We start from the raw sequence: 72,089 nt of genomic DNA, 5'->3' as shown, positions 1-72,089 counted from the left end.
TGTAGTTTGCAAACTAGTAAACAAGTCACCTTAGGTACGCATACCCGTAAGCGTACCCACAGAAGTTTTCATACCCGAAAATTTCTGCTGAGTTTGGAAACCAAAGCCAACTCAAATCCGGTAGCTAAGGTACGCGTACCCAAGCTGGTTATTTCTCAAATCGGTAGTTCATGAACTTAAAACAATAAATTATAAGGAATGCAATCTTTGAAAACTGTGGGTCTATTGTTCATGAATTGATTCAAGTGGATTAATCCGATTTTGTTTCAATTGTATCTATGAATAAAGACCTAAGCAATTGAACAACTCTATCAACTAGTTCTTATGAGTCATTTGAACTAGTTATGAGAAAGATGAATACGGTTAATACGAAAGTGCTCATATGGCTAACCATTGGTTAACTATTTGTCAACCAACTAAGTGTACACGTTTAGGTACGGTAACTCAAACCTAAATGAATACATTTCATAAAGGAGACTAGATTGCAAACCCTGATTTTCATCTAACGGTAAATATTGAATGCTTTATTACCAAGGTAACTTAGATTGCAAACCCTGATTTGAAAACTATATAAAGGATACATCTAGAAATTGGAAAAACTAATCCCCACACCTCCTGTGTGATACTAGTTGGTTTGCTAGAGTCGATTCTCCTTTAACCTTAGGTTTTTTATCGAGACCTTGTAGTTTAACGACTAAAAGACTTCATTGGGATTGTGAATCCAGACGAAACTAATTCTCTTGTAGTTGAGCGATCTGATCTTGCCATTTTCTATCGTACGAGTTGAATTGAATAATTGACTTGAGATTATATCTCCGATAGGGCAAGATAAAAAAAAATCACAAACATCTTCGTCTCATCGTTTGTGATTTCGTAATATCTAGTTTCGCTACCATACGATTTAGACTATTATGAGGTGATTGATAATACTAGGCTGTTCTTCGGGAATATAAGTCCGGATTATCAATTAGTTCTTGTTCACCTTAATTTATCAAAAGACGGAACAAAAACTCATAGATTTATCTATTATCATACACTTTTCTGTGTGATACAGATTTGTTTATTAAATTCTTCGAATTTGGTTCGCAGCAACTCTTAGTTGTGGGTGAGATCAGCTAAGGGAATCAAGTGCGTAGTATCCTGCTGGGATCAAAGACGTAAGGAGCGCAACTGTACCTTGAATCAGTGTGAGATTGATTAGGGTTCAACTAAAGTCTAGACCTAAGTTGAAGTTAGTTTGTAGTAGGATATGGTCTGTATCGGCTTAATAAAGTGTGGTATTCAATCTGGACTAGGTCCCGGGGTTTTTCTGCATTTGCAGTTTCCTCGTTAACAAAATTTCTGGTGTCTGTGTTATTTCTATTCTGCATTATATTTTGTTATATAATTGAAATATCACAGGTTGTGCGTTAGGATCAATCAATTAGAATATCCAACCTTTGGTTGTTGGTTTAAATTGATTGACACTTGGATATTGGTATTTGGTACCATCCAAGTTATCTCTCTACCATTTGATAAAGACTCGCAGATTTCTATTTGCTTGAGTATCGATAAAATCGAGAGAACGAGATATTAACTCTTTGATATACTTTTATCTAGATTGATTCTGACTGTCTGGTTGATTCTCTAGAAAGTATATTGGAGTTAGTCTATACAGATTGCTAATCGAAATATTGGGTGTGGTTGTTGTACCCCTGCATTTTCACCTTCAACCTTAGCATTGATTTTGGGAACGCCTCTAACGAGTTCCTTGTTAATGATCTTAGTTAGAAGATGATAATTGATGTGACCAAAACGCTTATGCCAAAGGTGTGTAGATTCCACCTTAGTCAAATTGCAGCAATTACTAAACTGAGTATCTAGAAGATAACAGTTATTTTTGCCACGTGATCCTTGAAAATCACTTTTCCAGATTTGTCGACAATATCACATCCTTTTTATTGAAGACAACCTTATGGCCTTTGTCATAGATTTGACTAACAGAAAGAAGATTAGCAGTCATACCTTTAACGTATACGATATCATGTATTTCAGGAACACCGAGTAATTTGATCGTCCCCTTCTTGCTTATGTAGCAGCAGCTTCCATCTCCATAAGTTACTGGTCCACCATCAAAATCGCTTGTGTTGATAAACCATGAGAGATCTCCAGTCATATGCCTGCCACATTCACTATCAAGGAACCATTGAAAAGGTGATGTTGACTTTAGAGCAAAATCTCTCATACTAGCACTACTAACCACATTAGGCTTTCTTGTTAGTATTGAATGTCTTTTAAGAGAAGACAAAAGTTGTACATCTTTCTTATGAAGATCACCCGCAAGTTTTAATCTTTTCTTGAAAGGCAAACAAACATGCTGAAAGTGATTATGAGAACCACATAACAAGCATGTACCAGCATCATAAACCTTGTTCAAAGAGTTCTGAGCACTATCAGGTTTCACAAAGCCTAGACATCACTTATTACCTGACTTGCGACAATTCTTCAAAGAGGAATTAGAGGTGTTATTTAAAACCATTGAAGATGACTTTACAGATTTCAAATCCTTAAGTTTCGCAATTTCTGCAGCAAGATCAGAATTGATCTGGATTTGCTCAGCTAACTTCTTTTGGAGGACAACTACCTCTTCAGAGCGTTCTCGAAGCTCAGATTTTTTGATATAAACTTCACAATGAAGGCCATCAATTATTCTTATCAATTGATGTTTTTCGAGACACAAAAAATTTATGAGTTTTTTTAAATCAAGATTCTCAACCTTATCGATGGTTTCTAGAACACGCTCGATGTTGAGTTTATCCATTTCTGGTGAAGCGTTTTCAGAGACAATATTGTCCATCATCAGATCGCTACAAACACATACTTATAAGGTCTTAATGTGTTTGCCTGCTCTGATACCAATTGAAAATGCGGGGGTCTAACAACCACACCCAACAATTCGTTTGGAAATCTGAGAGGACTTACTCCAATACACTTTCTAGAGAATCAACTAGACAGTCAGACTCAATCTAGAGAAAAGTATATCAAAGAGTTTATATCTCTAACTCTTAATTCAATCCGCAATCAGCAAATAGAAATCTGCGAGCCCGATTGAATATAAGAGGAATAACTTGAACGGTACCAAAGACCGATGTTTAAGGATCAATCAATTTCAATCAACAACCAAAGGTTGGATTTCCCAATTGATCGATTCAACGCACAACATGTGATATTTCAATTATATAACAAAATATAATGCGGAAAAGAGAATAACACAGACACCATAATTTTGTTAACGAGGAAAACCGCAAATGCAGAAAAACCCCGGGACCTAGTCCAGTTTGAACACCACACTGTATTAAGCCGTTGCAGACACTAGCCTACTACCAATGAACTTCGGACTGGACTGTAGTTAAATCCTAATCAATCTCACACTGATTCAAGGTACAGTTGCGCTCCTTACGTCTCTGATCCCAAATGGATACTACGCACTTGATTCCCTTAGATGATCTTACCCACAACTAAGAGTTTCTACGACTCAAATTTGAAGACTTGATAAACTGTCTCACACATAAAAATCTATTGGAATTGTCAGAACCCGCAAATTCTGAGGCTAGAACCTAGCCTAGAATCCCGAGCGCGGCTATCATAGGTCCAGATTTTTCCTTTTAAAAATAAGAACAATTTGAAACTATGAAGAAATTCCAATAAATGAATTATTACAAAGCACCTTAAATGGTTATAATCCACAATTAAAAATAACTAAACAATACATATCGACGATGTTGAAAAACCGATTCCCGAATCCCCGTGATAAAATTATAGTTTCTTTTCTTCAGCTAGTGTCTCTGTATACTCTGTAGAGAGAGAGGGAAAAGGGGTGAGCAACTACAGCCCAGTAGGAAATTTCCAAAAATAATAGAGTGCAGCGGAAAAACAAACCAAACGATGCATGAAAAGCACAAATGGGTAATGCGTAGTTATTGATTTTTATCTCACTTTTACTCAAACACACTTCACTTTAAATAATTAGCCTTTTAAATTTTAAAACATTTTATTATCAATTTTTCTTCAACCAAATATCACTGGTAATTTCTTTAGGTGTGTTCCAAACTTCGCAACTTTTAGATATTTCTCACTTCATTGTCTAAGTTAGACTTTTCCAACAAATCCTCAAATACTTTAGACTTACAACCACTGCCCACCGTGACACATACTATTTGAATAGTTGTGGTCCTGAACTCGGCAGATTTGACAACCCCAAATCTTTATCCATGGACCGCAGCCCAAATCACAATCAACCTTTAGACAACCCCATATCTGGTAAACCTCACAAGCGCAATAGTTAGTGTGACCACACCGGTATTCATAAGCGCGGTAGCTATTATGGATACCTGATCTCCACAAACACATCTCAACATTACACATCTACTTCCCACCGGCATTCGAAGCCTGACCTTTTAGCAAGTAGATTACCCCAATTTACTATAAAAAATGATCGACTAATATCTTTTCGGACCAAAAGAATACATTAATTTCTCTTATTCAAAACTTTTACTTAAAAACGGTATTTTTAAGCTTACCGATAACAATTTTCTGACGTAATTTGGAATGCTAAATGCATAAACCTTTCTTAATGGAGATTTTAAGACATCGATTCCAAGTACATTATTGAAACCACTAAATGGTTATGTGGAGTTTGTTGACCAGGTGTTTCATTTTCATTATTTACTCTAACAAATTTTCTTTTAGTAAGTTCGTGACAAACGTATCGTTTGTTGTTCATAAAAGCTTTCTTATCCATCATCCAGTGGGTACAAACACGATAAGCATATGGAGTTAATCTTAGTTTATTAAACTAAGTGGTTTAATTAGTTTTCCATCAGGGAACATAACAATCCAACTTACTTCTTTAATTTTCCCTTTGCAGGCTTGTGCTTATTATTCACTCCTCGATTTACGAAATGTGCTTGATTAAGCCCTTGCTGGTTTAGCCTAGCTTCCTCTTGAACCAACATGTTTCCAAGTTCAGTTGCAATCCACTTTTTCTTAATAGTGTTGTAATGCACTTGAAAAGGGGCATGCTGAGGCGGAAGCGAGTTGAGAATGAATTGGATAAGAAAATTCTCATCCACAGTTAATTTCATCTCAGTGATCTTAGCAGCAATGCTTTGCATTTCAATTACGTGCTGGTGCATTGATCGTATACCGGTATACTTCATGGTGGTAAGATCAGCCATCAACTTCCCAGCTAGAGACTTATCCGCTATCTTAAAGCGTTCCTTTACGATTTTCATAAAGTCCTTAGCATTTTTAGGTTTGGGAAGCGATTCTTTAATGTTTGCATCAATGTGCATTCACATCAGCTGTATGCTCAGCATATCACTTCTCTCTCACTTTTTTAAGAGATCCTTATCTTCAGTGGAACTCTTATCATCTATAATTGGCTTTTCAATTTGGAGATCAAGGTCAATATCCTGCACACCCAAAGTGAACTCAACATTCTCTTTCCATTCTGAGAAGTTGGTGCCATTGAAGAATGGGATAGACGAGGTATACGAATGCAAAGATTTAAAACTAGAAGCTGAGGAACATGACAAAGATACAAAAAGTCAAACTCTCACGCATAAAAAATTAAGAAACTCTTGTGGGTAGAATCTTAAACAAAACAAAAATCATGTCATAAAGTCATAAAATCATTCACATATATATAAGCAAAGCAAAGACAAACATCTGTGGGCATTATGCCTTTCATAGTTACATATATAATCATAATATCAGTTCAAACATGTGAATTAGAGTAACCTGTGGGTAACTTTTCATTCTAATATGTATAACTAAATATTTATTTCTTAATGTTTATATATACAAACACTTGAACAAACATCTCCTGTGGGTGATAGTTATTCTCATGTGATTGCACAAAACGATTAGACTTACAAAGACATGTTAATATAACATAATACTTTAGTACCACTGTGGTGATAGCTAAAGAGCATACAATTCAAACATTTTAATAACCTATACATTTTCAAGTTAGGCTACATTTGAAATCAAAATCAAACATTCAAAGTCAATATATAAAAGTTAACAATGGAAGTCAAACAACCAGTCAAAGTCAACAATCAAAGGCGGAAGTCAAAAAGTCAGTCAAAGACAAAAGTCAAAGGCGGAAATCAAAAAAGTCAGTCAAAGTCAAAAGTCAACAGCAGAAGTCAAAAGGTCACTCAAAATCAGGATTTTTAAGAGGTAAACATTTTCACTTCATGTTATATAGACGTAAAGTCTAACTTTGAAAACGTTTCAAAGAATAAATAATGAGCGAAACCCAAGATCCATATTGACAGTGAAACATCATGTGATCCCATACGTTAATGAGCCCATAAGTCTAACCTTGAAAACGTTTCAAAGAATAAATAATGAGCGAAACCCACGGTCCATATTGACAGTGAAACATCATGTGAGCCCATACGTTACATGAGAACCGTTTCATATCAAACAATGGCGTAACTCTAGCCGCATGCTTCCATGTTATTGACGATAAACAAGAACCAAACAAATCATGATATTATCAATCGGAAAAATCAAAAAAATCATGATGTTATCAATAGGAAAAATCAAAACAAATCATGGTATTATCATGTTAAGGAAGTTCTCAAAAAAAAAGTTATATATTTCAACCAAGACAAATCACTCATACATGTTTTCTTACGTAAGCTTTGTGATTCAATTTAATTCAAGCCCAATATGCATTAAGAAACATGATATAAAGGATCATGTTTGTTTGGTTATGATACCAAATATAAGATTTATTTTATATATAAAGTATCTTTGGACAAACATGATAATCACATCATAAGCGTAGTTGTGTTAAAACAAAACGGTACCCGAGGATGCCATCGATTGAATCCAAGATATCCTACAAGAATACCCCTAGAGCAGAATAGTTTGTAGAACTTTTGGTTTCTCTTTCTTGACCATTTTTTGTAAATGAATAAATAAAATTCGTGAAATCAATATTGATGGTTATTGAGTTCCTTTTATAGGTAGAAGGAGGAGCAAGGTTCATAGGATTAGAATTAACATTCAATCTCGTCCGTCCATCAAGGAAGAGGAAATATGAAAGGATCCCAAAATTGTAACCAACATATTTAGCATAATCCATAATTAACCAAGTTATTGCATGGACCAAGAGGATATTTATATGTGTATAAATATTCTTACATTCTCCCACTGGTCCACGTGATAATCTTATTTAACGGTTAATCGTAGAAAAACATAAGCGCGCATAATTGCTAAAAAAATTCAATGGTTAAACGTAATACAACCAAGCAAATTACTTATGTGAGTCATGGCGGTGGCACATTGTCTTGTTATCAACATGTTCCCTTCCATGTACAACAACACAAGCAACTTACTCAATCAGGCCTTAAATAGGGATATCATAATGGTCCAGTAATGTCTTCAGAAGAAAACAATTTATGTAACATTCATCCAATAACATAAAATTATACTAAAGTGGATACAGAAATAAGTTCAGAATAATAACAATAATAAGATCTCAATAATTGTTCAAACATAAGCAAAATTCTAAGTGAAACTAATTGTTCGTTACTGCCTCAAGACCCATGTTTCCAACATGTTCTAAAAAGGTCTTAGGAGGTAACGACTTCGTAAATGCATCTGCAATCATAAGCTTTGTGCCTTTGTGTTCAATGAACAACTTTTTCATCTGAACAGCTTGCTTCATGCATAGGTACTTTAGATCCATGTGTCTTGAACCCTTAGTATATCTAGCGTGCTCTGAAAAGAATACTGCTGCAGCATTATCACAGTAAAGTTTCATTGGTGTGGAGGCAAAATTTAGGTCTCCATACATTGAGATGAAATTCCGCAGCCATGAACAGTGATTTGTAGCCTCATAACATGCTACAAATTCAGCTTCCATTGTTGAGCCAGTGAGAATAGACTCTTTTGCACTTTTCCATGATATTGCTCCTCCAGCTAATAGAAAAAGATATCCAAAAGTGCTTTTTCGAGTATCATTACATCCCATGAAATCGGAATCTGTATAGCCAACCAACTCAAATTGATCTGACTTCGTAAATGTGAGACGATGATCCTTCGTTCCTTGCAGGTACCTCAAAACTTTCTTTGCAGCTTTCCAGTGTTCCATTCCAGGATTCACAAGGTATCTTCCCAGCATACCAACTATATAGCTGATATCAGGTTGTGTGCAAACTTGGGCATACATTAAACTTCCCACCACATAAACATAAGGGATTTTATCTATTTGTTTACATTACAGTTCATTCTTAGGACAAAGATTGAGTCCAAACTTGTCTCCTTTAGAAACCGGAACTATACTTGGCTTACATGCACTCATCTCAAACCTCTCTAGAATTCTTTCGATATATGCTTTATGTGAGATTGATAATGTTCCAAGTGATCTATCACGAGATATTTCTATCCCAATCACATAAGAAGCCTCACCCATATCTTTCATTTCAAAATTCTTCAAGAGATATTCCTTAGTTTCATGCATAAGGCCAAGATCACTACTCGCAAGTAGTATGTCATCTACATACAATACCAAAAATATGAACTTCCTCCCACTGATCTTGAGGTATATGCATGGATCTACAACATTTTCTTCAAAACCAAAATTTTGAATGGTTTCGTTGAATTTTAGATAGCACTGCCTGGAGGCTTGCTTAAGTCCATAAATTGATTTCTTAAGTTTGCAGACCATGTGTTCCTGTCCTTCTAAGGCAAAACCTTCGGGTTGACACATGTAAATCTCTTCTTCAAGCTCACCATTAAGAAAGGCTATTTTCACATCCATTTGATGTAACTCAAGGTCATATTGAGCTACTAATGCTAGAATAATTCTCAGAGAGTCTTTCTTTGACACGGGAGAAAAGGTCTCTTTGTAATCAATGTCATCTTTAGGAGTGAAACCTTTGGCTACAAATCTAGCTTTATAACGTTCAATATTGCCATTAACATCGTGTTTGGTCTTAAAGACCCTTTGACTACAAGTCTAGATTTATAACGTACTTCGTATAGTTTGAGTAAGAGAAATAATTAATGAAAGAGGAGATGGCTCTGTTAGGTTTTGCGTTCACAGGAGATCGGAAAATGCTGGGGAAAAGAGAAGAGTCGGCTAGTTTCCTTCCCTAACTAGGTTTCTGTTTATGTATGGTGCATATATACATCCGTATTTAATTAGGTTAAGGTGGAAAATGTAGTGGGTTAACGTGAGAGAGGGTCAATGTGCTAGGTTTGACCAAAGGTCAATCTAAATATCACATGTTAGTTTATTTCCCATTAATCCTCATTTTCACGTGACATAAAGGGAACTCATCAGCTAGGTTTGACCAAAAAGTCTACTTGGTCAACGCCGGTCAACTTTAGAAAAATGTACGACATTAGTTATTATACTTTTATATTATTATTTAATCAGCTATTTTATCTAAATATAACATAGAAAATATACCCAAACTGTATGTACCCATTTTCTATAGAGTCGGTTTTGGCGGAAGTGCAATTCATAATTACGGATTATGACAGGAATAGAAAATTTTGTCTCCCACAGAAATACCTATGAGTTTTTGTTCCGTATTTTGATAAATCAAGGTGAACAGGAACCAATTGATAAACCGGACTTATATTCCCGAAGAACAGCCTAGTATTATCAATCACCTCATAATAATCTAAATCGTATGATGGCGAAACTAGATATTGTGGAATCACAAACGATGATACGAAGGTGTTTGTGATTACTTTTTATCTTGCATATCGGAGATTAAATCTCGAGCAAATCTTAGATAATATAGTACTCAAACGATAGAATAAGGCAAGATCAGAACACACAACTACAAAGAAAATACTTAGGTCTGGAGTTCACAATCCCAACGAAGTCTTTCAAGTCGTTAACCTACAAAGTCTGATAGAAACCTATGGTTAAAGGAGAATCAAATCTATTTGATGCAACTAGTAACACTCAGAAGGTGTGGGGATTAGGTTTCCCAGTTTCTAGAGTTCTCCCTTATATAATTTTTCAAATCAGGGTTTGCAATCCAATTTTCCTTGGTAACAAAGCATTCAATAATCATCGTTAGATGAAAAACCTGATTCAACCAAGCTAATATCTTTCAACTGTTAGATCGAACTTATCTTGTTACACACAAATGAAATGTACCCTCATTTAGGTTTATGTAACCATACCCAAACGTGTACACCATGTTGACTCAATAATAGCTAAACCAAGTTAGCCATATGATCACTCTCATATCAACCTTATTCATCTTAACCATAACTAGTTCAAATGAGTCAAATGAAACTAGTTAAAGAGCCGTTCAATTGCTATATTCTCATAGAAGTATATAAGAACACAATTGAAGTAAAATCGGTTTGATTCGCTCGAATCAATTCATGAACATTATAGCCACAGTTTGCAAAGATTGCATTCCTTATTATATAAATATTTAAGTTCATGTACACAACCGATTTTATAAAGTAACCCACTCAAGTACGCAAACGGGTATGCATACTTAAGTAGCCGGACCGAGTTTGGTAACTCCAGTACGCGTACGGGTGCACATACCAATTCACACTTTCAAACTCCAGCAGAAATTCACGGACGTGAGACTTCCGCCAGTATGCGTACGGGTATGCATACTTGACCAGACATCCAACAACCGCCAGTATGCGTATGGGTGCGCATACTTCAGGTTCCCGGTTTTGGACTTACACACAAATGTGAAAACACACTATGTTTATATCCAAACATGGTTACTTGATTCTAAACTCTTTATTTCAATCATTGAAACTTTCTTAGAGGATGACAATAGCCGTTTTCATACACTATTAGCATCAAAGCAATTTTCAAGATATTGAAATAATCATTACGAAACATTCCAAATCTCCAGCAAATAATTGTATCACACAAACCATGTAAGGTGTTTACTCGGCTATTTTCACATGATCATATTCTGACTTTTGTCAAGAATATAAGATGAACTTGGTCGAAGCGAAATCTTGCCAACACATATTTCGAGAAATATGTAAGCGAGTTAAACTCAGCTCTAAATCTCAAATGTGTATAATTGAAAATTGTATCGTAATACAACTTATGTCTCAATATAGGAGATAGAGTAGAAATAGACTTTCCAAGTGATAGATGAGTTTCAGCCTCCACATACCTTTTGTTGATGAAGTTCCACAAGCTCCCATTAGTAGTTCTTCGTCTTCAAATGATGAACGCCATAAAGTCTAATGCTCAACTACACAATCTATGTCCTAGTCCGAGACATCTATAACTAGGCCAGAAATCAAGACTTATAGTTTTGATCACTAACATTGACAAACATGCTTGAGATAGCAACGCATGCGAGTTCGACCGAGCAGTGCTCTAACATGACTTATGATTTGGTATGACCAGTTTTGGTAATTGGTGTAACCATCCTAAGTAATCACCATGTGATGGTATGATCGATCTTTGTAATTGGTGTGACCAATCATGAGTGTTGTGTGACCGATCCTTGTAATTGGTGTAACCGGTCCTGATAACTAGTATGACCGATCACAAGTAATACCATGTGCAAATGTAACCGATCCTTGTAACTGGTGTAACCTATCCTAGTGACCGGTGTGACCTATCACAAGCAATTCCATATTTAGGTATAACCGATCCTAGTGATTGGTATAACCGATTGAACCCATGTATGTGATTTGATTTGATTAATCACATAGTAGTCTTGGAATATATGCAAACTAATTCTAAACTTGTTTGGAAGTGTGGTATAACTGATTCCAAGAATGCAAATCCATGTAAATATGAAATAAGGATTTGCAGTGAAAAGATGTCAACATACTTTGAACACGAGTAGTAACTCTTATCATTTATTATTCAAAGATATTCATTGGTACTCAAGGTGATCCTGTGCCGAAATAAATTAAGAATCTTTTAATTAAGGTTTTTGGTTTTATATGCTTTAATTACCAGCAATTAATGCATTGATCTAGAGAATAAAAATTAGTAATGTGCATTTACTAATTGGGGATCTTCTATTTAGAGATTTCGGAGATATTTGACAAGCATTGATACGTATGATCTCTATACCTTGATAAATATTACTATAAAGGCGGAATTCAGAATAATAATAGACGAGAAACTTAGAAAACAAAACACAAGTAGTAATTCGAAGAAAATATCTTCTCTAGATTATGAACAACAAAACGATTACAATTCTCTCTTTGTTACGCTCACAATCTTCTCTAAACAGTGGATTAACCTTAAACTGTTTTCTAAGATTGCACAAGTATTGTTCCAAGATTTCTCTAGGTTTTATGTGTGTCCTTAGCTATTAGCCAAAGCCCTCCATTTATAGCCTTCATCGTACTCAGCCGACCAAGGACTTCTATTAGTAATCTATTTCCTAAACTAAGAGTATTGCCTAAAACAAAACTCTTCCCTAACTAGGAATTCTGCCTAAACAAGGATTCCTTCCTAGAATATGATTCTTCCCTCAATTTAGCTTGAGGTTTACTAAGTTCCCTAAAAAAGTACGAATACACCTGTATCATGGGTCCCCCTTTGAAGAACTTGAACTCCTGTCAGAGTTAAAATGAAGGTTAGGGAACTCGAGAGTCCCTTTTTCCTTGTTAAACCCCTTGGCCTTGCTAGGAACTTGACCTTTACATCCAATTAGAAAAGCTTCTTTCTCTCGTTGTCGCGTTTTAGTCACTCTTCGCTCCAGTATGCAGTCTTCCTTGAGTGGTTCCTCTTTATCAAACCATAAGTCTTCTACTCGTGGTAAGATCATAGTGTCGTTTCTGTCATCATCAAGTAATGGTGGTTCAAACAACTTCAAGTATTCAGCATTTATAACCTAGTACATTCCTAGATAAGGTGGCAGATCCAGTCGAAAGGTATTGTCACCAATCTGATCGAGAATACGAAATGGTCCATACCTCCATGGCTTCAATTTCTTACCTTCCCCCTCCAGTCGTTCCTTACCCAATTTTAATCATACCAAGTAACCAACACCAAAATTACAAGGCACAAGATGCTTGTCATGCTTTGCTTTGCATTTAGCCTGTGGCTTCTTTAATTGTGCTTCAACAGTTGCGTGAATTTGTGATATCTTCTCCAAGAACTTCTGTGCCTTTTGTCGTTCACTTCCTTCCTTCCCCCCCATTGAGGTGTCACTAGAAAATACTAGATCGAAAGGATTAGGTGGTAAGTAACCATGGCACGTCTCGAAAGGATATTTTCCCGAAGAACTATAAAATGATCTATTGAAGCAAACTTTAGATATGGTAAACTATCATCCCACGTTTTAGGATGCTTAGAATTATATCCCCTTAACATGTGAACCATAGTCCTGTTGACCACTTCTGTTTGCCCGTCTGTTTTTGGGTGAAAAGTTGTACTCTTCTTCAACCTAGTGTCCATCATCTTCCATAAAGAATCACAAAAATGACTAAGGAATTGACTATCCCTATCAGAAATAATCGGAGTAGGTAAACCAAAATGCTTCCACACATGCTCAAAGAAAAGCTTTGCTGTAACGACTCCCATTACCGTCTTTGTACATGGAATTAATGCAATCATCTTTCTGAATCGGTCGACCACAACGAACATGTAATTATAACCAGACTTGGTCTTTGGTAACCCACCAAGAAAATCCATAGAAATACTCTCCCAAGGTCTTGATGGTACTGGTAATGGTAGATATAATCCACGTTTCCTGTTGGAAGGTTTAGATGTGCTACACAACTTACACCCTCTAACCAACTTAGCCACATCATCTTGCATCTTTAGCCAAAAGACATAATGACGAAGGTTAAGAAGAGTTTTATTCATACCAAAGTGTTCAACAACTCGGGATGTGTGTGCCTCTATCAACCATTGTAAACGATCTCCATCTTCTGGAATGCAAAGTAACCGAACCTTGTATAACAATCCATCTCGGAGTTCAAACTCACCTTTCAAACCACTCTTTACACCTTCTCGAAGTCTTTGCTAGATGCGTATGACTCTGCATACTCTTGAGGAACAATCAACTGAATTCTCATGGCCACCATTAATGCTCGGACTGGTGAACGAGACAACGTATTTTCCAACTTGTTTTTTACTCCCTTCTTGTAATTAATGAGAATCCGACATAGAACAAAGTTGCAGATTAACAACAATACCTTCTCTTCCTAACTTAAGGATAGAGCCTCAATTTCATTAAATTTCTTCTTAGTTCTCTTACAAAAATACCTGGCCAATAAATATCCATTGAAACACAAACAGTTCTCTCATTGGTTGTAGACAAAACTACTAAACTCACCCAATGGGTGGTAACAACCAATCAGGTGCCCTAAACAAGAAGTAAGCTAAATGGGTTTACATAGACTTAAGGCCCAAAACAGAATTAACTAACAAGATGCCTATTCAGTTACATGACAATACCCCATCCTTTGGAAGATCCTTGTCCTCAAGGATAAAATCTGGGAACTGAGAGTGAATGTGGCTGGCATCTTCCCATGTTGCATCTTCTGAAGGAGATCCAGACCACTGTAAGAGTAGTTATAGAATTGTATTGTTGCCCCTGAGGATATGTCTGGAATCTAGAAATTATATAGGTTGAACTATGAAAGAACCAGAAGTATCAACTAGTGGCAATGGTGATATGCTGGCCTACCTTTTTCTTCTGTTGAGACACATGAAAGACTGGGTGAATTCTGGACTCCACTAGTAGTTTGAGCTTGTAAGCTACATTGCCAATTCTCTGTAACACTTCAAATGGTCAAAAGTATTTAGCAGACAACTTCATATTGGTTCTCAGAGCAGCAGAAGACTGTCTATAAGGTTGCAACTTCAAAAATACGCAATCTCCCACTACAAAGGATTTGTCAGTCCTATGGCTATCTGCAAAATGTTTCATCCTGTGTTGAGCTTTAGAAAGGTCTTCCTTAAGTAATTGGAGCATGTGATCTCTCTCAAGGAGATAGTCATGAACAACAACAACTGAAGTAGTAGCTTGGACTGGAAATGCTAAGTGAGGTGGAGTGTAACCATATAAGTCCTGAAATGGATTCATCCTGAGACTGGTGTGGTAGTTTGTATTAAAACACCATTCTGCTAAGGACAACCAATTGAGCCACAATTTTGGGGTTGATCCAGTCATGCATCTAAGATATTGTTCAAGGAAAGCATTTGTTCTCTCAGTTTGCCCATCATTTTGTGGGTGATAAGAAGTGCTGAGAGTTAATTGAGTACCTAGAGATTTAAATAGATGCTGCCAAAAGTGGCTGAGAAATACCTTATCCCTGTCTGACACAATTGAGCTGGGTAGGCCATGAAGCTTAAAAATGTGATGCATGAACTCCTTTGCCACAGAGATTGCAGTGAATGGATGGATCAAGGCAATAAAGTGATTGTATTTAGTCAGCCTGTCAACCACAAACAATATGACATTCTTTCTGTAAGACATGGGTAGACCTTCAATAAAGTCCACTGATATGTGTTGCCAAGCTGTGTCTGGAATTGAAACACAAACAATTCTTAAATTTCTTCTTAGTTCTCTTACAAAAATGCCTGGCCAATAAATAGCCATTGAAACACAAACAATTCTCTCATTGGTTGTAGAAAAAACTACTAAACTCACCAAATGGGTGGTAACAACCAATCAGGTGCCCTAAACAAGAAGTAAGCTAAATGGGTTTACAAAGACTTAAGGCCCAAAATGGAATTAACTAACAAGATGCCTATTTAGTTACATGACAGAATGTTGAAACTCATCAAGTAAGACATCCACTTCATGCGTCGGGCTTGTTGTAGCTTCGTCTGTACGTGTATATACTTCAATGGTTTGTGATATGAATGTATCACTACTTCTTTACCTAAGAGATACACTCGCCAATGCTTGATACATTGATATAAGGCATAAAATTCTTTGTCATAAGGTGCGTAGTTCTTAATAGCACCTGAGAACAATTCTGTATGGTACTCCACTGGCTTACCATCTTGTAACAACACTCCTCCCAATGCATAGTTAGAAGCGTCGGTCTCAACTTCAAAAGTATGCTATAAGTTAGGCAATGCCAACACTGGTGCTTCTGAAATCTTCATTTTTAGCAACTGAAAAGTGTCTTCATGGGTTTGCTGCCATTCAAACTTTTCCTTAGCTCCCGTCAAACCATCTAGTGGTCCTGCAATATTCAAAAAATGCCGGATAAACTTACGCAAGTAGGTGCAAGCCCCTAAGAAACTCCTGATTTCAGTTACTGTTGTTGATGAGGAAAAACAATTTGCTGGTTTTTAGGGAAGTGAAGAGACGAGCGTGCAGACGAGACTCCTTAACCGAGAAAACTGCTTAACCTCACACAGATGCACTACAAAGGGAGTGCTTGAATTCGAGAGATTAATCTGTAGGACTCCGTCCTAAACCAAGTCAATGACCGTTCCAGAGTCAATTCGATCACAAAGAGGGAGATGGGTTGATCTGTAGGAAGGAAGCTGAGAATTGTGTGGGATCAATGATGATCAAGGATTGTGGATGTGTTGAAGGTTTCTGCAATTTTTCTGTGAACTGTTGAGTTCAAAGTAAGTTCTGGTCGATTGATGGAATTTATGAGAGTGATGACTCGAAAAATTGTCATGTTTCAATCATGGATCCATAGACTTATTTATATTGTCAGAATAAACACATTGATCCCTATAAGTGTGAAAGTTTCTTGAGTGAAAGAGTGGGAAAGTGGGAAATCGTGGTGAAACTAGTTCCAGGTCGTGCAGATACTTGGTTAACCATCCACCCACTACTTTTCTAATTCCTTCAACCGTTTGCACGACTTACTCACATTTCTCATCGTGGATGAATCCACATACCGTAGGCCGCCAGACCAAAACCCTAATTGATATCCCCCCATGTGACATGATTGATGTCTCATGATTTGTGAAGTCTACAAGGCAGACGTGTATTAATTAGTCAGTTTTTGACTGATTGGACACTGAGTCTAAGTTTTATTGAATTGAGCATGAGTGACGAATGCTCGGTGATTCATCGATTGAACATACGTTTCCTCATGTTAATATTGCTCGTCTAAGCAAATTCGAGCAACTGAGCAAGTATTGCTCGATTCGACGAATTACCGAATATTGATAGTTGGATAAATATTCGAGCAACAGAGCAAGTATTGCTCAATTCGACGAATTATTTATTGGTAATGTGACCCAATAAAATATTAATTAAAAAATTGGTAGACTACCAAATATTATATAATTAATCCAGATGTTAATTGCTGAATCAACATAAATTTATTAGTGTTTGAATCTTGCTCAAAATGATGATTTGTGGAGCGTTTATCCGAAACCCTAATTTTGATCAAGTTCGTCAATTGATGAATTGCTGAATAGGTCATGAGTGATGGAGGGATCGACCACATGGGATGATGGACGTCCATGTGGTGCCCAAGTGCTCGAGTGAGCGTGCACCAGTGTCTGGTGAAAGAATGATAATTAAATGTTGGTTTCATCATTTATTGAAATAGTGCTCGACTGAGCATTAGGTGATAAAACCTAATTATGGAAAAGTGAGGGACCAACCAAGAGGGCATGATACCGGCCCTTGGTGGTCGTGGGATCAACTGATGGCCGTTTGAGCAAATTCCAAGTTGGTTGGAAAATTTTTTGACTCAATATGAGCAATTGCGCAAATTAGGTCAAAAATCGTGAAAACGTGTGGAACCGGCTCCTTGCAAGCCTTAGGGCCATCCTCGGTCGGTCAAGGGAGCATGCCCGTGTCACCACAATGTACATGTCTCAGTCCTGAGAGTTTCGGTATTTTCTGGTGTGCGTTTGAGCAATATGTTGTACTTTCAGAAGAGTTTGATCTTTGACTGAAATTCTTGATTTTGCTCGAATGAGAAAAGTAGAACTTTGCTCGTTTCATCAATTTTCGTGAATAGCCTAGTCATTCATGTGACCATTTGACATTTTGGCTTTTTCATGGTTTGAGCAATATTTGAGAAAAGATGGAGAAACCATGATTTTTGCTCAAACTGGGGAGTTTCATGAGACGAGGGAAATAATAATTATGAAAGACTAGGGATTGTAAGGTGTGGGACCGACCACGACTAGGGAATGGCCGACTGGCCAGGTAGCCCGATCCCGCAACACCTTTCCCTATTTTATTATTTTTCATGAAACCGTGAAAATATGGAGAAACCATGAGTTTTGCTCAAACAAGGATCATCCGTGGATTCAACCATGGATTCAGAATAATAAAATGAGTATTACCATTCTACGGGATCGTGGATTCGAACATAGAATCAGATTAATAAAATTATCTATTACCATTTCATGAGATCAGCCGTTGATTCGATCATGGAATCGGAATAATGAGATAAAATAATTATCTATTACCATTCCATGGGATCGGTCGTGGATTCGATCATGGAATCGGAGTAATGAGATAAAATAGATTATCTTCTAGGAATTTAGTGGTGAATGTCACGGTATAATTAATCTATTGTAGAAAGGATATTAGACAGTTAAAGCGTCATACCCATTCTGAAAGGTGCATAGTCAGGGAACATCGAGTGTTGCCGACGCCCTGAAGGCGTTTTTCCCTCTCAACAATTATGTATGGAGAACCGCCTGAATCTACACACGGTCTCTCTACATAGTCAGGGCACATTGAGTATCACCGACGTCCTGAAGGCGTTTTTCCCTCTCAACAAACAATTATGTAGGAGGACCGCCCAATCGTTCTTTTATGTAGAGATGGGTCTCTCTATGTAGTCAGGGAGCAACGAGTATCGCCGACGTCCTGAAGGCGTTGAGCTCTCAGTCATACGGATAACTGCCAATTATGTTATTCTACATAGAGGTCATGATGAAACGAGCATCATCGAACGATCCGGGTAGGATTTTCGAGTGACATATGCATCATGGCTCATAAAATATTAATCGTCACATGCGTTCCTGAATCCTTGTCATAAACATGCAATATCATGATTTTACGATTTTGACCTTTGTTGAAAATCCACTATCAACAACTGTACTAGGTCTAGGCCACTTAGTGATCACTTCAACCTTCCTTGGATCAATCTTCCATTGTCCACCACCAACAATGAATCCAAGGTACACCAACTCCTCCTTTCCAAACTCACACTTCTTTACGTTCAACTTCAGCTGGCCTTCATGTAGCACTTTAAACACCTTCTCAACGTGAACGAGATGCTCTTCCCAAGTTCTACTGTATATTAGGATATCTTCCAAGTAAACAATCACAAAATCTTCTGTAAAAGGTCGTAACAAATCATTCATCAAACGCATAAACGTTGCTGGAGCATTACACAAACCAAAAGGCATCACCAGCCATTCGAACAAGCCTTGTTTGGTTTTGAAAGCAGTCTTCCATGTATCATCTTCTCTGACTCTCACTTGGTGGTATCCGAATTTGAAATCTAACTTTGTAAAGACTCAAAAATTTTCCAAATGATCCATTATGTCGTCAATCCTAGGTAGAGGGTAACGATTCTTGATAGTAATCTTGTTCAATGCTCTATAATCAATACACATACGCCAGCCTCCATCTTTCTTTGGTACCAACAATACCGCTGATCCACAAGGTGAAGCATTTGGCCCTATCATTCCAAATTCTAGAAGTTCTTGGACTTGTTTCTTGATCTCATTAGATTCCTCTTTGGACGTGCGATAAAAACCTACATTAGGAAGAGAACTCTCTCCATTCAACATAATTTCATGCTCCACGCTCCTCATTGGTGGTAACCCCGTGACATCAGAAAATAAATCCTTGTATTTCAACTTTAACCTTTCTAGGTCGCCTTCTTGTTGAGCAGTCAAGGATGCTAAACATACACTACTCGGCTCCTCTTCAAGAGAACGGATCACAAGGAGAATGAATTTTGTGCTAGCATTCACCAACCGCTTAGCCTGAGTGGCTGTGATCAAGCTTGCTCTCTCAAGAGGAGAATCTATAGCCTGAATCACAAAAATTTCCCCATCTTTAGTAAAGGTATACTTTTGTTCCCTCTTGTGTAGAGTTGCATCTCTATCCCATAGGTAAGGACTACCTAGTACTACCTGGAAGACATCCAAAGGAACTACGTCGCATGTAACTTCGTCAATATATGAATCATCTAAAGCAAATTTGAACGTGCACTTCTGTGAAACTTGTGAGCCTCCTTCCTTTTGAAGCCATCCTAAAGGGTATGGTTTTGGATGTTTGATAGTCTTCAATCCTAACTTCTGCACCAAAGAATTTGAAAGTAAATTCTTCTGACTTCCCGGGTCAATAACAACATCAACTAGTGATGTTTTGACTTGCATCTTAACTATGAAGAGTCACTCCCTAATATCATCTTTTGAAGGTATTTCTTTTGCCCCTATCATAAGAGAAAGCTTTGAATTGGGTTCCGTTAGTCCGTGGACTTCTTTTGGAGTTTGAGCGACTAGTGCTGCCTTCTTGGCTTCTTTCCCATGCAACCCTTTAGGATTTAGATGAGGGTTCTTAACCCAACACTTGTCGATAATGTGACCTGTTTGATTGCAATGGGTGCAAGTCAAACTTTCCTTGTCACTAGACTTCCATTCTTCTTTGCTCCTTTCACCTCCTTTCGCAGTGGTACCTCCAGATTTTCCCTTAGGATTTCCCTTTGAATCATATTTCTTAAGCCTGCCTTCAATGATATTAGCTTTTATACTTGCTTCAGAGATAATATCCACCGAAAACATCTTCAACTCCTTCTGCATATACTCATGGAACCCGGAAATATACTTCATATAGATAACATAATCTCTCAAGTCTAAATCCAAAATCATAGCTTGATTCTAAAATTACGAAGTATATTCTTGCACGGTTTGGTTGTACCACTTGAACCATCTCTCCTCAAGGTAGCCAACCGGATAAAACTGTTTCCTTACAACTGCCGTGAATCTTTTCCACGACAATACTCCCTTACCTAGGTTTTGTCTTCGATAAGATTTCCACCAGGTTAGAGCATACTTTTGTAGCTTCAAAGCCGCGAAAGCAATCTTTCCTTTGAACCATATTTAAAGAAAGAAAAATACGTCTACAGACGTTCAATCCAATCATCCAATTTTTTTACATCGACACTCCCATCGTAAAGTGGAATATCAACACGAAAATCAATTTTCAGATTCTTACCATGAGGTTTAGTTGATGTAGGACTTTTAAGAAACTCACTTTTCTTATTTTCTTCATCCACATCTTCTTCCTCCTCCTCTTCTTTTTCTGATTCGTCTTCTTCCGAATCATCTTTTTTTCGAAGCTTCAGGTGAAGGCGGAACCTTTTTCTTCGTTTTCGGCTTGGGTGTATGAGAACGAATACATTCACTCAGTTCCTTAAAGTTAACTTGAATTGAATTCATGTCTGTTTGCAGCGTCGCCACCTTTTCTTCCATAGTTTGTGGTTCGCTTTCCTTATGTTCGTCATCTGACTTTGTCATCCTTGATCCCCTTGTTTTCTTAACGTCTTCTAGCTTCTCGAGTACCTCACCAAGCTTTATATAGAGAGATCTAGTGAAAACCATAAACCACAGGGATTTACCCTAAAAACTAACCTTGCTCGTGATGCCAACTTGATACGTATGATCTCTATACCTTGATAACTATTACTATAAAGGCGAAATTCAGAATAATAATAGACGAGAAACTTATAAAACAAAACAAAAGTAGTAATTCGGAGAAAATATCTTCTATAGATTATGAACAAGAAAACGGTTACAATTCTCTCTTTGTTACGCTCACAATCTTCTCTAAACAGTGGATTGACCTTAAACTGTTTGCTAAGCTTTCACAAGTATTGTTCCAAGATTTCTCTAGGTTTTATGTGTGTCCTTAGCTATTAGCCAAAGCCCTCCATTTATAGCCTTCATCGTACTCAGCCGACCAAGGACTTCTATTAGGAATCTATTTCCTAAACTAAGAGTATTGCCTAAAACAAAACTCTTCCCTAACTAGGAATTCTGCCTAAACAAGGATTCATTCCTAGAATAGGATTATTCCCTCAATTTAGCTTGAGGTTAACTAAGTTCCCTAAAAGAGTATGGATACACCTGTATTAAGCATTTATTGGAATTAGGAAAACCGAATTTTTCCGTTCATTGCATATCTTGAGAATATATTCGGTTTTGGAAACTCCTTGGTGTCCAAACATCCTTGGTCTATAAATACTTAAGTTTGCATTTATAGAAAACTATCATAAGAGCCAGGCAAAATTCATTTCTTGTTGTTTCTGGTGGATCCGTCTATTCGGAGAGGAAAGTATCCTAATTAGGTAAAATCTTTTACGACCGCTAGTTTAAAGACTTATGTGGGATCAAGAAGCTCTACGAGTACTGTTGGTGAGAAACTAGATAATTGCAGTGTTACTAGTTTTCGATTGATTTGATTGAATAACGGTTGTTGAAACTTTGATCGCACTTAGTTTTTTTATGCTTGAGAATCTTCTCTTCTGATATAAGATTCACTCAAACTAGACCATAGTATCGACATGATCTTTAGAACTATTGTTAGATTTAAAGACATCCTTTGATATTCCATTGTTAACAGACTCCGTTATGTGCGTGATTGATCATAAGAGATTCAAGTGGTGTTGTGCAGGTTATTGAAGATAAAAGAAGATTTTAAGGCGAAGAAGATTTCTTATTGGTTTTCGTATCTTGTGAATTGTGTGCACAAACCTTGATCGACTGAGATCCAACTAGAATCGATTTATCTTTGATAATATGATTGATTAGTTGCATGAGATTGGCATTCTCTATATTTCTCTTTGAGAATTACATTAATTGAGTGAGAATATGTACTTGACTATTTTGGTAGTTAATGTTAGATCGATCTAACCAGACAAAAGATTTTATTAGATTAAACATAAGAGCCTTTGTCAACAACTCATCTAAATCTTGTAGCAAGATTGATTAGAGTAGTTAGCAAACAGATTCTTCTTTTGTTGTTTGGAATACGATCCAAAAGACTTGTTATTCACGTGCATGACTCTAGAAGTCGAAGGCGCAAGGATAATGAGGGAAATATGTAGCTAGGGGTAGTCTGCTTGGTCTCAACTATACGAAGTTGGTATTATATTTTGTATAGCGGCTTAATTCTGAGAGTATTCAAAACTGGACTAGGTCCCGGAGTTTTTCTGCATTTGCGTTTCCTCATTAACAAAATCTTGCTGTGTCTTTTACTTTGATTTCCGCATTATAATTGTTTATTATAATAAAGTAAAATACACATACACGTCAACTCCGGAATACTTGATAGTGATCCTATAAAGTTTGGTTATTACCGAACCTATTATCAAGTAACACACTTTGTTGTAGTATTGTCTCGATCTTGTATCCATAGTCATTCACACAAGTTATATTGTTGTTGTATTGTCTCGATCTCGTATTCATAGACAATCACACGAAGTGTGAACCGAATCATCTTATTGTCTCGACTCTGTTTATAGACGATCACGTTCGGTGGAGGACTTATAGGTTGAAACAAAAAGATTGTGGTGTATTTGGGTACCCTCGTATTTTCAATTGGTGTCAGAGCAGGCAAAAAGATTGTGGTGTATTTGGGTATTCTGGATGTAGACTGAAGCATGCAAGACTCTGGTGTAGAAACTCGTTAACCTCTTCTCATAGTATTGGTAAGCAAGTATTAAAATTTAGTGATGCAGTTAGCATCAACAGTGAGCTAAGGGCGACAACGAGGCTTGCAAAGGTAAGGAGATGAAGCTTGAGATAGCGAAAATAAGACATGGTAGCAGTTTTTCCTTTTGCCTGCTACTGATGTTCTCCTTCCTTTTGCCTATGAATCCTTTAAGAGAAGATCTAAGAGTTGAAGTCCGGTGCAACTTGTTAATGTGTAACATGAGTCCTGTTTCGTTTCATAAGGTGGTGAAAGTAGCTCTATAAAAATAAGTCTCGAGGCTCATATCATCATAAGCATTGAGGTTGGAGATAGTTGTAACTTCCTTGTTGTTAGTGATAGTTAGAACCTTAATTTCTGCAAAGCATGTCTTTGGAAGTAGATTGGTGTCGCCTGAGCGGAGTAGGTAGCATGGTCGTACAATGATGAATGAACTTATCAAATGAATGAGAGTCTTGACGGAATCATGGTGACATCAGTGTGGATCGACTAGCGCCTTACCAAATTCAGTATCTTTGAGACAAGTAATGGCGAGCAATCCCCAATCACATGTTTCAAAGCTTTTACTATCTGAACAGGTTCAAGGATGTGTCTCATCTTCCTCAAGAAAAGATAATGTTCCATCGAAGACTTAACAACTTGATTGATGGGTTCTGCAGACATGGTGAAGCTCCTGATAGGGAGAGGTTCTTCGTGTACTCCTTCAGTCTCCAAATACAATTCTCACTGGTGGGATTGGTATGATGACTGACGATAATATTTGGGATCTCCTATTTTTTGTTCTGGTCGTCTGACAGGAGGTTACTTGATTGGATCTTGAACCCACACCTAAAACAATTCAACCACTTCTTTCATGGAGAGAGGGAAGTCTGGAGGCGTCTCTATGTTATTGGAGTTGATCTGGATGTGGTTTTCTCTTCGCAGTAGTCGTGCATGTGGTACCTGAGTTGGAGCTGTCGGTGGGGATACATGCACATGATATTGCATCCCAAGCATAGCAAAGCTAATTTAAAAAAACATCAAGTCAAATATACATGCATCCCAAACACCCTCTAAAACCCTCAAATGATGTCAAAAACGCAAAACCCTCTCTTTCTCATTCTGCTAATTTTCGTTTTGACGACGAAGAAAGAGTAGAGAAACGAAACAGAAAATCTATCTGCAACTAACGCGAACACAGGCAAGTCAACTCTCTCTCTCTCTCTCTCTCTCTCTCTCTCCTGCTAATTTTAATGGGTTTCTACATTTGTGGAATTTTGGTAGTATAGTTTTTTCAAGTTTTTTAATATCTAGTGCTATTTTCTTGTGATGGGTGTTTACAACATAGATGTTTTTTTCGTTCTTTTGAAATCAACTTAGTAAGAAATCAATTGTTATAGCAATTGGAAAGAAAAGGTTGAAAATTGAAGATCCGTGATTGATTTTAAGTGTAAGGTGTAGGGTTTTGTAGAGGTTTTGGACACACATTCATAACATCCATTTGCACTTAGTAGGGCACATCAGTGAATTGTCAATTGTGAGCGTTTTTATCTAGGTTATATTCGGTGATATGAACTTACCCTAAGTGTTGATTTTAAGTGGGGGGATGTTGATTTCAGGATCAATTCCGACTTTGTGAGAAGGAGATATAGCAGGATAGTTGAAAACATCAAACACCAACCAAATATGTGTATTTCGTAGAACTTTCATGCTCAAAGATCCAAGATTTTCCATATGTCTTACTCTAGAGTTGATTCTGCACTAAGTTTTCTGTTGATAGTAGTCATTTCCTATTTCGTTCATTTTTACCTTGATTTTCATATGTTTAGATGGTTTATTAGTTTGACTAATTTAAGGGGGTTTTCCTGGGGTCTTTGAATTGTTTCTACGATGTCAAGGGTTAAAGTGTGTCCAAGTAATTGATGTTTGTTTTAGTTAGAACATTTTGCATCACATTTTTGGACACCAAAGTTAGTGAAAATGTATAAGCTTAGGATCGTGATCCATCGCATGTCAATCTGTTCTTACTTCTTTGTTCCCAGTCACCTATTTCCACTATATAAGGATCAAACTTAATCAGTGTCTACGAGACCATGGCAAGTTAAAAGGTAAAGCATTGTCAATTGGTTAGATTTATTATCAGCAGTGTACCCAAGATAAGCGTTTTTATGATTTTGAGCTAGGGAAACTGTATCCTTAGTGCCACGATACATGGCACTTAGATATTTATTGTGCAATAAAAGGTGTTAATTTTTTTCGGAAATTTGTTTTATGATAATTCTAGTGGTAGCAGACATATTAGCTGACATGGATGATTATGACTTGGAACTGGACGAGATGGAACTAGTTGCTGCTGCTGCTGGATATTATCATTATTGTAATACGGAGAAGCCGGTCCCTCGTAATCCCACACATGGCAAATCCGAATTTATGGATGAAATACTGAATGCAGAAGAAGATCGATGCCGTGAGATGTTTCGGATGGATAAACATGTTTTTCGCAAGCTGTGTGACATGTTAAGACGAAGAGACCTGTTACGCGATACACATGGAGTCAAGATTGAGGAACAGGTTGGAATCTTCTTGAACATTATTGGACACAATGAACGTAATCGAGTTATTCAAGAAAGATTTCAACACTCTGGCGAAACCATTAGCCGATATTTTAATAATGCGTTGAAGGCAATCAAGTCATTGTCCCGTGAATTCTTACAGCCCCCAGAGCCAACCACTCCGACAGAAATCCTCGGCAGTACAAGATTCTACCCATATTTTAAGGTGTACACCATTTATATTTTTGTGTCATCGGGTGACTGGTATACATGTTCTTTTTCATCACACTAAAGTGATTTACTGTTCTTCCCAGGACTGTATTGGAGTAATAGATGGCATGCACATCCCTGCACATGTGATAGCGAAAGATCAACCTCGGTTCCGTAATAGGAGGGGTGTTTTGACGCAAAATGTATTGGCAGCTTGCACGTTAGACCTGCAGTTTATTTTTGTATATCCTGGTTGGGAGGGTTCGGCTGAAGATTCACGTGTATTAAGAGCAGTTCTTAATGATCCAGATCAGAATTTCCCACAGATAACTGAAGGTTTTTTCATCCTATTCCCCTTCAAATTTATGTTTTAACATCAATTCTGATAGGTTCTTTCCATACTTATAACTATTATATCAGATGACTTACCTCCATAACTTGTAACTGACTTATCTCCATAACTTGTCACTTAGTGTCACATCCACATCAAGATGGTCTCTGACTTAGTTGGACGATGATTTTTATCCCCTTGAAATCAGCGCTTGAATATCCACATTTTTTAGGCATCTCTTTTCTCTTCACTTCCAATCCATCTGTTATGGTGTTAGTAGTTTAGAATATATGAGTACCCTATATATAATGATTTTCCTGGTGTAGAGAGCATCCGAGTCCCTGAATCATCCTTAGGAGTCCCCTGCACTATGGACAATACCTGGCTGTCATGGAGATGTTCGTATTTACTTTCTCCTATTCTTTGTTGACCTCTATCTAATTTCCCTATGGGTTGTTATGTATAGGCAAATACTACCTTGTTGATGGAGGATACACAAATATGAAGGGATTTGTAGCACCATATCAAGGATATCGCTACCACATCCATGAACTTAGAGGTGCTAATCAACAACCAAAGAATGCGCAGGAGTTGTTTAATCACCGGCATGCATCACTACGATATGCAATCCAGCAATGTACTGAGTTGCTTCAAACACGTTTCCCTGTCCTCAAATTAGCTCCTCCTTATGCATTTCATATCCAAAGGGATTTGATTATTGCTGCATGTGTTCTACATAACTTCATTCGACGCGAGGAAAGAAATGACTGGTTATTTGTCAACTCCCAAATCAAGGCTGCGGCAGAAGTGTCTGAGCCGGATGATCAGCCAGAGGCATCATCCACCTCCATGGCAGAAGAACAAGCAGCGTTTTTGGTTCGACACAAGATTGCAGCATCGATGTGGAATAGCTTCATCAATGAATGGGATGCATGGTGAGGATATAGTAGGCTTTGCCAAGGGCTTAATGCCCAATTTTAAGGGTGCTGTACATGTTGCACAGAGGCTAACTTATCTCCTTATTTATCATTATGCACTATGTATTACTTACTAAATGCTTGCAGATGATTGATTTTTCTTTGGTAAGCAGGCAGATAAAACAACAAGGAAATTCTAGGTCTTCAAGAGTTCGTTACATTTTGTGTGATGTTACAGTATCTATTTTTGTTTTTATAATCTTCTTTGCTCGTAGGATGCAATTACTCTCACGCAATCTGCAAGGGTGTGGAAACCTAACACCCCATATCAGACCCCAGTTGCTCCTTTCTAAACATAGGCCGCAACATGATGAGTAAGAAATACTAGTAATAAGTACATATTCTGTAGGCAGATCCGTGGAAAATGAGATCCAAGGGGAATAAAAATGGTAGTCCAAAATTAATTTCTAAATGCGTGTCCAAATATGTACAGGGTGTTTGGATACCGGGAGAAAAAATCAATTCCACAAATCAAAAGCAAAAAGAGTTTTGATAAGACAATCAGACAATTTCTGACTTTTTTGTTTCTAAGATAAATTAATTATCTTGACTTTCTTGACTTTGTAGGGCGCCTGGATACCAAAAGCAGAAATTAACCTGGCACCTAAAAACAATTTGCTGTATTAGGAAATAACATATCTAAAAATTGATAATTCTAAAAGTTGTGTTCCAAGCTAAGTAGCTAACTTCTAGCTTTTTCATTTAAAATGTATGTTCCAGAAGCCAAGGGCCAAAAGTCCAGAAGTAACATCTAAAATGTATGTAGCCAAACAGCCTCTTGGTAAAAAGGCACACCTCGTAATAAATTAAGAAAAAAGGTGCTAATAACACTTCATTTTCCACTAAAACCCCTCTTCTTTTGGAGATTGTCCTAGCGATATAGCATTCAATTTATTAAACAAGATCTTCTGAAGTCTTCGCAAAGAGAAGACACACAGAATTTCTGAATAGAACATACGAAACCAAAACAAAACCCTAATCTCCGATCAATTAGATTCAAAATCAGATCACTCCCACACAACAAAACCATGAATCTTTAGAGAAATTGAATTGTATTCACAAGATCAAAGTAATGGGTCTTCGTTCCAGATCTGTAAGGTATATTACAGTTTGGGTTTTGATTGTCACTATCGTTATTAGCTTGTCTGGAAGTCCTGTAGCTTCTGAGAATCGACGCCCAAAGAATGTTGAGGTAGCTCTTCGTGCTAAGTGGTCTGGAACTCCATTACTATTAGAAGCCGGGTATGTTACACTCTTTCATTTTCTCTCTTCCAAGATTCGTCCTTCGTCTCCTGTTGATAATTTTCTTAGTGTATCATTGAATAGTTGGAATGTCCTCTCCCCCTGCATCTGAATACTAAGTGACCCTAGTCCGACATTGCATATCACTGAAGAGTCACCCGACTTGAAATAAAATTTTGTACACATCATTCAAGTAGTTCGAAAGTTAATTAAGTTTGAGATAATTCCCCACAGTTTAGGAGCAATATATAAGGACCAACAGAGAGAGTTGCCTCTCGGTAACTATCATGATTAAATTATCCAGGACATGTGGGATTTTTAACTTTAGATCGTCTTAAGTCATCTGACTATCTGAGATTTCCAAAACAATATGAGAGTGACATGTTGAGGTCAGCAGAGAGGGTTTCCTCTCGGTAACCGCTGCCATTAATTCTTTCAAACAACTTGAATTTTGAACATGAAAGTAACATGAGTAGATTCTAAGGTGGTAACTGGTAACTAGGTTGACAATATCCATGTTAGCTGATTCAACAGAGCACATGATTACATGCACTGAGATAAGAATGAAACGAAGTTGATAATAAAGTAGAGATGGTAATGGCGCTACTCAGGATAGGTGTAAATGATTTGACATTTACTATTAGGGTGATATATATGCAACTGAAAAGGGTATGGATCTTCTGTATTCGGGCAGGAAAGGTATTTTCGATGAGTTTGTTATGGTAAATTTTATTTGCATGCTCATTGTTCAAATTGTTCTAGATTCACTTATATCTTATGAACTAAATATACTTTTGTGGGGCATTTGACTCTGTTAGTATCTTCTGCTCGTGTTATTTATGTGCAATCGCCTGTGGCATTTGACGGTTTAGGTGGGGGAATGTAATAGTCTAACCCTTTGAAAAGATTGTTGAGACTGCTTGATGTCAACCTTTTCACATGTCATTCAATTGCTTCTGATGTTTCTCTAAAGCTATCAAGCGTTCACCTCCGATGATTTCTAATTCTGTGTTTCTTGATAGTGAATTGCTTTCTAAAGAATGGAAGGACTTGTTCTGGGAATTCATTGAGGTCTGGCTACGTTCCGAGAATGATTCTGAAACTTCTTCAGCCAAACATTGTGCTAAAAAAATTGCCAAACTTGGACGCTCCCTTCTCAGTGAACCTTTATCATCAATATTTGAGTTTTCTCTCACTCTCCGGTCGTCATCCCCCAGATTAGTGCTTTATCGGCAGTTAGCCGAAGAATCTATATCTTCTTTTCCTCAAGCAGATGAATCCAACTCGAGGCATGTGGCTGCCGACACTCTAGAAGAAGGTGTTGAGAGCTTTGGAAGCAAAGGAGCAGATAACATGCTGATAGGCATGAATCCAGAAGGTCCTAATGGAAAATGTTGCTGGGTTGATACTGGTGCGGTTCTGTACTCTGATGTTTCCGAATTGCAATTGTGGCTTGACTCGCACACGGGATCGTAAGTTCTACTCTCTCTTTGTTTCTTTTTCTCATCACTCTGTCTCATTAGGATAACTTGCGTTGAAAATTGCATCCTTATGAAAATTACTCTTCTGTTACCAGGTCTGGAGATTCATTTGAGCCGCCTGAAATTTATGATTTTGATCATGTGCATTTTGATTCCATTACTGAGAGTCCAGTTGCGATTTTGTACGGGGCACTTGGAACAAATTGTTTTAAAGCTTTTCACGTCGTCCTAGCCGAAGCATCTCGAAAGGTCTGTTTGAACCTTCTAGTCAACAATGCATGTGTATTATGGTGTATTTTTTTCTGTGGGTAACGTTATTTTAATGTCTGGCTTTAAAGGTTGAATGGAAAATTAATATAGTTAGATTGAAAGGTTGATGTCATAAAAGAATGTGTTTACAGTTGTTTGGAACTGGCGCCCTGAAGCTCTCTTATGGCGAGTGTTTGCTAGTGTACCTGTATCTTATCAGAATTTGGAATAGTGTCAGCCCTGCAACTCTGCAACTTATCCGCCATATATTTATATTATAATAACACCATTGCTTCTCTAATTTTTTTATTCGCAAAGCGAGCTCTCATTGGCTGGTCACGAAGGTTTCTAGCTGTAGTTGCTTGAATGCCAAAGTTGTCTGATCTATTCCTTGAATGATAGTGCATTTTTTGCAGCAAATAAATTTAACTGATCTTGTATCAACCGTTTTTGTTTCATTTTATAGTGTTGTTGTATTATCACGAGGTTACAGAATTTAGGGCTCATGCTATACCCCATTGTTTCCCTAGTTACTGTCTTTGTCTTTTCTGCATGGCACGGGGTACCGTCTTTGTCTCTTTTATCAGGCACGGGGTGCTTATATCCTCTGATTTGTAATGTCTGTCCGTACTTAAGATTTTCTAGCTTTAGATGGTCTGGAGTTGTCTTCATTATTAATAACACCTTTCAGATGTCCGCTGCTTATTTTTGTTGTTCTGTCTGAAATCTTCACTCATCTCATTACCATGTCACCTTTTACTTTGATGCTATTGGTAGGTTAAAATTGAAACTTTAGGCTCTAGGTACTGTTAGGCTCATTTGCTGCTAAAGTAATAGCTTGCATGTTGATATAGTACTCCTAATGTATCCAGGGAAGAGTTAAATACGTTGTCAGGCCTGTATTACCTTCTGGATGTGAAGCAACAACTGGCTCCTGTGGTGCTGTTGGTACAGGGGATGCCCTTAACTTGGGTGGTTATGGTGTAGAACTTGCATTGAAAAATATGGAGTACAAAGCTATGGACGACAGTGCAATAAAGAAAGGTCGGTATCATTAATTTTTAGCATCATACAGCTAGTTACTGAGCGGTCAGCACGTTGTAGTTTTATGATGTCGATCTTGTAAATCGATGCAATTGTCTCGATAATCTCGATTGGCTGGCTAGGCCAGTTTTCTTTGTAGATCAGATTCAAGGCTTTGAACTAAGAGTTGTTTGTCGTGTCTTCACTACCAGCACTCAATATTAAATAAAATTGTCTACACTATAATATGACAGATAACATTAGCCTTGTAACCCTGTCGACTTGCTTCTCTTGTTGAATATAATTTCTACCCTCTCTTCATACATGTTCACTCAACTTGGGGCTTATTTCAGGTAGGGATTTCAATTGCTAAAATCTGTACATGTAGCCCAGGACACTCCTTTGAGACCCATTTTAGGTGTTTTATGTTTCTTCTTAAGTATTCTAAACCTTTCTTCTAAACCCAAAGCAGACACTGCATTAATCAGATCATACACTTTATTCTGCTCAATAAAATTTTAGAGATTGCCTTTAGTAAACGTTTAAGCAGTGAGAGACACTTGCTAACACAGCATTATTTCAAGTACAATTATTTCAACTTTAATATCGTCATTTAAGACAAATATAATTTTTATTTCATCGATGCTTGATACAGTCTTGGTGTACATCAGTCTATCATGAGATATTGTTTCTATATTCTTAGTGGTCAGTAAATATCTGCCATTATACTGTCTCTTAATACTTTAACTAGTTTGGTATAGTCAGGCATTAGTTCATTTTCTAAAAGCTCCAGGCAATATTTATTTTGTTTTCTTACGTATGCATAAAATTTAGTTGCCACTGACCAGATACCTACCAAGAAGCAACATCTGTACATTTACTTTTTCTTCGTTGTATTGAAAAAGCGTGGGCATGGTACTGCTATGAGATAATTCGTACATTCACTCGTTTGGATCTTTTAGTCATATGACAGTAGAAGCCTCCTTTTGTGTTATTATCTCTCATGTTTAGAAGCCTTCAGAAAGTTGCCTGTGTTATAATAACTGGACTGTATAAGTCATCTAGGCATCTTGCTTTTAGAACTGCAAGACTCGAAAATTGAGTTTTTTATATGGATGTTTTGCCTTTATCTCTGACATATAGTTTCCTATCTCTACCTATGGTTATTAGGGTAGAAATTCAAATCTTTCTGGATTTTGATCATGTATAATTATGTATATCAACATCTCAACATGAGCCAGTTTTAACATTACTTTATCCGGTTTTCAGGTGTTACTCTAGAAGATCCTCAGACTGAAGACCTGACTCAAGATGTTAGAGGATTCATATTCTCCAAAATATTGGTTTGTATTTTAAAATCTAAATGAAATCCCCGTTTCCTAAATATATAGTACCTTTCTTTGTTAAACTTAAAAGAAACCCCATGTGGTAAAACCTGTGGTATTGGCTAGTACATTAATTTCCCATCATAATGTGGTTATGGATGATATATATGCCTGCATTTTTACTATATAATGTAGTGAACCTTTTTTCCAATCATATTATGGTTGCTATTCAGGGTTTGTATTACGTAATGATAAAGAGGTGGTCAAACTTGACGGAACCATAGGATTGTAGGCTTTATTTTCTAGTACTGTGACCTACAAGTGTGTAATAGTTTAGCTCCTGGTGAATTTTAACCAAATGTAACTTTGTAGCTGTAGGCTCGTCCTGAAGGTGTTGTTCTTTGTTTTCTAGTGATGATACTTTGTTAACATGGAGCCATGGTTTTGATGTATCACTCCTCTTCAAAGTATCTCTGCTGAGATATATTATAATCTTGATCGACTTATTTTGGGGTGTCTTTCTCCATTCCAGTGTTCTGTATTGAATGTTTCTTTTTACAATCTAAATGAAATCCCCCAAATTTCTTATATATATAGTACCTTTCTTTGTTAAACTTAAAAGAAACCCCATGCAGTGAAACCTGTGGTGTTGGCTAGTACATTAATTTCCCATCATATTGTGGTTATGGATGATAAACATGCCTGCATTTTTACTATATAATGTAGTGAACCTTTTTTCCAGTCATATTATGGTTGCTATTCAGGTTTTGTATTAAGTAATAATAAAGAGGTGGTCAAACTTGACGGAACCATAGGTTTGGAGGCTTTATTTTCTAGTACTGTGACCTTCAAGTGTGTAATAGTATAGCTCCTGGTGAATTGTAAACAAATGTAACTTTGTAGCTGTAGGCTCGTCCTGAATGTGTTGTTCTTTGTTTTCTACTGATGATACCTTGTCGACATGGAGCCATGGTTTTGATGTATCACCCCTCTTCAAAATATCTCTGCTGAGATATATTATAATCTTGATCGACTTATTTTGGGGTGCCTTTCTCAATTCCAGTGTTCTGTATTGAATGTTTTTTTTTCTTTTTTCTTGTTACAGCATCTTGTTGTTCGTTGACTTTTTCTGAATGCGAATGATAGCTCAAAGTGTTACTGTTGCAACTGTAATTTGTGTGCTTTCTTTGAATTTGCAGGAGCGCAAGCCTGAGATGACAGCTGAAATAATGGCATTTAGAGATTATCTTTTATCCTCAACAGTATCGGAAACACTGGATGTTTGGGAATTAAAAGGTAAATTTCATTGTATTTGTCGACTTGTAGTCTTCATATTTTCTCCGCAATTTTTTAATATCCATCCTTTTTACAGATTTAGGGCACCAAACTGCACAGAGGATAGTTCATGCTTCTGATCCTTTGCAGTCGATGCAGGAGATCAACCAAAATTTTCCTACTGTAGTTTCATCCCTGTCACGCATGAAGGTACAGCATCTTCTTAGGCAGGATTTCCTGTCGTAAATGTATGAAGTATTTGTCATAGTTACATGTGTTCTGTTGATGCCACTTAATCTCTTCTTTTCAATTGCCAGATCAATGAGTCTATTAAGGAGGAAATTCTAGCTAACCAGCGAATGATTCCACCTGGAAAGTCCTTAATGGCTGTGAATGGTGCTTTAATCAATATCGAAGATATTGATCTCTATCTGTAATGTTTCTTGACTCTCTCTCTCTCTCTCTCTCTCTACACATACACATACACACACGCACAAATATATTTATCTGCTACTTTCTATAAAAAAATTTACTCCTGAAATGTGCTGTGAGTGGTCATTCTTTCCTTTATCTTTACTCTCTATCATGAAATTGGGCATAAAGTGTCAGCTCACTTGTCTTGAGCTTGTGGTGTAGCGTTTGAACTTTATCTTCTTGCCCACAACATTGTGAAAAAAAAGAAAAAATTTGGAGATTTTAAAGTTATTTGAACAGACTGAAAACTCTAGATAATATCTACATATTGGGGTCAGTGTTGTAGCACAAGATTAAATGCTGATAGGATTTCTCGTACCATTGATGTCATATGAACATACATTTTTGGATCGGCTCTCAACTGTTAGAAGTGGGAGGGTTGTCTGATAAGTGAAATCGGCAATTGTCCATGAGGTTGGAGTGTAAACTAGAAGTTGTTAGTTACATTCATGTTCTTTAGGGAAATACTTATGTCGCTCATAAACTAGTTTGTGGATTTGACATTATTATGAACTTTCTCTTCATTAAGACGACGGCTCTTATTTATAACTTCGCAGTGCTCAACCAAGTTTCCAATTATTTCTGTAAATGTTTTCTTAACCTAGCTAGAAATATGTTTTTGGCAAGATTATTGCTCGTTCTTTTGGTTATACCTGAATATTTTATAATCAGTATTTGTTTGTACATAATATATATTCAGCTAGCTAATGAAGGTTCATCATCTCCCACCTAAGGCCCCACCTGACTGGTTTTGCTTAATATCTTTCGTATTTTATTATTTTATTTTTTAATTTGGGGTATCTTATTGCCTCAGGTTGCTTGACATGGTTCATCAGGAAATCTCTTTGGCTGATCAATTTTCAAAACTTAAGGTCAGTAATATTGTTTACTGCTTTACTTGCGAGATTCATTTTCCAAAGCCTAAACTCCAGTCAATCTTCAGTTTGACTTGGATTTATTTTAGTTGTAGATGGCATACCTTTTCTGTTAGCCCATCTTCGCAATTATCCACACATGATTTCTCCAGTATCTTTTATTCAGGTAGTAAAGCAAGTTCTCTTTTTTACCTTAAGGTTTTCAGCCTTCCACTCCTTCATGCCTTAATTTTACATCTGTTAATGATTTGGTCATACGGTGGCATAATTTTATCTATTTTTCTCCATCCTTATCCCCGAATAAGTCAGTTCTTCTTAATGTCGTGTGCTGTCCTCTTATAGTGTTTTCAGATCATTTCCAGTTCACTAGCATCTATGTACATGTGATCCTTCCTTCTTAGCCGTTATAGTTGTTAATGCTTCAGGAATGGCCATTTTATATGTGATATCCTTCTTCGGTGTGCCGTTAGTTGCGAGTGCAAAAGATGCTTGTGTATAAGTTTCTGCAGATAAGTAATTTTTTTTTCTGTTGGACAACATGTAATGGTCCATTTGCCATCCTCAGTATTTTGGCGGGGTCCAGGTTCGCTAAACACAAGATTCTGACTGAAAATATTAGTGGTTGCTTGGTATGTGATGATGTAGTTATCATAGTAGATAGTTTGGTTGGTATGCCAGCGATTAAGAGAGGAGGAAAAGTAGGGGGGAAATAGGAGGTTGGGTAAACTTGATTGCTTCTTCGTTGTAACGTGTTAGAGAGAGTAAGCCAAAGGCCTTCCTATGAAGTTTTCTTCTTTGAGTACCAGAATGTCCGGATGATCGACATAACCTTTGCTATGTGGTTCTCAGTTACGAGGAACTTTACCGTAGCCTTTACCATGCTTTATCACCGATGCAGTTTTTATGTTTGATCTTCGCTAATTTATTTTACCAGTTGTTGAGGAGCCAAGTTTCCAAGTTATTAACTCAATAACATTTTCAGATTCCAAGACAGACTATAAAAAAACTTCTGTCAACTTTACCACCTTCTGAAGCGAGTTCATTTCGGGTTGATTTTCGTTCAACCCACGTTCGTTATCTCAACAATCTGGAGGAAGATGATTTGTACAAGCGATGGAGGAGCAACTTAAATGATGTAGGTCCTTACTTTTGTTATATGTGGATTCAGAGCTCATTTATTTCAATCCTTGCTATCATGGTTTGTGCTCAGAGCTTGACACTGTTCCTTTTACTATTGTAGCTTTTGATGCCAGTTTATCCTGGCCAAATGAGATATATCCGCAAAAATTTGTTTCATGCAGTTCATGTTTTTGATCCAGCTTCTGTCTGTGGGCTTGAGGCAAGCTAGTTTCTCTGACTATTTCCAGTTCGTTATTATTGTGTTTCTGCTGAGGTTACTAAGATTTGTTGTTTTCTTTTTTCATTTTGGCATCTTTCAGTCTGTGGACACGATTTTATCAATGTATGAAAATAATTTTCCCATAAGATTTGGTGTCATACTCTACTCAGCAAAGTTGATCAAGAAGATTGAAGAGCACGCTGGTGAACTACCTCTATCCTCTGCAGGGAAGGATGACAGTATGGAGGATATATCCAGCCTGGTAATTTGTTATCTTGAGATTCCATTTTTTTTTATATTTGTAATTTTTATTTTGATTTTTCTGAATTACTGTGTTTGTTCATCAGCATAAAGGTGGCAGGGTTTAGAAGTTGTTCACATGTTTGAGCATAAATGAAGTTGTTTACTAGTCTTGAATCACAACTCTCACTTGTTGAATTTGAAATAATGAAAATACATCTTTATTAGTTTTCAAAATCAACAAAATCACAAATCCATGAGTTTCTCCCACGTACCTGGATGACAATGTTTGAAATTATTTTCATGCAGCACTGGGTCAATTTAGGTTTGGCAGTAGCATATTTATTATCTTATTACAAATTACATCGTCAACCAAAAAATAAAGCTGTATGAAAGATGAAATGGTCTTTGTCCATAAGGGTGATAGACGATGCTTCAAAATAAAAGAAGAAGAAAAGGGCGATAGACGAGTGCTCCGCATAACCATAAAAATATCACTCATATACAATCAACTGCCTGCTTCATTTTCCCATTATGTTTCGTTCTGTTTTGATTGGTTGTGTTGGACAAGTGAACTGTGGGTTAATTCTATATCCATGTGCAGATTACACGTCTATTCTTATATATTGAGGAGAATCATGGGCCTCGGCTGGCGTTCCAGTTTCTGAGCAATGTGAGTCGGGTGATTTGCAGTTTTTCTTATAAGTCTAATCATTCTGGTTTTGGAATTTAGCATAGTGGATCAGCAGGACATTTGATCTAAAGCTCTATTGTGTTTTGTAACTCTGTACATATTTTTGCAGGTAAATAAATTGCGAAGCGAGGAAGATCTTACTGAAGAAACACTTGAGGTGCATCATGTTGAAGGAGCATTTATTGAAACAATATTGTATGTCAAGTACTGGGATCTTCAGTGAAATTCATTTCATCCAAGCATCAGTGCAGATTAATTATTTGCTTACTTAGTCTATACTAAACACCGGACGGGTTCTTTGTCATCATGTATTGTGTTATTTTGTTTGGCTTAACGATAGTATCGGTTTTTGCACAGACCAAAGGTAAAATCTCCACCTCAAGATGTATTACTGAAACTTCAAAAGGAGCTGACGTTCAAGGAGAGAGCTGAAGAAAGCTCCCTTTTGGTTTTCAACCTTGGCTTGTTCAAGTTGAAATGTTGCCTCTTGATGAACGGGCTTGTCTCTGAGTCAACTGAGGTATGTAATGGCATTTTTGACAGACATGTTTAGCTACCTGGGGTTGTGACTGATTCATAGTTTTTGCATCATATTACGGTTGCAACTGTAGATGTTGTATGGATATTTCCTGTTTAAGGTTTTCTCGTTAATCTCCCTTTGTGGCTTCCTATATATTGACATACTTCTTAGTTCGTTCAACCTTTTTTTTTTTTTTTGAGATTTTTTGCCGAATACCCAAGATGCTATTAGGTTAATCTGCAAATAGTTATGACTCTTACCTCTAGCACTCCGACTCCATTTTCAAGTATTAAACCCTAGTTAGCCGCACTCCTCAAGAAATGTCTATACAGTACTTTGCATCACCAAAAACCCATTTTATGCCTGGAACGTGTTTTCTTGTGTCCTCTTCTAAAATGGTGCACATAAGGGGTGTTTGTACAGTTAGATCATCATCGTTATTACAGCTTTTTTTTTTTTTTTTTTTTTTTGCACCGTAGATCTTTTCCCAAATGTGTCTTATAAGGGTATCATGTTTTTGTCTACCTTTATTTGTATTTCTCGAATACATGTGACAACTCATCATAATGCTTTTAAAATCCAACTTTGTTTAGGATGCTGTGGTAAATGCTATGAATGATGAGCTACCCAGAATTCAGGAACAAGTTTACTATGGTCATATAAACTCGCACACTGATGTTCTGGACCATTTTCTTGCTGAAAATGGCTATCGTCGCTACAATCCACAGGTACATCTGCTTTTCCGTCAAGTACTTGACCCTCCTATCTTGGATTAAGGTAGTCTTGTTTATCTATTAAGCATGTCAACTAGCTAACTCTTCCATTCTTATGTGATGATGTAGATTATTGGTGAGGGGAAGAATAAAAAAAAGTTTAAATCGCTTGCTGCCTCCATTCTTGGAAGTGATTCTGTGCTAAATGATATAAGTTACTTGCACTCTCCTGGAAGTAAGACTTGCTGAAACTTCAGATACTGCTACTTACTTGCCATAAGTGCTGTTACTCTGGGTCATTTATTGCGCATGTTTCTCATGGTTCAACATATGTTTCAGCTGTTGATGATGTGAAGCCAGTAACTCATCTCCTTGTTGTCAACCTAACATCGAAAAAAGGGATAAACTTACTCCGCGAAGGAATACATTACCTGGTTATTATTCTTCATTTTCTGATTGCGCCTCTCGTTATATTCCTTATTTTTATGTCTGTTCTTCTATATGTTGTTATCTGAACTGGAAAGGGGTTATGCTAATGCAGATGGGGGGATCCAAAAGAGCCCGTCTCGGGGCATTATTTACCACCGCAGATGTTGCAGGATCACCAACTCCTCTTTTTGTGAACGTTTTCCGCTTCACTGTAGCCAAATTCAGGTTTGTCATGTCTCTCATAATTCTAATTATCGGAATTTCCTCTCAATGAAATCCATAAATTGGCAGTTTCTGTTCAACATACCTATAAAGCTAAAAGTTATTTTCTTATTGGACACAGTTATAAAAAAAATGTGTTGGAGTTTTTGGACCAGCTATGTGTACTTTTTGAGAGGGACAATCTGTTTACGGTGGAGAAAGTTATCGAGCTAGCCAAAGCAAATAACTTGCCTGTTGAAGAGTTTGAAGCTTCTCTATCAGATGTTTCCAAAGAATTGGTTAGGAGCCATTTGGATAAGGTATCTTTTTATGCGCTGTACTGTCCGTTTGAAAAGCTGTACTCATTTTCTTTCTTATGACTTTTCTTTTGAGATAAATAGCTTTAAAGGTGAGCTGGATTCGTGATTGATGTTATGTATTTCACATCTCCACTTGAATTCCGGAATCCAATATTAACTGCCTCTTGAAATTTATTGCTCAAGGCCTTAGAATATCACATATAGCATGTGTGGTGTAAGTTAATTGAGTTCTCATATTCCATATGCAGGTTTCACAATTTCTATATAGAGAAATGGGGCTCGACTTTGGCGCTACTGGAGTGATCACTAATGGAAGGGTGGGTGTTATATGATTTATATTTGGCTATTGTTAGGTTGGGAAACCTACCGTATGGATTTCGGTGGAGTTGCATCAAATATTTTCATTGTTGCTTACATTTTCTTATTCTATATTACAGATCATGCTTCCTGCCCGCGGGAGCACTTTCTCGCGATATGATCTTGATCTTCTAGAATCAGTAGAGTTTGGACAAAGAATAAAACACATAATGGAAGCTGTCGAAGAAACAAAATTGGATGATATGGACCCGGATATCCTTACAAGGTCTGTCAATATCAATGTTGTTTATGTATTAGCATGTAATGCATATATTGTGATAACCTCTTTGTTGTTCTATGAGCTCTGTTGTCATTTGCATTGGATATCTTGCACAATCCTTGCCCTAATTGTACGTTTCTGCCAAACAAATCCTAATCCTCCACTGAAATGATACGGGAACAATTCATGATTGAACTTGATGGAATTCCGAGGATCACTGATACAGTTCTATTGAAAAATCTAGTGAGCAAAACATGTCTTCAATTGAAAGAGAAACCACTCAGTTTACAAGCGGATAGGCCAGACCTTTCTTTGCAGCTGTGTTACAACGACACGGACACGGTGTCGGTGTCTTGTATCCAATACGCTACTTCGACACGACAACTTAAAAAACTAAAATACGTGGACATGGCACAGACAATATAAATATCATTGAATTTAGCAGTTTGACATGGATATATAACTATATAAGGTAGTGAATTTGCAAGATAAGGCATTACATAAACTTCACCAGAGAGAAGAAATTGTGATAAGAAGGGAGAAAGTCTAGAGCAAGATCAGTGGACAGATTTGGAACTAATTTTTCAAAGTTTTCTAACTGAGTTGTATCTTGAAGTATTGGGAGTATTAGTACGCGTGTCCGAGTAAATACGTATTGACACGGCTGAATATTTCTTTTAGGCGTGTCCTTGTAACACAGCTTTGCAGTAAAGCCAATGAACAATGAAGGGTCAGCAGTAAGTGTTTTTGTTGATCTTGGTTGAAAAGCTGCTCCAGTCTTAGGAATTTCAATTAGACTAGATGCTGATGCCAGAAGGAGATAATGATGGTGTATGGTTTTTGGGTGGCCTTACATATTTCTTCTAGAGTTTGGTTGACTGAAAAATTGTTTATATGGTGCCTAGTTTGGTTGCCATTATGTGACAAACGTTGTCATTGTCAAAACTGTGTTTCTTGTTTCCACTCCTTTTCTCTCTGTTAGTTTCTTGGAACTGCTTTCATCTGTTTTGCTTCAGTTTATTTATCTATTTAAGCTCGTGTATTTTGCTTTCATTATTATCTTATGAGTTTACTCATCATACTGTGTTTATAAACTTTATATGATATTAAGGTGGAAGATTTTAACTTCTAATTCAAATGGTACCTGCAGCAAATTCCTTAGCGACCTTATCATGTTTGTTTCTTCTTCAATGGCTATGCGGGAGCGGAGTTCTGAAAGTGCTCGTTTTGAAGTTCTGAATGCCAAATACAGGTATCCTATTTCTTTAAAGTTTAAGGATATATAGTCACCGACCCCTGATAATATTATGTCGTAAAAATTTAAGATATCTCAAGTCTTTTAGTTTGTCTGAGTTTCATCTTAGGTCCAGCATATATTATGACGTTTATTAGGTATAAGCTATTCAGATTACCTTAATTATGTTAAAAGTTCATAGTTTTATAGGTATTCTTCAGAAGGTACCTTTTCCGATTTGCAGCCCCTAGAGCATGCCTTTAAAGATTGTTTGAACAATGTCTCATTTTGTATACGCATTTTATGTAACTAGTCGACTAAGCTATGGGAAACCTCTTTGTGATTTAGCTAGGGAATACTGTCGATCCTGTTACAAGATGATTTTTATTTATGCAGTGTTGTTAGTCACCTTGTAGTCGTGGTTGAATAAAATTTTGAATTTTCATTTTGCAACCAACTCTCTTTAGGCATACATCCTTGAAAATTACATTTTTTTTTAATATGATACCTGTTGAGTTGAGTTTTTTCTTTTGCTCGTTATTTCACTGACATATAAGTTATAACAATCTAGACTGTTTAAAATTTCGCCTCTATTGTCAACTCTGATTTTCATTTTTTGTTTTATAGTGCTGTTGTTTTTAACAATGATGACGCAAGTATTCATATTGATGCGGTCATTGACCCATTAAGTCCATTGGGTCAAAAGCTTGCTCCACTCCTTCGTTTGCTTTCCAAGTTCGTTCAACCAAGCATGAGGATTGTGCTTAATCCAATGGTGAGTAGTAGAAGGCTCTTAAAAGTACTTTGTTTCCTGCGAACAAGACATTAAACTTCTCACATAAGCATAAAGCAAAAGTAGAATGCTACCAGTTTTAAATATCTATCTATCTGTATATATATTAGTCTCTTCAATTTTCTTCACAACTTATCATATAACTTTTATCTAACTTACATTCATGTTCTCGTCTATGGCAGAGTTCCCTAGTTGACATTCCTCTAAAGAATTATTACAGATTTGTATTGCCAACAATGGTATTGTGAATGCCTTTCAACAACTTTGCATTTTCATACAAGTTTAATGTTCTTTGTGTGTATTATCCTAATTGTTACATTTGTTTATAGGATGACTTTAGCAGTTCTGACTTTGCAATTAATGGTCCTAAAGCATTCTTTGCAAATATGCCGTTGTCCAAAACCCTGACAATGAATCTTGATGTTCCCGAGCCATGGCTTGTGCAGCCTGTTATTGCCGTGTATGTTTCTACCAAAACATAAGTAGTAAAATTGTTTGCTTTAAATTTCCTTCTTTTTCTCTTACCAATACAACTAAGGCATGAAATATTAATCCTTTTATCTGTTCATCATGTTTCAGATATGATTTGGATAATATTGTGCTCGAGAACCTAGGTGATACACGGACATTACAAGCCGTTTATGAACTTGAATCGCTTGTTCTTACTGGTAATTCTTAACTTATGCAGGTTTTCACTAAATTTTTGTCCACTGGCTCCCTGAAGGTTTTGCATTGTTAAGGAATGATCTCCAGTTATTGTGTCTGTAATTATAATATGTTTCTTATGGATAAACATTTCATGACCAGGTCATTGTTCTGAAAAAGACCATGAAGCACCTCGAGGTCTTCAGTTGATTCTTGGAACTAAGAGCAGGGCCCACTTGGTTGATACGCTTGTCATGGCCAATTTAGGATACTTTCAAATGAAAGCCTCTCCTGGGGTTTGGTACCTGCAACTTGCGCCTGGTAGAAGCTCTGACCTATATGTACTTGAGGAACACGAAGATGGAGATGAAGTCCTACCATTCAGAAAGCAGATAACCATAGATGATTTGCGGGGTAAACTAGTGCATTTGGAAGTAGTGAAGAAAAAGGGTAGGGAGCATGATCAGTTATTATCTTCATCTGATGATGCTAACACCTTGGACGAAAGGAAGGTTAGGTTTTGTATATACTTGCTATAGCATGTACTTTTCTCTGTAAGAAATTGTCCAAGTCGTTGGATATGTGAAGTATATAATTGTAAGCTGGTTTCAAGGAGAGTTGTGTCCACAGGTTTCAACGTTGTGTCAGACCAGGTATTTAGTGAACGGTCATTTGTTGGGTTTAGTTCTGTTTTTTTTCGGCCCAAGTAAGAAGTTGTTTGCTTGTAGGCCTAGCTTTGCAAATGATAGTGTTAAAAAAGTCCCAAATCACCTAGATTCTCTGACAATCATGCCCTGTAAGTTAGTTTCTAGGAGAGACTGGTCCATGAGTTACAGTATTCTTCTCTCTTTTTTCTTTTTTTCTTTTTTTTGTATATATCTTTGAATCTATCTTCTCTGTTAATCTTTTACAGGGAAACTCCAAAAGCTGGAATACAAATTTGCTGAAATGGGCATCTGGATTGATTGGTGGGAGTGAACATGAAAAGAGGAAAGGAGGTTCTGTGGTAATTATCTACTTCTCCTGTAAAATAAATTGATTTCAGTCTCTGTAAAATCTGCAAAAAAAATTGTTGATCTTAAGATCAAAATCAAACTGGGATGGAAGCCCAATTATTATCTGTTTAATTTTAAAGAATGGGTCAACATTTGAACTACAAATGCACCTTTTGAACCACAAATCGGATTTTGACATTATATAGGTTAATTGTACCAGCAAAACCATGAAAGACTGCAAGGCTTGCGTTGTGGTTTCAAAGTCTGTGTACATTGCAAACAGTGAAAGCCTTGTAGTGGAGAGTAAATGAAGGCCGCTAGGCAGAAACAACGCTGCATTCCTTGTGCGTTTTGGGATATTTCTAAAACTAATGTTACTACCGATATAAAAATATTTTGGTCCATAATGTGTTGAGGTCCAACTTATATCTATTTTTAGCAGAGTGTATCCTTCTTCTTGTCACTACGTCATTGTAACACCACATACAGCTGAAGTGAGGTTTCTTTAGATGTCGGTTCTCAATTCTGATTAAGAGAAAGCAGGGATTGCATGTATGCTAGACGGAGAGAAGTAAGAATGATAAGTAAATGATTAGAATAATTAGTATAAATGCAAACCAGACTCATATAGAATGATCGTGCAAAAGGTGGGCAATAGTAGAGAATAAGAAAACATAGACTGCTAATTTGGTTTGTTATTTTCTGTTCTGCTGAATTTATTGGCTTAATACTTGCTACCCATTTCCTTCAGGAGCGAAAGGATGGGAGACATGGCAAGACCATTAACATATTTTCAGTTGCTTCTGGGCACTTGTAAGTTTCTCTCCCTCGTATCTGAACCGAGATATAATATTCAGTTCTATCAAACAATTTCATAACTGTATGAATCTGTTTTTGTAGGTATGAACGGTTCCTTAAAATCATGATTTTGAGTGTTCTTAAGAATACGCATAGGCCAGTGAAGTTCTGGTTTATCAAGAATTATCTTTCTCCTCAGTTTAAGGTTTTACTCAAAACTATACTTGAAAGAGAATTCAATTAAAACTCTCTTGTAAATGGATTTAAAAAGTGCGTAAAGTCTATAACGAGCACTTGTTTTCTTGTTTCATTATTTTGTGTAGAATATTATACCACATATGGCACGAGAGTATGGATTCGAGTACGAGTTAATCACGTACAAGTGGCCGACATGGCTACATAAACAGAAGGAAAAGCAAAGAATTATTTGGGCATATAAAATTTTGTTCCTTGATGTTATTTTTCCACTTTCGTTGGAAAAGGTCAGTTGATTTCCTGACTTGGTACATTTTATATAATACGACGATGTTTTTTCCTTTTCTGATCTGTCTTTCACAGATGTGATTCTGACAATGTTGATGCATGCTATGCAGGTTATATTCGTTGATGCCGATCAAATTGTCAGGGCAGACATGGGAGAGCTGTATGACATGGATATGAAAGGAAAACCTTATGGCTATACACCCTTCTGTGATAACAATAAGGATATGGATGGTTTTCGGTTTTGGAGACAAGTAATATCCTCCTTAACTACATGAATACCATCCAAAACTGTACTTTTTATGCTGATTAAAACACTGAGCTTACATTTTTTTTTTAATGTTATGTGTAGGGGTTCTGGAAGGAGCATTTGCGAGGAAGGCCATATCATATAAGGTAGTTACCGACATACTTTAGGGTTTGTGACATATTCTAGGATTTGTGAAGTCTCTCTGCAAAGCAGTCTGTTTCTTACATGCGTGATTCTTTCTGTAGTGCATTATATGTGGTGGATTTGTTAAAGTTCCGACAAACTGCAGCAGGAGACAATCTGAGGGTTTTTTATGAGACTCTCAGCAAGGACCCAAACAGTTTATCTAATCTTGATCAGGTGAGCATAACAAAGTTGCTATCAAATTGGTCAGTTTCTTTAAATTAGGCATTTTGGACAATGATCTCAAATTCGTAATGAGTTGTTAATTTGCCTAGTCTAAGTGTCTTTGTACATTACATATTGATAATGTCACTTTATTACCTAGTTAGGACTGAGAATTTCTTTTCATGTTTCCAGGATCTTCCGAACTATGCGCAGCATACAGTACCGATATTTTCTCTCCCACAGGAATGGTTGTGGTGTGAGTCGTGGTGTGGAAATTCCACAAAAGCAAGGGCAAAGACCATTGATCTCTGTAACAATCCCATGACAAAGGAGCCTAAGCTTCAGGTATTTCTGAGTTGTGGAACTTCATATTTGGACTTCTTATTGGATTCTGGTTCAAGTTCATATGTTTCAAATTGCTTGATTTATTCTAGGCTAGACGGCACGTATCTAACTCCAAAATCCATATAATCATTACTCTTCTTGTCCTGAGCAGGGAGCCAAAAGAATTGTTACTGAGTGGCCGGACCTTGATTTAGAAGCACGTCGATTCACTGCTAGAATTACTGGTGAGGAAATAGATGATGCAAAAGAGACTATTACAACTTCAACTCAGGCAAAGAGTGAAGCAAGCTCTATTGTAGAAGAAGATAAAGAATCCAAGTCAGAGTTGTAACAAAATTTCATGTGATCACCAGAAATTTAGCAATGTTGGAATGTCAGATTATTCCATGGCCGTGTCTCCCCTGCCTTATAAATTTAAGATTTAGGTTAGCTTCTCATTTCACACCTGCAAAGATAAAATTGCAAGTGGTACCCGTGTGATATCCAGTAGCCAATACAAGTAAGAGAAGAGGTTCAAACAAAGCCTCTCACGATAGCCAGATTAGTTAAAGCGCCGAAGAAGTTTTGCAGCTAATTTTTGTTATGCTCTTGGGATAAATTCCAACAGTGGTATCTTGTTACCAAATGTAATTTACATGCAATAATGAAAGAGAGATTATATTGATGATTTCTTATTCTCCCGAGTTCAACTAACCCATTTATCACTGTCTGTTGGGTGGATGAAACCTGTCGATGATTTTTGACAAGCTCTCGGAACTGCTGTCTTGAACTGAAAACTTTCAGATGGATGCTAGTGAAGTTTTATGAAATGAAACAAAGCAATGCTAACATTTTCTTATTGCGTCTATGAAGTGCTTTATTTAGTGGCTTCAGTCAGCAGCTGTTGCTGCTGCTGGGCTGTTGTGAAAGTAACAATCAGCCTGCAGTTGGGAAAGAGAAAGTGCCCTTTCTGTGGCCTAACTGCACCCATGCAAGATTAGTAGGTGTTAAAGATTATTCCAAAGCTGAGACTTTTGGCTACAACGTGGAGTACTAACCACTGCAGTGAAAAGTCAGATTATAGTCAAAGTGAAACCTAGAAAACCAACAACGCATTAAAAATTGTCTTTCAAGATTTCCCATGAAACAAACATAGGTTTGAATTTGGAGTATCAAATTTATTTCTGTCTTCTGGCCTTCTACATTTTGGGTCATATATAAACTACTGTTTAACATCTTTCTTTTCATATTCTTTCATAGGATCAGAGCTTATAAGACTGATGATCAGTTGACCACCCACTTAACAGGGCCACCACCATTTTGCAAGTGTCTCCAAAAGGTATGATATCTTATTACAGTCATCTGTTATGATTCTTGCAAAATGTTTTAGTTTATTGTTATTGGGTGTTGTACGAAAATGTTTAGGTCATTTTATTTTTTGTGTTCTTTTGGATTGTTATAAGGATGTTGTAGGTAAGCATGTGTTGCCGGTTTTATACAGTCGGTTTACGGAACACCACTTGTTGAATCGTTGGAAATATGGGTTCTGAGTTTGTTTGTTTTTGAATCAGGATTCTGAGTTGTATAGGTCACTAACTAAGAGTTGCATTAAAAATTGCTCAATTATTCATTTTAATTTTCTTCATTTGTAATCATTTTCGGTAATGCATTTCTTGTGGATACTGGTCGTTTCATATTTGAAAGGTAGAAACTGATATTCCCTTACACATGTTTTGTCAGATTTGTTTGATAGGATATCTGGTACTGTGCGAAATGAGAAAGACAGGGACAGCAAATAAAGATGGAGGGATCAGAGGAAAGGTGAAAACGATGTCGCAGAAGAGGCGGAGAAGTAATACGAAAGAGGCAATTCAAAACGCGGCTACTGCCAGTTCTAGTAGTGTTGGTATATTTGATAAAGACATAGTATGTGATATACTAAGCAGACTCCCAGCTAAGTCCATTGTGCGGTTCAAGTGCGTATCGAAATACTGGTGCACCTTAATCCAAGATCCATACTTCAGTGATTTACATTTTACCAGATCAAAAACATGTAAGCGTCTTCTTTTCATTGTTCCGCCCCTTAAAAGTCAGCCGAAAAACAGAACTGCTGTCACCAATTACAAAGAGTATCCAGTGTGTTTCAAAACTGCGGACTTACTGTCTGAAGGTAAAGGCAGAGTTTTATCAACCATTCACACGATAAGGAGATCGAAATCTTTCCAGTGTAGTGAAATACTTGGAGCTGTTAATGGTTTGATTTGTTTCATTGAAGATTCCGAGGACGCTGCTTGCATATTCAATATTAGCACTAGAGAGGTAACACCATGGATTATCTCAACATTACGAGATGATGCTGAATATTTTCCTTTTGCTCATGGTTTAGGGTTCGATCCTGCCACTAACCAATACAAAGTCATATGCATTTGGGAAGCGGTAAAAGAAGAGGGTGGCCATACCATTTTCGGTCCCATCGTGTGTGAGGTCTTGACTTTAGGTGACAATTCATGGAGAAGGATTGATGAGGTACCATCTTTACCTTTTCGATATCGACTCGCATCACCTTCTGTTTATGTGAATGGTTCAATATATTGGTTGCCTGACATGATTGAGAGTGACAATATGAAAGATGGTGATATTATGTTTATATTGGCAATTGATGTTGGAAGTCAGAAGTTCAGGAAGATTCGAATTCCTAAGTTCATTGTTGATCAGTGTTTCCATTGTCATTATGGTTCTTTATTCGAGCAACGTGGTCGTCTGTCAGAAGTGAATGGGTGTTTAGCTATATCACGCAGCATTCGTGCATCCGCTGTCAAGCTCTGGATACATGATGACAATCATCGTACATCTACGGAGACTGGTAATGAAAACTGGACTGAACACACTCTTACCTTATCTAGTTCTGTGGGTACAAATCCAGTTCAAGCTCTTTACTGTGATTCCATTGCGGGTACCAACCAATTGATCCTAGAAATTCATCAAACAAAATCCAACTGCGATATAAAGTATGTCTCTTTATTCTTATGATTGGAATAACAAGTCATTCACGAAAATGAAGATCATCGGAGTTCCCTTCTCAGTTCCTGAATATTTCTCTTCTATAGTATGTACGTCATTTAGCGAAAGCCTATTTTCCTTTGCAGAAGCAGAAAAGAAGAGCTGCAGTCGACTTTCAACAGAAAGTGATCAGTAGGAGGCCTGTGGCAAGGAAAAGCAACACTGCACTCGACTTTTCTCTGTAGTTTTTCTTAGGTGACTGGTTTAGTAGGATAGCCTTTACTATTTAGCTATGGGGATTCACTTTAAGCTTCTTTTGTTGCCTTTTTGTTTAAACTCTTTGGCGTTTAATTTATTCTATAAAACTTTGATCACAGCATCCATCAGTGACTCAAAGTGTCAAATGATGATAGACTAGTGCTCATTAAATCGGTCTTATGCAGTTATCCTTTGTATAATATGGCAATTTACAAATGGCCATCTTCTATCATTAAAATTTGTGAAAAATTAATAAGAAACTTCTCATGGTCAGGGGATGGTGATGTTAGAAAGTATAAAACTCTATCTTGGAAGAAAGTCTGTGTTCCATATGATGAAGATGGCTTGGGAATTAGAAGACTAGAAATTATTAATAGAGCTTTGCTTATGAAAATGATGTGGAAATTGATTTCTACTTCAGATGAATGGGCACTGTTCTTTACAGCCAAATTCAAAAACAAGTATGAAATCTGGTTCTTTGGATGGAAGTTATCTTCAGTAAAAGCAGGATTACGGTAGGCTTGGACTGCATTACAAGAAGACATTACATGGAGTGTTGGCAATGGTAATGACATCTCAGTGTGGTTTGATACATGGGTTGGATCATCTCCTTTAATTCATGAAGTAGGTTATACAGATTTTATTCATAATAATATGCAGTTAAAAGTCCAAGATTTGATTAATGATAATGAATGGCATATCCCTACTCAACTGCAACAGCATCTGCAGACAGACAAAATGCGTAATATTAACAGTGGAACTGATTCAATAGTGTGGCATTTGCATAGCAGTGGAAAATTTCATACCATCAATGGCAGTGGATAAGTTAAGATTCAAGGAACATAAAGTAACTTGGTCTTCTCATATATGGAGATATTCTTTACACCCAAGTATTGCAAGTAATATTTGGAAGCTGTTACAGGGAATTTATGTTGATGATGATATAAAAAGAAAACAGGGATATGAAATGCCATCCAAATGTTGTGTTTGCAAATCAGACCAGGACTATATGGAACTAGGGCTGTCAATGGGTACCCATTACCCGGAACCGGATCCGGTATTGGACCCATTAGCAACTTAGGACCCGACGGGTAATTACCCGATTGGACCCGAATCTAAACGGGTCCAAACGGGTAATACCCGTTGGGTACCCGCGGGTATCGGGTACCCGTTTATTCATACTTTTATTCATGTTTTTGCTAGTTTTAGCTTTGATATTTTACTCGTTTTAAAATTTTCTCTTACATTTAATCTTTATTTAGTACATTAATAAGAAATAATAATAAATTTTATAAAAGTTATTTAAATCCAAGCCAAAAAGAGACAAATATTAAGTTTTTGAGGTTTTTTTAATAGTTTTCTTAAGACACAATGAGTACCCGGGACCGGCGGGTACCCGGATATTTAAACGGATTCGGTTCTGGGTCCACAAGTGTAGGAACCGGACCCGGAACCGTTAGGACCCGGATCCGACCTTTATAAATAGGATCCGAGTCCGGGTCTAGTAATACCCGGGAGGACCCGGACTCGTTGACACCCCTATATGGAACCTACTCCGTGGAGCTGTGACTTCAGTATTCAGATTTGGGATTGGTTATGCCGTATCTTTAAAGAGTATATGGTCAATGTCAGTCAATACACTGACAAAAGTCTGTGTCAGGTATATGTATAAAATATCTGACTTTATCTTTTGTAACAAGATCTTTAATTACTCTGAAATAACATCTTTCTACCTCTAATAATCTTTACATGGTATCAATCGGGTAAGAAATTCTAAATAAATTTTCGTTCGATCCTAACCTAAATTATTCAATCACACTTTCAAACTTTCTGCATTATCAATCTTCATATCTTCAACCGTATTTTTCAATCTTCTAAATTTCTTCAATTAAACTTCAAAACCCTATCTGTTCTTGAATAACTCAGTTATTCTTTTCTGAAAATTTCTTCAATTAAATCGTTACTGGTGAAGAACAATATCAACATCAATTTTGTCTTCCGCTGCTGAAGGAGCTACTTCTGGTAATTCTTCTGATGTTTTGTTTAAACAACATTCTTAGTTCTTCTGCTACTGGTGATTGAAAGAAATTTCGGATTTTTTAGGGTTTCCAATTATCTTTTACAGTATTCTTTGCTCCTTCTGATACTAGGACAACCTAGTTTGAATCTATTACAGTATCATATCTCACTATTGAAATACTCAATTCAAACCCTAAAATCACTTCCTTATGGTACTAGAATTCCTACTTTGTTCCCAAATCAGAGTCTGTTGGTTTCTAGTTTTGAGAATGGAGGCAAAATTTCGTTAAATTATCTTAGAATCAGTAAATTTGTTATTGTAGTTTTGGAATCTTTGTTATTGATCCATCTTATCAAACTACTCATGGATGATTATTCTATTCTGTCAATGATTATTTCGGATTTGATACTGAAATTGCTAATGCTTCCAAGTTCATGTTATCAAAGAGGTTATTCTATATTATCTTCGTTTCTTGATCTTTCAATTACACGGATTAGTGAAAGAAACAACAAATTTGATGATTCTTTGCTGACACCGATTCCGTTTTGGCTCCGCATTCCATGAATTTGAGTCTTGGATCTATATTTCATCGCCATTTTGTTCCTTGTAAACTTACTGTGGTAGATCTTTGACGTTACAGACATTGGATAAATATTTTTCAATCCAAAGTTTTGAAATATGGGGAGCTTCTGTTATTGAATGATGTTTCTATTGAATGTTTTGTCCCAAAGATGTATTTTCAGTGGGTAGACATGAATTACAACAACATCATACCAACTAGTCGTATGAGAACTGAAGCAAATTGAAGGCCAGAACTTACTGCAACAACAACAACAATGTCAACTTCTTATCGAAAGAATCAACTAATCAACAACAATAGCAGCAACTTCAACATTAATCTGACAGCAGTAGCATCTTCCGGGTAATATCAACATTCATATGGGTAATAACTTTTTAATAACAATTTTCCCCATTTATTCATTGTTACTTCTTTTTAATGTGTGTTTAGCATATGAAGTAATTATTTTCAACACCTAACTGGTTCTAAAAACATTTTAATAACCAGTTATATGACTTGTTACTTCAAAACAAGTCATATCAATACCTTTATAGATCTGGTCTTACAAACACCAGTTCCTAAATATCAATTTGAGTCTCTTAACCAACAGAGAACACCAAAAACAATTTGAGTCTCTTAACCAACAGAGAACACCAAAACAAATACCGGAAGCTACTATTTCTGTTGTTGTTCAACTTGTATTGCTGCTAGTTCTATTGTTACATAAAAAGGTTCAACGATTTCCACTTCATCATATTGTGTATAAGTAATGCTACGCGCAATTATTGCTAGTTCTGTTTCTACAACTGTTGGTAACCTTGATGCCACAACTGGTGCTACTTCTTCACCTTAGATTTTGGTTAAGGGTTTCTCAATAAATTTTTCAGTATGTTTTATTCTACTTACTACATCAACTATCCGGAGCTCATACTTCCGTTGTGTAACTTCTTCATCTGATGCTGCTTATCCTTCATCAACTATTAGCTGTTCTATTCTGCTGTATATGGTGAGTGTGGTGCATTTTTAATATTGCAGTCCATTGTTGCCATGGTTCTGCCTCAACTATTTATTCAACAAGTTCAGTCTTGGGACATGGTGATGAGTTCAGTTTCTCAAAATTCTGGTGCTAGTATTTGTTGTTGCAGTTTACTCTTGTTCCTTCTCTGGTTGCGTCAGTTTGAGAAGGGAAATTGTTTTCCTGTTAATAGTTTATACCTTGTCAGGCTTTTTCTTGTTGTCGTCTGTTTGTGTTGTTCGAGTACTTGTTACATCAAACTGATTCTTTGTTGTTATCAGTTTGAGGGGGTATATGTATTTGTTTCTAGTTGTGCTATGTTCAAGCCTTTACTCTGTTTGTAAAGGCTTGAGGGGGTATGTAAGAGTATATGGTCAATGTCAGTCAATACACTGACAAAAGTTTGTGTCAGGTATATGTATAAATACCCGACTTTATCTCTTGTAACAAGATCTTTAATTACTCTGAAATAATATCTTTCTACCTCTAATAATCTTTACAAAATTTACATGAAAGCTAATCTAATGTTATTCTTGGTAAAGAACGAACCCGAAAAACTATGAAGCTCTTTGCCTATCCTCAGAAGTTCATCCAAAACAGCCTGACAGTATTGCAATTTGGTAGATTGATTTGTGTCTTGAACATAGTTAGTGATTTTTTGGGAGTCTCCTTCAATAACCAAGTACTTCAGAGCCTTCTCTTTTGCCCACTGCAGTCTTTGGACCATCCTGCGCTTGCTTCCCTGTAGGTATCTGTAAAGTTTCTCAAAAGCAGTCCATAACCCGAGGTAGTGAGTGATGATAGCTATGCAACACCAGGATTCATTCTGAGTGTATTCACATCTGGCTGAGTCCAATGATTATGCCTAGTTATAGGTTAAGCAATCAGGTGAGGAGGCTGACTTAAAAGTGATCATGATGCACCAGGATTCATCTGACATTCTAACCACAAAGAACACTCAAGTTTAATCAAGTAGTGGTTAAGGTCCTTTGCATTTATCTATTTTGAGTTTCCCACAATCAGTGAAATACAGAGATATATTCAAAATGTCTAGTGTTATGTTATTAGGAAAATTTAAGTTTGCAATGTCATGTTATCAAGATCGGTCACAAGTGTTAAGTTAATGCTTCTCTGAATGATGAGATGCACTAATGTTTACTGAAATCCCATATCCCATCACCTTAATGTTATACTGATGCACATTCCACAAAACCAAGGCCGAAGAACAAACAGATTTTCCCAGTTCCTAATTACATTTAGTTCTTCTATATTTTCCAGTTCCACAAAACTACATTCCAGAAGGTTGCGTTGCTTCTTATAGTGGCAATACTGTTGGAATTTGGGCTTGGGTTGGCCAATATGAATGGAAATTGAGTTATGTTGAAATATAGATCTATTCATTGGAGACCAGCCCATTTTTGAGGGGACCGTTCCTAAATTCTTGACCAGGTCAATATAAAGTAAACATAAAAGCCCGTATCCATGTATTTTTGTTAATAGCCAAAAAGCTTTTTGTTAATTAGTTGTTAATAATTATGTTAAATTAAGATAAATAAATTATGTTAATAAGATTAGACATATTTGAATTAGTAATGTAAACATATTAAGATTTTAGATCATTTAAAAGAGACAAAGGAGAAGGAGAGTTTTAGAGAAACTTTTTCAATCTTCGATCTTCATAAGGACAACAAACTAGTTACAGGTTCGTCTAGGAAAACAGAAGTATAGGTAGGTGCCGAATATCCTCTTTGATGGAATGTTGGACTAGGTTTTGTTAGAAAAACAAAAAACCCAAGTAGCCGAACATCACCTATAATGGTTTGTGGACTAGGTTCGGCTTAGAGAACTTAAGAATAGCTAGTTGATTTTCCATTTTGTGTTTAATAAGGTTATTGTTGGAAATGTCGAGTCCACCTTGTTTGTAGAGAACTTAAGATAAAACCAAACATATATTTATAGAAAGTTGGACTAAGAAACTAAAAGGTTCGGCTAAGAAATTAGAAATTTCATCTAGTAAATTAGAAACTTCGCCTAGGATTTCTTTGAAATAGACGAACATGCATTTATAAAAAGTTCGGCTATGAATTTTTTCCCTTCGAAATAGCCAAACTGTTCTTTATATTCTTCATTTCCATCAGATTCGGCTAGTTCAACTAAAGTTTTTCACAAAATTCCTAAACAAACTTGTTTCTGCAATTTCAAATGTATAAAGAAGATATGGGTTAGTCGGAAAGTACCTTTAAATATTAGTACTAGAGAGGTAACATGGATTAGATCAACATTACGATATGATGCTGAATTTTTTTTCCTTTTGCTCATGGTTTTGGTTCGATCTTGCCACTAACCAATACAAAGTCATATACATTTAGGAAATGGTAAAAGAGGAGGATAGCACTATCATTTTTGGTCCCCTCGTGTGTGAGGTATTGACTTTAGGTGACACTTCGTGGAGAAGGATTGATGAGGTACCATCTTTACCTTTTCGATTTGGACTCGCATCACCTTCTGTTTATGTGAGTGGCTCTATATATTGGTTGCCTGACATGATTGAGAGTGACAATATGAAATATGGTGATAGTGTTTTTATATTGGCAGTTGGTGTTGGAAGTCAGAAGTTCAGGAAGATTCAAATTCCTAAGTTCATTGTTGATCAGTGTTTGGATCGTATTTATAGTTCTTGTTTATTCGAGAAATGTGGTCGTATGTTAGCAAATGGGTGTTTAGCTATATCACGAAGCATTGGTGCATCCGTTGTCAAGATCTGGATACATGATGACAATCATCGTACATCTACGGATATTGGTAATGAAAACTGGACTGAACACACTCTTACCTTACCTAGTTATGTGGGTAGAAATCCAGTTCAACCTCTTTATTGCCATTCCGTTGCCGGTACAAACCAATTGATCCTAGAAATTCATCAAACGGAATATAACTTCGATACAAATTATGTGTCTCTTTATTCTTATAATTGGAATAACAAGTCATTCAGGAAAATGAAGGTCAGCGGGATCCCGTCCTCAGCTCCTGATTATTTCTCTTCTATAGTATGTACGTCTTTCAGCGAAAGCCTAGTTTCTTTTCCAAAAGCAGAAAAGAAGAGCGGCAGTCGTCTTTCAACAGAAAATGACCAGTAGCAGGCCTTCGGCAGTGGAAAAGCAACACTGCACTCGACTTTTCTCCACAATTCTTCTTAGGTGTCTGGTTTAGCAGGTTGTTACTGCTTTATGAGCTATTGGGGTTCACTTTAAATTTCTTTTGTTACCTTGTTGTTTAAACTCTCTATCATTTAGTTTATTCTACAAAACTTCGATCGCAGGCTCGCAACATCTATTTATAAATCTTTAACCAGAACCAAATGCATAATAAAAGGGTCAACATTAGTAACAATGAGAAATCTCATATCTACCTTGCTGACAGTTTGAATCAATTGATTATAGAAGAAGATAACTGTTACAATTAGGTTTCCTGAGTGGTAGCAAACACTTACAACTTGACCAGACTCAAGTCTCCTCTCTTAGTCACTCACACACCTCATACAAGACTGAACTACATATACTATCATCCTCCCTCTAGCTCAAGGAGGCTTGTAGAGAGACCTTAAGAAGCAATATCTGTTTTTGCAGTAGTAGTACTTCTCACAGTCAGTATTGTATGACATTTAACAGCAGTAGATACAATAAGTGCAGACCAAGAAGAAGTAGATACTACTTGTTGTGGAAGACCATAATGAGAAATGTAGTAAGTAGTCGTATCTAAAATCAAAAAAATGTTAAGCAGGAGAAAACAGCTGCAAATCCCAGTAGATGTCATACACCACGGTAAGTTGAAGCAAGCAGGTCATACACAAGCACACTCCCACAAGATAAATGAGAAACAATAAAGGAGCATGTGATAGTGTTAGAGCATAGCTCGGTTGAACCCACCAAGCGTTGGTATGTCAAGTTTGGTTGTCATATTTTAGTGAATCAAAACTCAAGTTAAGAGTCGCTTGATTATGTACTAGAGTCAACTTCGTATAGGTTAGCTTGAAAGTATTAGGATAACGAGACTTTACAAGTATTGCGAAGACTTGAAGAAGCAAGGAGATACAATGACAACAATCATCCTTCTACTCGAGGTTAGTGATATTTGACTTGAACTTTTTCATTCCCTAACATATCTTTCAAGTTGTACATATTGAAAACATAACTGCGAAGCATATTTGAACTCTAGATAGACATAGTATTAAGGAATAAAATACGAGGTTTATTGCTTAACCATTAAACTTTCTAGATAAGACATCGCCATAATCATTTGAATGCTATTTATGTATGGGTATGAGGTGAGGATTTCATCCTAGGGAACAATGTTTTACATGTGTTCTAATGAAGTAAGTTCATAAACTTGTTTGTGAACCGAAAAGGAAATTGCCAGGCGTTATTGGTTTTGTTATTCATTGCATATCTTATGAACAACCAATATGTGTGATTGAGTATAACCGCTCAAAACTTGTTTGTGTTCTTGGTAGAACTATTCAAAAAGGCCTGACTTATATATTGGTATGACTTTTATTAGTGAAACCAATCTTAAGTAATCACCTGAGATGGTATGATCGGGTTTGTGATTTTATGTCTGACCAAATATGGGAAAGGGGAACCGTACCTAGTAAGAGGTGCAGTACATCATAAATTGGAACCGATCCTTGTATGAGGTGCAGCAAGGTTTATAGCAGAAAGGGGAACCGATCATATGAACATGCGCAACACGTTTTTAAGAAAAGGGGAACCGATCCTATGGACATGTGCAACACATATAAGTTAGATACCATATATATGTGGGGAACCGATCCTAGTACCTAGTAAACCAAATTTTGGAAAGCTAGTGTGATTATGCACAATAATCACATGGAAGGTAGGACCGAAACTTGTTTTGGTAAAACCGTTAAACCCATGATTGTGATTGAATGTTATTTGATCAATCGCATAGTTCCTGAAAGTCAGATGAACCAATTATAAACTTTTTTGGAAGTGTGGCAAATCGGTTTCAAGGTTGTAAGTGTGAAAGAGAACTTACAAACTAAGGATGTCGACATACTTTGGACACGTGCAGTAAAATTTATTTTTTTAATTGTTCAAAGTTATTCCTTAATAGCTAAGGGAAGAGAATCCTAGGATCGAAACATAAGTAAGTTAAGAATCTTTTAATTAAGGTTATTAATTTCATTTTGTAGGAAAATATAAGGATTAGTAATGTGCATTTACTAATTAGATTTTCCGAGAGATTTCAATCATTATTTTTGGACAGGGCATTTCCAGGAATTATGGAAACCGAATTTGTGCCTTAATGAATATCTTGAGAATATTTTCGGTTTTGGAAATTCCTTGGTGTCCAAACATCCTTGTCTATAAATACTTAAAGTTTTCCTTTCTAGCAAACTAATCCTTTGTAACAACAAACTTCCTCTTTGTTGTGTTGTTACTGGTGTAGCCGCCTATTCGGAGAGGAGAGTAACCTAATTAGGCGAAATCTCTTACGACCACTCAGTTTAAAGTCTTCTTTTGGATTGAGAAGCTCTAGCGAGTACTGTTGGTGGGAAACTAGATAATTACGGTTTATCTTTTGTTTTCGATTGATTTGATTGACTAACGGTGGTTGAAATCTGATTGCACCTAGTTTTTTATGCTTGAGAATCTTCTCTTTTGATATAAGATTCACTCAAACTAGTTCAGATTTTCGACAAGGATCTTTAGACTGTTGTAAGTTCTAAAGACGATCTTGTGATAATCCATTGTTAACATACTCCATTCTGTGCGTGATTGATCACCGGAGATTCAAGTGATTGTCTGCAGGTTATTATTGAAGATCTAAGAAGATTTGAAGACGAAGAAGATATTGAATATTTCTGATTTGTGGGTTCATAATCTTTGGTGTGCACAATACTTGTTTCGGTAAAAGAGGATACAATTAATAATCGGTTTATCCTTGTGATAGATTGGATTGAGTAATTGTGTAGATCGACATCAACACAATTCTTTGGATTAAGAGTGTTGTTGGCTTAATCTTAAATGATTACTTCGGTCAATCTGGAGTAAAAGGATTCGAACCTTTGCATGCCGGTATCAAAAACCGGTGCCTTGCCACTTGGCTATACTCCAAGTTAAGGTCTGAATTCCATGAATCTTTCGGGACCGTGGAACTGGATTGCGAGACTCTTCTATTATATGACATTACTTCTATGGGCTATCTATCTATGTAATTTCAATGGACAAAGACTCGCTCTCGCTAGATCGGAAAAAAGATAGGCGGGAAAGACTAGGCGGCTACTAATAGTGGCTCTTTAACAGAGTCCAGCATGCCCTACTTTATCCGTTCAAACAAGACGAGCCAATTTCATTGAAAGAAGCCGGTCCTTTCATTTATGTCCAAATGTCGAGCCTATATGATATTACGTGTACCTTTCTTCATTTATTTTTAGGTAATTGAACATAAGATAGATCTAAGGACCCGACGAAGGAGTTTATGTTAAGATAAACAGAAGAGCCTTTGTCCGACTCATATCACTTGGTTGAATAGAGTTGATACCAAACAGATTTGTTGTTCCTTTACTGTTTGGAATATGAACCAAAGGAATTGTTCCAAGTACGTGACTAAGGTCGGAGGCGTGGGAATACAGACGGAACTAGGTGAACTATAGGTTTAGTTGCTTGAAGTTTGCCTTTCTAGCAAACTAATCCTTCGTAACAACAAACTTCCTCTTTGTTGTGTTGTTACTGGTTTAGCCTCCTATTTGGAGAGGAGAGTAACCTAATTAGGCGAAATTTCTTACGGCCGCTCAGTTTAAAGTCTTTTTTGGGATTGAGAAGCTCTAGCGAGTACCGTTGGTGGGAAACTAGATAATTGCGGCTTATCTTTTATTTTCGATGGATTTGATTGACTAATGGTGGTTGAAATCTGATTGCACCTAATTTGTTTATGCTTGAGAATCTTCTCTTCTAATATAAGATTGATAAGTGCCTAAAATACATCATTTGAATATCAATTTCATATACTTTTCTTTACTATTTTTTCTTGTATTTTCGGGTATTATGCTTCTTTTGCATTTTATAGCTGTTTTGGAGTCACGTGGCATTAAACAAGAGAAACCAAGCTAATTTTCATGCTTGAATTTAACAAGGCAGCCAAAGATGCTCATACACGGAACATGAAGATGTTAGTTCATGTTAAAAGCTATTTGGCTGCATAGAAGGTGTGTCAGATTGCAGCCCATTAAGTGAAACAACGCTGTCCAACAAAGAAGCCAGTCTCCAAGTGATAATACTGGCAACCAGTTCACAAGCAGAGAGGAGAATGAAGTCTGCCCACCGTTGTTTCTTCTTGTCGTGACCAGCTCAGTTCAAGTCATGCCGTGCCATCGTTCTCATGGGAGATTACCAAGGGTTAGGAAAGGAATTTGAACCTAAGAAGAGTAAGAAATCAGCGAAAGAGGGAGTCGTATTTGGACAGAGTTTCACCGGAAAGACACAGAGGAGATGGAGAGTGTTCAAGGGTCAGTAATGGACTAGACATTGAAGTCAAGAAGAGCAAGAAACTTGAATGGAGTTTTGTTGGTTTTGAGCACAGTTTTGGCCGGACAGTCAAGAAATGAAGTTTGTAGTCGTTGATTGAATAACATGAATGAAGGAAGAATTGGAGAGGATTCAAAGCAGATTTTGAGCTGTAAATGTGTGTGATTGAATGTGTTCAAACATGAATTGCGCAGGGAAGGAGTTCGTGTAGCTTTCAAAATACAATCAGTACATAACCTCCACCAATTTACTATGCGCAGACAACGTGTTTGTGAAAATCCCCGAGTAAACACAGTCTCAGTCACGACCAGTTCTTTTTAGTTATTTGTAGCTGCTAGCCACGGTTCATTGGCTGAATACAAGGGTTAGGATACGATTCATGGACTGAGAGAAGGTAGAGTTTGTTCGAGATTTTGATTCTTCTATGGCCGGAAATTCAGTGGGTTGTGTTCAATAGGTCAGAGATATTTCAGAGGCTAAGACAAGGAAAAAATGGGTACAAATTGGTAGAGATTTGAAGTCAGTTTCATGAAGAGAAAACAGAGCTGCTTCCAAGGTTCTTGCAGCTGGTTGCCATAGCTCGTATGAGTACTTGCCGAGGGTCAGTACATATTTTTGAAGTCGAGACAGAAACGGAGTCTTGGGTTGAGTTTTCTTGGCCGAGAAATCAGTGAAGTATATGGAGTTTTACTGCCATCAGAAGATGTTTCTGCCGTTAGATTGTAGTAACGAATGGAAGAGATTAAGAGCTGGTTTAGAGTTTGAAAGAAATAAGGAAACTTGGGTTTAGTCGGCATTAAACTGTGCTGGGAACTGGAAGCTATAAAAAGAGACAGAAGTCTTCAGTTTAGAATCATCCCATACCCTCTCTACAGCTGCTCGCAACCCTAGTTCCAGCGAGCTTTTGCTCGCTGAACAACCATTATTCCACCACCTGCATCTCCACCAGCATACACGAACAGCATCATACACCACCTGCATCACCACCAGCACATCACCTTCACATCCATCATCTACTTACATCTCCCATCAGCATCACAAGTTCAGTTCCACTCCACCTCCGTAGCAACAATCCATCGTACCACCTGCATACCTGCATCATCTCATATGCCACCTACATACATACACCACCATCACCTGCATCCATCAGCATTACCACCACCTGTTTGCTGCAGTCATCCATCACCACTACCAGCATCTCCACCAGTTCAGTCCACCTCCATCTGTCCGCACCTGTCTGTACAGCAGCAGTATCATCATCACCAGTAGCTGCAGTTCGCGACAACTCCAGTACCAGGCCTTCCGCAAGTTACAACACCAAGCAATCAGCAGTTTCTACTTCGTCGTCACCATTCCACCAGTCCTCCTGCTGTTTATTTGGGTTTGCTTAATTGGTTTCGAATTTGTGATTTGTTTGCCATGAACTCCATGTCTAGCTAAATACTTGTTTGGTTAGGGTTATTTTGAAGCTATGTGACTTGATTTTACGAATCTCAATATTGTTTTATTGTTTGTTATTTACTGTGTTTATGACCATGGATTGTTTGCAGGGTATTTAAAAGGCCAATTAGATAACTTGTATGCAATACTAATGCTAGATTTTAGAACCGTAATCCGTAATTGTTATGGTAATATAATCACAAGTAGCGAAGCATCAACGTTGCAATGAGATGTTGTGGATTTTGATGTGTATTTGACAACCCTAAGTTAACATGTCGAACTTACGAGCATGTGGTTAGGATCAATCCGACTCATAGAGAATACCGGTTGATTAAGTTACACTAGAGAGCTCATTCAAAGTGGCTTGATTGACTAGACACGAGTAGAGAACTTATTCTACGAAGTGACTTTGGAGTTTAATGGACTTGTTGAACTTATAACTTGTCTAGGATTGTTAGTAAACGTATTTTGAAGAAGATTCATGTTCACTAGTGGAGAAAGACCCCCTAATCATTCCCATCCTCATTGTCCACATTCATATTTCTTTTGTAGGTTTTGCATCATTCATATTTTCAGAAATTAAATCGACAACTTTGACTCAACTCTCCCTTAGGAACGAACCTGCTTATTCTTGTGCTACTTGTTAGTGTAAGAAGAGTAAGGAATATATTTTTTGTGAGTTTGACACCTCATCAAAGATTCACTCAAACTAGTTCAGAGTTTCGACATGGATCTTTAGACTGTTGTTAGTTCTAAAGACGATCTTGTGATAATCCATTGTTAACAGACTCCGTTATGTGCGTGATTGATTACAAGAGATTCAAGTGATTGTGTGCAGGTTATTATTGAAGATCTAAGAAGATTTGAAGACGAAGAAGATATTGAAGATTTCTGATTTGTGAGTTGATAATCTTTGGTGTGCACAATACTTGTTTCTGTAAAAGAGGATCCAATTAATAATTGGTTTATCCTTGTGATAGATTGGATTGATTAATTGAGTAGATCGACATCAACACAATTCTTTGGATTAAGAGTGTTGTTGGCTTAATCTAAAATGATTACTTCGGTAATTGAACATAAGATAGATCTAAGGACCCGACGAAGGAGTTTATGTTAAGATAAACAGAAGAGCCTTTGTCCGACTCATATCACTTGATTGAATAGAGATGACACCGAACAGATTTGTTGTTCCTTTACTGTTTGGAATACGAACCAAACGAATTGTTCCAGGTACGTGACTAAGGTCGGAGGCGTGGGAATACAGACGAAACTAGGTGAACTATAGGTTTAGTTGCTTGGTCTCAACTATACGAAGTTGGTGTAATTTTTTGTAGCGTCTTAATCCTGAGAGTATTCAATTCTGAACAAGGTCCCGGGGTTTTTATGCATTTGCGGTTTCCTCGTTAACAAAATCTTGCTGTGTCATTTACTTTATATTTCCGCATTATAATTGTTTTATTATAATTAAAGTAAATTACACAAACGTTAGTTCATATTTACTTGATAAGTGAATCCTATCGTGTTTGGTTAAGTACAAATCTTTTTATCAAGTAAACATACTTCGTTGTTGTATTGTCTTGATCTCGTATCCATAGACGATCACACGAAGTGTGAACCGATTAGTTGCATTGTTTCGACTCAGTCCATTGAAAATCACTTTCGGAGAAAGGACTTATAGGTAGAAAAAGTTTTAGCTTGAGGTATATTTAGGTACCCTCGCCTTTTCAGATAGTAATCAGAGTCGGCACCATTAGAATGGATTAGAGAATCATATACAAGAGTAACCAAACTCTCAAATTGACCACAAAAAGGCTTCACGAAACTGCAATATGCCAAAACCAAAGAATATGCGCAACTTCACAAACTACAACACTATCATCTTGGCCAGCAAACCTGAACCGATTCGTGAGCTTCAACTGACATCCAATAAACAATAAGTATCAACACCAAATTGAAGATGCGACACTTAGCCGAGTCTTGACAGAAGTAAAAATTCTTATGCTTGTGAACAATGATCGTAATTAGTCCAGCAACTTAAAAATGTCAAAATATGATTATTAATTTTTTTCGTAGAAGGTTGAATCCGCTAAGGTGGTTGTAACTAATAGATTATTAGTCTTGCTATGAGCACAAATAGAGTTTCAGTAGTAGTTAAACTTACATGAAAGCTAATCAAAATTTAAGGGGAAAGAAGTTTGTCTTCAAAAACTTTTGAACATCTCTCCTGCCACAAAGCCCAAGCAACAGTTACTCTTTTTATTATCTCCTTAGAACTGATGACCCCACTCTTGAACTGAGAAACCAGGAAATGAGTATTTGCCGAATGTTGTCTTCCTCCTCAAAGTGTATCCCACTTATTCCAAACCACATTGCTCTAGCATAGTCACAGTTCAAAAGAATATGAGCAGAAGTTTCTAGAGAATTGCTACAAATTGGACAAGATTTATCTTTGTCCTGTACAAATCTGAAGACAGCTTGTCTTGTAGGAAGAATATTCAGGAGACATTTACAAAGGAAATGTTTAACTCTAGGGATGACTGGAAGGATCCAAAGGGTTTTGAAAGCATCCTTACTCTCTTGGGTGCTGAGAGGAACTCCATGCTTATCTTTATAATTCTGCTTGTAAGCTGATCTGACAGTGAATTGACCATTTGGCTCAAGCTTCCAGATTAGGATATCTTTTTGCTGCACATGAATGGGAATGGAAGATATTGAGTGAGCCACTTCTGGTATGAACATATCAAACAAAAATTATACATTCCAGCCATGAGGACTAGTAGAGAATAAATATTGAGGAGGAGATTCATAATGGGCGCAGAAGTTGAAGTTAGAAATGGTGCACTTTGAAACGGACTCAAGGATCGTAGTAGAAGCCATTCAAAAAGGACAGTTCCACCTGAACTGGCAGTTCCATCAATTTATTAGAGATGCTATTTTTTGATTTCAAAAAAATATTAATTAGAAGTGTTATTATGTTCCAAAAGAACGAAATAAGGTTGCAGACATTCTTTCTAAAGTTGCTCGAACTGAGCAGCTCACAAAAGAATGGGCTGACAACCCACCTAGTTGTATTCAAGCACAACTCTTGCTAGAGATGGAGGGATTACCTAGTTAAATTTAATAAAATTTTATTTGCATAAAAAAAAGAAGCTAATATAAATTTGAGTTTTGATATGTCATGCTGTCAATAAGATCATTCACAATTCCTAATTACATTTAAATCTTCACTTTCCCAATTCTATAGAACCACCAGTTGTGGATTTCTTCTTATACCAGCAACATTACCATATCAAGACCCCATAAGATTTTTTTTTTTACCATTCTTCTTGGTAGGAACTTTATCTGCCATGGGAGATTTGATTTTTCCATCTCCCTCCGGTAACCTGGTTTCACCATCTTCCTCGCCACCTCTCCCTGAGACATGTAGGACATCATCTTGGAAGTAATTTCTTTCAACCCTGAAAGGGAGAAACAAAAAAATGTTAACACAGAGAAGCTAACAAAGCAGAGAGGAATCTAAAGAAAAGGTAACTAGGATTTCAAATCAGACTAATAAATGGCATTCAAGCTTCATCAATATCAGGTTGTGGGAGGATCATTAACCACTGAAAAGGACACTCCTAAGATTTATAGGATTACTTCATGCCAAGATAAAAAAAAAATGTTTAAAAAAAATCCAAGTTTTGGTACATTTTGAGGAAGCTTAAGAAAGTTAAAGAGGATCCATGGACAACATTTGTCTACTAATGAGATTTACGAGAACACCCCAACCAGAATCAAGAACTATGGTATCTGATTGCGTTATCAAAGCCAAACCGGTTACGACAACATGTACAAGGAGTCGCGTGACACTACTACTAATGGAGGTCTAGAACAGATGTAGACCGAGATGGCTTCCCCTTCACAGATAGTGTGGTCTCCATGAGAGATCAAAGCAATTCCACGGGAAGGACATTAAGTTCCGGTATTCCAGAAGGTCAGACTACCAACTATGAGATTGAAGACCACATACTAGGCAACAAGACTGTTGGTATTTGTATTGAATATATTTGATTGTTTGGATTGATTTTTGTTTGAAATGGAGATGTGGAAAGTATTTCCTCTCTATCTCTTTGATTTCATAAACTTAAAGATATTACATTCTCTTTCCAAACTTGGTCAATATATATGGCCCAAGAAAAGAGATACATGTGGACCTCCTTTGTCCATACATATTCCCTACACCAAAACAGATGCATTCTAAAATGCATGATAAATAGGCTTGCACTCAACACTTGTGCACAAGATCAAATTTCCATTCATTCTAAAATGCATGTGGAACGTTACATTATCTCTTAACAATCTCCTGCTTAATGTGATGTTCTCCAACTCCTAGTAGCTCACGAAAAATTTGAAAATTTACCTTTGGGAAGAACATATGTAGACCGAGATGGCTTCCCCTTAACAGAGAGTGTGGTCTCCATGAGAGAGCAAAGCAATTCCACAGGAAGGACATCAAGTTCCGGTATTCCAGAAGGTCAGACTGCCAACTAGGAGATTGAAGACCACATACTAGGTAACAAGGCTGTTGGTATTTGTATTGAATATATTTGATTGTTTGGATTGATTTTTGTTTGAAATGGAGATGTGGAAAGTATTTCCTCTCTATCTCTTTGATTTCATTAACTTAAAGATATTACATTCTCTTTCTAAACTTGGTCAATATATATGTCCCAAGAAAAGAGATACATGTGGACCTCCTTTGTCCATAAATATTCCCTACACCAAAACAGATGCATTCTAAAATGCATGATAAACAGGCTTGCACTCAACACTTGTGCACAAGAGCAAAGTTCCCTGCATGCTAAAATGCATGTGGAACATTACATTGATAGACACATTTTTGTGTCCGATTTGTCTCGATTCTATATATTGTTAGGGCTCATTTTTGTACTTATTATGGTGTTTTATTTATTTGTAGGTAATTTTGGCTAATAAATATTTTTGGAAAAAATTGGCTCGAAAAGTTGTCGGAAAGCACCCGGAGGACATTTGCTATTCGGACTCTCACTTTGGATAAGGGTAACCTAATTACTAAGGGTCATCTCATTTCCAGGCAGTTGCTAATCGCACCCCTACTCTGGATAAGGGGCAACCATCTTCAACATTCAAAAAAAAGGATTTTGGCGGGAAAAAAAATGCAGTTAAAGAGCAGTTTTGGAAATCGTGATTTAGAGGAGTTTGAGGTCGATTAAACCTCTGATTTTCATAGGATAGACTCCTTATGGGTCTAGGAATATGATATGGGTGTTTAAATCGATTAGATTGGGCTCAATCGACGGATTTTTCTCACAACAAGAAAATATGGAAAGTCACGTGTGTGACCTGTTTTAGGGAATTTTAGAGTGATTAAAACGTTGTAAACCTTCCCAAAGATTTGTATCTATCTAAGAAAGAGTTTAGAATAAAAAGGAAAGCTCAGAAACGCGTAGAAATCCTAAAACAAGAAATTGTCGCAACTTGGCCGTGAAGAGAAGGAAAGAGATTTTGGAAGATTTGGGAGAGATTTAATCGGTATTTTTTATATAAATAGATGTCTTGGGTCATATATAAGAGGTGTCGAGAGTTTGGGAACCTAAGGAGAGCCATAGAAGAAGAAATCAGAGCTTTACCAAACTCTGTTTCTGCTGCTGCTGCTGTTGAAGAAGAAGAACGCGAAGAACATTGACCCTCGGTAGACAGTCGCAGAAAAGTGTCGTTGTTTAACAGCTGAAGAACATTAAGTTGTTCAGGGAAGTCTTATTCTATGGTCTTAAAATCAGCGACAAAGCAACAGTTTTTCTGTAACAGTTCCATTGTAACAGCTGTTTTGCAACACCAATACACTGTTGCATACAGTCTGTGTTATTACTTTTCACCCTTTTAATCATCTTTTGAGCAACAAACACATATTTTGAGATCATGATTAATATGAGGAGCTAAACCACATTGCTGAGGCGATAGAGGAAGCTATTTTTTCAACAAAAAGTGGTATATTCTATTGTATCTTTTTATTTGCAATAATTATATGATTATTTGCCTTGAATTATTATTGAATATGATTTTTATTTGAGTGATTGTGATCTATTTTGATGGAGTATGCTTAGTTTTAAGACTTTTGATGCTTCATACTTGGTATTTACAATTATTACTTTTGAAAATCTACTTGTTGCAATATTTTAGAATCAAATTAAACAAGAAAATTGCATAAATATAAGTATTGGTTTAATCACTTTGAAATTGGAAAATAGTGGAATCTTAGCCTCAGTGTTTCTTTTAGTATTGATATCATCTTTGATTGAGTTTGCTATAATTTTCAGTGAGTTTTCTATTTTAATATTAGGATTTAAGTCTAACTAATATCCTTCACAAGTATGAGAATCGAACCACTTTTACCACTATCTACAAATCACATCAATTTTTGGCGCCGCCGACGCGGACTTGTTTTTAGGGTTTTAGATTTTTTTTTTTGTTTTAATTATTTTTGTATTTTTTTGGGTATTTATCTTGTGTCTACAGGTTCTGGATCATAAAGAAAATTGAGCCAAGGAGTTTGGTGATTTCATAAAGACTTGGAGCTAAAGATTAAAGCAAAAAGAACAGAAAAGAAGACAATTTTCTTTTAGACAATTTTAGTTTAGGGTTTGTTTATTTTATTTAAAAAAAAATTGTATTAGGGTTTATTATTTTTGTAATTTTTCTTTATTTTTTTGGACTTTTGGACTATTGGACGTTGGGACATTATTTTTTTTATTACCCTACGGAAGGGTACTTTAAATATAAACTGTTTGCAGAGAAGGAGGACAATTACGATATTGTCTCTGCACCTTGGGTTCGTACACTAGACATCGGAGTCAGTGGCCCGAGTCGACTACAACCGATTCATCCCCCGTCTGGAACGGGAGGTAAGATTCTAAACACTCGCGAATCCCCCGTCAGCGAGTTACTGGATTCCTTCGTATGCATATATGTTGAGGACTGAATACAGACATTTATTTTTCTAGTAAAGGGCAAGGCCTGGCCATACAAGATAAGGGTTCGGATTTCATCACCGTTCTCTTCTTGCCCGCTTTAGGAACACGTAACCTACGCGAACCTAAGCCTAAAATTTTGACTAGAACGAGACCGATAGGGTAACGAGCTTAACAGGAAAGTCATTCGAAAAATATTGGTTACTCTTTTAAGCATACTTCTAAGTTCTTGACGGTTTCTGTAAGTTGAATGCGTGACTGCGCCGCCTTGTAATACCGGTGAGGCCTTGGGTATCAAAGCTCCACCGAGATTCCCTCGCCTCTATTCAACTTGCGTTAACTCGGATTGATTTCAGAGGGGTTCGCTTAAATTGTAACGAATTCCCGTTCGAAGGATTAGAAGCTGGTCTAGAAACAGTCTAAGTGGAGCCATCATGCTTTTTGTTTGATAGAAATAAATAGGTTTGATTTGGTTGAGTCGGCCTTGATCTGTGTTTGCTTACCCTTCCAATTTAGAAAATTCTATTGTATGCCTGAACATAAAAGAGACGCACTAGGTAGATTTGTTAAAGAGAAACCTGGTAGTTCGAAGCGTCTCGATTACCTTAATCTAGAAAGTCCGGCTTTTTAAGAGTCTGTTTTTGAACGTTCTTTGACTGAGGAGAGAATCCCTATTGCTCCGATAGCGCCAGAAATGACAACTTTGAAAGCTTTGTTGAATCCAACTAGGACTACCCGTCATTCGTGTATTAAGTTAGCTGAAACGGAGGCACCCTATGAACTGAAACCTGGGACCTTACAGATGCTCCCAATCTTTTTAGGGAAAGAAAATGAAAACCCTTATTAACATGTTAGGGATTTTGAGGAAATTTGTAATACTCTAAGAATTAGAGGCTTAGATGATGATGCTTTGAAACTTAGGTTATTCTCATTTTCCCTAAAAGATAAGGCCAAGTCGTGGTTGTATGGTTTGGACTCCGAGTCAATTGAGACATATGAACAATTTACATCTGCCTTTTTCAATAAGTTTTTCCCTAGGCACAAAACATCGTCTATTAGGACGAAAATATGCACCTTTTCACAACAAGAGGGAGAATCTTTATATAGGTATTTGGAAAGGTTCAATGATTTTTTATCCCAGTGTCATCATCATGGTTTAGAAAAGGTTAGGCTAGTTCAGATCCTTTATGAGGGTTTAGATTATTCCACAACGACCATGGTTGAGTCTCTATGCACTGGTGGATTTGAAAACCAAACTGTTGATGCGGCGATGGAATTTTTTAATGAAATCGCCGAAAAAAACCCAGCAATGGGAAAATAGTAGGGCACCCCAGAAAACAATTCTTTTAAGTAGAGGAAACGTTAATAGGGTAGACGGAGGCTATGAATCAGATGCCAAAATTGCTGCTATAGCAAAAAGGTTAGAATCCTTAGAAGTGGGCCAGACTAGTGGTAGAGTGGAGCCTTTTTGGGAAGGCCAGAATATTGAAGAGCAGGCCAATGCTCTTTATAATAATATTAGATTTGATAACCGTCAAAAGATTGACCCATATTCAGAAACCTATAATCCTGGTTGGAGAAACCATCCGAACCTTTCTTGGTCTAAGGGCCAAAGTGATTAAATATTTTTTGTGGGTTGTAGTAATGAGGTTCAAACTCTCGGACTTGTGAAGATTAAATTTAAAGATTTGATAAAATTATATATACAAAAATATTAACAATGGGTGCGAGAGGTAACCAAGACACTAGATTCCACTATTATGCAAAATTGAATGATAAATATTTCAAAACTCTATTCAATTCTTAAGTCCTCTTTTATCTTTAATTCACTATCAATCATACAGATTCTCAAACATTATTTGTAAACCTTAAGCATAGATTATCAAGAGATTAAACCAAGCATAACCTATCAAACTGAATAACAAATAATTAAGACAATCATTCAAACAATTTAAAACTCTGCAAAAGAAGCGATTAGGTGAATTATATAATTAAATGAAATAGTTACCCATTTATGTTGCGTGAATAGCTTCCTCCATTGCCTTGGTTACGAGGGAATTAGCTCATCATAGTATAAATGCTCTCAAAATAATTTATTATGGCTCAAAAATGATTTACAAATGATGAGAAGAAGAGAAAATGGTGTAAAACTGTAATCTGCGACGCACAAAAAGCGTCACAGAATGAACGATAAAAGACAAGTGCTGCTGCTGTTTAGACTGCGCTGCGACCCACGAGTGTGCGTCTTAGACACTGTTCATAAACGACTGTCCTTGCGAGTCCGTTCTTCGTGTTCTTGGTGTTCTTCATCATCAGCAGCAGAAGCAACATAGTTTCATCAACTCTTGATTTCTGCTTCTCTGGACCTCCTCTCGACCCCAAACTCTCGACACCCTCTCTGCTCAACCCCAGCAATCTATTTATAGCCAACATACCCATCGAATCTCGCTCATTCACTCCATATAATTCTCCATTACTCGGAAAATATTTTTTTCCATTTTGTTCACTGTCAGCCGAGATATGATCTTCTCCATCCCCTCTGCCTGCGCATATGAGCTGTAATACTTCCATAGTTGCATGAACACTTAAGAAGATCATATATCTTCCCCATTTAGTCCACAAAACTTCCCAAAAATTCCTCTCACAGAGAACTCGAGCGTATCTTCCCTGTTTAACACTCGATTGAAAGTTAGCGGATTCTAGCC

At 36.9% G+C, this 72,089-nt stretch overlaps 3 protein-coding genes and 1 long non-coding RNA gene across 5 annotated transcripts; all 4 read left to right on the top strand.

The window, feature by feature from the left end:
- The first annotated feature begins 24,662 nt into the window (after window positions 1-24,662).
- LOC113283372 (putative nuclease HARBI1) lies at window positions 24,663-27,860 on the top strand. 2 transcript variants are annotated; one of them, XM_026532606.1, is made up of 4 exons: window positions 24,663-24,843; window positions 25,936-26,420; window positions 26,509-26,740; window positions 27,202-27,860. In XM_026532606.1, exons 2-4 carry the CDS (start codon window positions 25,950-25,952, stop codon window positions 27,672-27,674), a joined length of 1,176 nt encoding a protein of 391 aa, XP_026388391.1. In that variant the 5' UTR covers window positions 24,663-24,843; window positions 25,936-25,949; the 3' UTR covers window positions 27,675-27,860. The 2 variants fall into 2 exon arrangements, with proteins under 2 accessions (XP_026388391.1, XP_026388390.1); XM_026532605.1 differs by having other exon boundaries at window positions 25,927-26,420.
- A 737-nt stretch (window positions 27,861-28,597) lies between these two features.
- Window positions 28,598-47,266, top strand: LOC113283371 (UDP-glucose:glycoprotein glucosyltransferase-like). Its single transcript, XM_026532604.1, has 37 exons — window positions 28,598-28,954; window positions 29,977-30,426; window positions 30,531-30,684; window positions 31,557-31,728; window positions 32,977-33,050; window positions 34,232-34,328; window positions 34,405-34,517; window positions 34,625-34,740; window positions 35,596-35,653; window positions 36,639-36,791; window positions 36,897-36,995; window positions 37,096-37,257; window positions 37,840-37,908; window positions 38,039-38,124; window positions 38,287-38,449; window positions 39,043-39,177; window positions 39,292-39,397; window positions 39,502-39,596; window positions 39,704-39,816; window positions 39,935-40,112; window positions 40,361-40,429; window positions 40,550-40,695; window positions 41,840-41,941; window positions 42,551-42,698; window positions 42,899-42,955; window positions 43,046-43,176; window positions 43,296-43,384; window positions 43,524-43,873; window positions 44,275-44,367; window positions 45,108-45,169; window positions 45,257-45,359; window positions 45,478-45,636; window positions 45,748-45,888; window positions 45,987-46,030; window positions 46,130-46,244; window positions 46,425-46,577; window positions 46,729-47,266. Exons 1-37 carry the CDS (start codon window positions 28,785-28,787, stop codon window positions 46,906-46,908), a joined length of 4,905 nt encoding a protein of 1,634 aa, XP_026388389.1. The 5' UTR covers window positions 28,598-28,784; the 3' UTR covers window positions 46,909-47,266.
- Window positions 47,267-47,821: 555 nt separating this feature from the next.
- Window positions 47,822-49,834, top strand: LOC113278026 (putative F-box protein At1g32420). Its single transcript, XM_026526972.1, has 2 exons — window positions 47,822-47,895; window positions 48,297-49,834. Exon 2 carries the CDS (start codon window positions 48,330-48,332, stop codon window positions 49,584-49,586), a length of 1,257 nt encoding a protein of 418 aa, XP_026382757.1. The 5' UTR covers window positions 47,822-47,895; window positions 48,297-48,329; the 3' UTR covers window positions 49,587-49,834.
- Window positions 49,835-51,441: 1,607 nt separating this feature from the next.
- LOC113283370 lies at window positions 51,442-53,898 on the top strand. The gene is made up of 2 exons (XR_003327442.1): window positions 51,442-51,836; window positions 52,475-53,898. It is a non-coding gene; the product is annotated as an uncharacterized LOC113283370 (long non-coding RNA).
- Window positions 53,899-72,089: the final 18,191 nt, after the last annotated feature.

Source organism: Papaver somniferum, chromosome 5 (genome assembly GCF_003573695.1).
Source record: "Papaver somniferum cultivar HN1 chromosome 5, ASM357369v1, whole genome shotgun sequence".
NCBI classification, from domain to species: domain Eukaryota; kingdom Viridiplantae; phylum Streptophyta; class Magnoliopsida; order Ranunculales; family Papaveraceae; genus Papaver; species Papaver somniferum.
Note: the sequence above shows the minus strand (reverse complement) of the source record. Positions and strands in the feature narration are given on the sequence as shown.

What these genes read in the sequence shown, in the direction of transcription:
- LOC113278026 (XM_026526972.1), top strand. Translation starts at nt 48,330, where the DNA reads ATGAGAAAGACAGGGACAGCAAATAAAGATGGAGGGATCAGAGGAAAG.
- LOC113283371 (XM_026532604.1), top strand. Translation starts at nt 28,785, where the DNA reads ATGGGTCTTCGTTCCAGATCTGTAAGGTATATTACAGTTTGGGTTTTG. An exon ending in CCATTACTATTAGAAGCCGG is followed by an intron (nt 28,955 to 29,976) that starts GTATGTTACACT and finishes GTTTCTTGATAG; the next exon opens with TGAATTGCTTTCTAAAGAAT. An exon ending in ATCTTTCTCCTCAGTTTAAG is followed by an intron (nt 45,360 to 45,477) that starts GTTTTACTCAAA and finishes TATTTTGTGTAG; the next exon opens with AATATTATACCACATATGGC.
- LOC113283372 (XM_026532606.1), top strand. Translation starts at nt 25,950, where the DNA reads ATGGATGATTATGACTTGGAACTGGACGAGATGGAACTAGTTGCTGCT. An exon ending in GATTCTACCCATATTTTAAG is followed by an intron (nt 26,421 to 26,508) that starts GTGTACACCATT and finishes TGTTCTTCCCAG; the next exon opens with GACTGTATTGGAGTAATAGA. An exon ending in TTTCCCACAGATAACTGAAG is followed by an intron (nt 26,741 to 27,201) that starts GTTTTTTCATCC and finishes TGTTATGTATAG; the next exon opens with GCAAATACTACCTTGTTGAT.